The 52,363-nt window shown below is 42.2% G+C and overlaps 3 protein-coding genes and 1 non-coding gene across 4 annotated transcripts; 2 read left to right on the top strand and 2 right to left on the bottom strand.

The window, feature by feature from the left end:
* Window positions 1-1,615: 1,615 nt before the first annotated feature.
* Window positions 1,616-1,687, top strand: trnat-cgu. The gene has a single exon. It is a non-coding gene; the product is annotated as a tRNA-Thr (tRNA).
* Window positions 1,688-6,157: 4,470 nt separating this feature from the next.
* Window positions 6,158-18,733, bottom strand: si:dkeyp-120h9.1 (uncharacterized protein LOC566469 homolog). Its single transcript, XM_026348291.1, has 12 exons — window positions 18,603-18,733; window positions 16,449-16,814; window positions 15,727-15,902; window positions 15,440-15,582; window positions 13,763-13,888; window positions 13,504-13,648; window positions 13,250-13,373; window positions 10,870-10,973; window positions 10,643-10,739; window positions 10,381-10,530; window positions 9,215-9,398; window positions 6,158-8,559 (listed from the first exon to the last, which is right to left on the bottom strand). Exons 2-12 carry the CDS (start codon window positions 16,575-16,577, stop codon window positions 8,465-8,467), a joined length of 1,473 nt encoding a protein of 490 aa, XP_026204076.1. The 5' UTR covers window positions 16,578-16,814; window positions 18,603-18,733; the 3' UTR covers window positions 6,158-8,464.
* Window positions 18,734-21,023: 2,290 nt separating this feature from the next.
* stmn2b (stathmin 2b) lies at window positions 21,024-28,589 on the top strand. The gene is made up of 5 exons (XM_026346950.1): window positions 21,024-21,167; window positions 26,415-26,510; window positions 26,621-26,793; window positions 27,378-27,569; window positions 28,468-28,589. Exons 1-5 carry the CDS (start codon window positions 21,149-21,151, stop codon window positions 28,525-28,527), a joined length of 540 nt encoding a protein of 179 aa, XP_026202735.1. The 5' UTR covers window positions 21,024-21,148; the 3' UTR covers window positions 28,528-28,589.
* Window positions 28,590-31,473: 2,884 nt separating this feature from the next.
* Window positions 31,474-34,147, bottom strand: hey1 (hes-related family bHLH transcription factor with YRPW motif 1). Its single transcript, XM_026346719.1, has 5 exons — window positions 33,972-34,147; window positions 33,761-33,836; window positions 33,573-33,656; window positions 33,378-33,459; window positions 31,474-33,133 (listed from the first exon to the last, which is right to left on the bottom strand). Exons 1-5 carry the CDS (start codon window positions 34,055-34,057, stop codon window positions 32,472-32,474), a joined length of 990 nt encoding a protein of 329 aa, XP_026202504.1. The 5' UTR covers window positions 34,058-34,147; the 3' UTR covers window positions 31,474-32,471.
* Window positions 34,148-52,363: the final 18,216 nt, after the last annotated feature.

The raw sequence follows: 52,363 nt of genomic DNA, 5'->3' as shown, positions 1-52,363 counted from the left end.
TATACAGTACATGGAGGCTTCCAGCTCTGATGGTCAGAGGAGCAGGACAGTGAGAGTGGAGCTGGAGACTGTTCTGACAGGACATCATCGCACATGAGGGAATCTTATAAAACAGCTAAATAAAAAACTCCTTCCCTCTGTACATCTATACTGTATGTGTATATTTTCACTATGGCTTTGCATCAGATGGCTCCACGATGATGACATCTGCTCTGACTGTGTATAATGTACAGCTAATATATGACCCACATTCTGCAAATACGTTTTTGTCAAGTCAGTTTCTTCTTGATACTGGATTTCAGCCATTTCAAACAAACCTGAATAAAAGATGCGCCACTCTCTCTCTTCATATTATAGATTTTAACAGTCTGCTGATAATGATGTGATTGATCACTAAGGCTCCACAGCATTTACATTGTTAAACTGATTCTAAAACAAATCAGAGTTTCAATAGATTTATTACATACATTTATTAGCTTATCCCTGCCTGGTAAATTCCCACATGTTCTTCTTCAACTCCCTGCCCCCAGTTTGTTACACAAACACACACACAAAAGTAAAAATCTGATTTAAAAACCAAACGGGTTGAATGGTACAGTATCCCCAGTTAAAGGTATGTAGCTCATAGATGTTGGATCACGTCAGCAAATTTTTGGCACTTGAGGTCAAAAAGTGCTGAGATTTGATTTTGTTAAAACACGTGTATTCTAGCTGAGTGTGAGTGAGACAGAGATTCTCCCACAGTACTGGAGAGTCGAATCTTTCTTTCTGGTTCATCAGCATTTGAATGTTTCCTCTCATCGGTGAAGCCAGCGTGAGTTTCTCTAAAGCCAGCGTCTCTCTCTGTTGCACACAGGAACACACACACACACACACACACACACACACACACACAATTATCTTCGTCTGGCATCCTTCTGAGGGCAATGGACACTCTATAGAGCCACATCCTGGCCACCATGAAAACTCAGGAGATCTACTGAGCAGCACAAAGAAGAAACTAGCAGCCCGGTCCAAACCCAGTGACATGGGAACCATGAGCTCATGAGCGAGTGTTGCCATATACTCACAGCATGCCAAATCTTCCAGCCTTGGCCTTGAAATGCTGAAACTGGCGTAAAGTCTGACCAGTCAGCCTTATGTTCTTCAGAAGAAAAAAAAACAACAACTTTAATTTGTTTCCCAGTGAAGAGATAGAGCTTCGGTTGTTTGTGCTGTGTGTTTGTCTCTGATAGCTACATACAGTATGTAGAATATATGTAGATCCAGATTTTAACATGAATTATTCCAAACTGTGTCAGATCAGCTTTATAACATTAGCTAATGTCTTGCTGCATATTAAACTAAGTGGTTCATCTAAAAAGGAAAATAACAACCTCACCACTTAATTGTATTTTGTTAATGAAAGCTGGCAATGACTGTGTTTTTCAAAGTGTTTCATCCCTGTGGTACTTATCATCATCTGTCAGGGGACAAGGTCAACCTGAACTTTTTATTTCTCTGCCTATTAAAACAGTAACAACACATACGTTTAGAATATCAATTTTGAAGGAAATAATGTTGTTGTTTTTTTCTGTCTGGGCATTGTCCAACATTATGGGGAGGTGGTGTAACAGGCATGGTGGCCAAGTGGCAAGGCGTTGGTCTCGTAAACCAAAGATCATGGGTTCAATTCCCATCCATGCCTCTAATGACTTGCAGATTAATAGAGCCCAAAATCCTGGTGGTAATGCATCATGCACATAACAGTGTCTCTGAGTTGTGTGTTTCTCACACAAACAGGTAAAAAGTTGACTATGTGCTGAAGATGCTTCAATACTACTTACTTAACTAGCCTGCTAAGCTAAGTAATCTGCTATGACAACCAGCACGCTGCCTGCCCAACTTCTTAGTAGTCCACAGCACCAACAGTTACTGCTGGAAAATGACGTAAAATATAAGCAACGACTGGGAATACTGGCACATATAAAGCACTTGTTGTCAAACACAAACGCAAAGAAGAGCCACAGCGGTAATAAACTGCAAGGAGTGCACTTCTTTTATTTGTGCAGGCTGTGTTTCTCTCCTCCTTCTGTCTCTCACTCCCTGCTTGTCTTTCTCTCCTTCCATTAGTGGTTCTCTCTGTGTTCATAAGCAGCCCACGCAACAACCCGGCTTGTTGACTTTGTTGTGTAAAATTACAGAGAAAGGGCCAACATAATTCCACGGTCACATGTGCCCTGAAAGCTTGTGAATTGAATTCGTTTCATGGTGAAAAGGGACGAACAAACATGCAGAAAAGCAGGAGAGAAAGGAGAAAAGAGAGTGTGTCAGAAATCAAAGAGCGGAGAAGAAGGACAGCGAGAAAGCAGGAGTGAGCAGTGAGGGAGACGGAGAGAATCATTTCCAGCTACGGCTGACAACTGGAAAATGAGCCGAGGCAATATGTAATCTCCTCTGATGTAGTTTTACATCCCAGCACTGCCTCCTGCATCAGCGGCAGCAGAGGCTACAGTAGTGAGGAGGCGCGTTGCTATGGAGTGGGAAGATTTTCAGAGAGCGAGCACCATTACAAACGTGGTTAGAGAGAGATGAGGAGAAGAGGCAGGGAGGGGGATAATGAAGATCTGAAGCGAGGGAGGAGAGGAATAAGGGGAAAGGGGGGGAGGAGGAAGGTCGCATGGCACGAGGACGATAAATGAGAACAGAGCAGAGAGGTTGAAGGGGAGACGAGAAAGAAAGAAAGCAATAAAGCAAATGCAAGAAGGGTGGAGGTGAGGGACAGAGAGGTGCAGAAAAGAGGGGAGAGGGGGTGACAACAACAGATTGAAAGAGAAGAGAAATGTGTACGTGTCAGGCAGGTCACAGAGACAGAATAACACAATCTGCTAAAGTGTTTTATTTAAATCACTCTGTTGAAAGTGACGTGTGGCAGCTCATTCATAGAGAGCACATGTTTCCCTTTTTCTGACCTCTGTATTATTAATAACATCAGTAACTGGAAGAATAAATTGCAAAAGAGCAATTTTGATCACCTAAAACACAGTACGATGAGAAGAGGAGGACAACCAAGGTGCACAGGAACGCACAGGTAGTGTGTGGTGAGTAAGTCATTTTCAAACTGTGGAGGCCCTCTACTGGTTACTACTGGGAATTAGTTTAGCCACTGCTAAACTGCATAATAGTGTTTTTGAACGAACAGCCATCCATTGTCCTAACTACTTGTCCTGCTGAGGGTCGTGGGGATTTAAATATAGAAATTTTGTACTGAATTTTTATTATCATGAACTGATTTTATGGAGCAACAAAATGTGGTAAGATAATAAAGTAAACAGTCTTTTTTACATATTCCATCACAATGTTACAAACGCTGACAAAGATGAGAAAAGACACACGAGACGTACTGGGTGCTCTGATACATACAGTACAGCAAGTACTGAGTGACAGTACATTTCAGGGTCCAGTGGAAAACAACCAGCCTAGTAGATGTAGTCCTGCAGGCAAAGGGGGAGTGGGCTGTCAAAGTGAGTCATCCCTGAAAAATACTTGTAGATAAGAGTAACTTGCTAAACTTCAGTGTGTTGTTTCCAAGGCTACTGCGACGTACGTGTAGTGGGATGAAATATATTTAATACCTACACAAGCCTACAGAGCGATTTATGATGGAAACTTCAGCAACGTGTAATAAAACTGATACGTTTACAACAATGAGCAGATGATTCAACAGGAGGATTTCCTCACTCACTCAACGTTAAGAAACGCCTGCGTGGAAGCTAAAAACGTACTTACTCAGGTATAATCAAAAAGATAAGAAGCAATTCACTTCACCGGGACACAATAAAAAACTTGTGTGTCAACACAGGATGTACAGTATTTACTTAGTGGCTGCACAGATGACGAAAAAACATACATTTAAGACTAACAGGGTGAGCATTTTTATTTTGTCCTGAGCGCTTCAGCCTTTACAACCCAACACAAGTTGAACAAGAACATGGTTTTATCGAGCTATCACTCAGCTCATGGAACCACACTTCACTTCACTGTAAAGTGTGTGTGTGTCTATGGATAATTTAATGATGGCCATGATAAATTGTCTTTATAATTTAAGCTTAATTTGGTTTTTCTATTACCACTAATAAGAGTAGAAGAAATGGCCCGAGGGCCACAGAATACCATTTTAGGGTTTTATGACCAACTAGGAGAGACTGTCATTCAGAGAGAACATCTCAGCATCTCAAGTCAGCTTCACTTGATTTTTACATAATTTAAGCACAATTCCTGTCATTAATAAATGGCCGTGTTCTTCCTCCCTTCACTCAGTGTGGCGGCAGGCTGCTGGTAGTTATCAATAACGTCTATTAAACAACACTGATCAAATACCATCCAGATAAATTTAATTCTTCCACAGGACGCGCTCTCTTGAAAGCATCAGCCTTTCACGTCTTCCTTGTCAGAACCACTCAGTCGATCATCTGTCTGCAGGACAGGATTATATAAAATAGTGCTGCTCAATAAACATGACAAGACAAAACCACTTTGTCCTCAACCTTTTCATCTCAGCATCTTTCAGACACCATGAGCCAAAGTGCACTCAGGATCAGTCGATACTATACTCCTAATATAGTGTGGCAGTATGCACTTACGTGTTCTCACTGTGTGTATACAGTAGATTCTTTTTTATCCTCTCGGGACATTATGGTTTCTAATCAGCCCCAAAGAAAAACCCACTTGGTGCAGACATGTGAGTGTAATCCATTCTCTCTACAATCTGATCCTACACAGTCAACACAGATGCTGTTGCAATTAAACATTCACTGATCACGTCTGATCAAAGAAACTGCAACGTCAGCTGACTCAGTGTGTCAGAGCTGAACCTTTTTGCTATTAGGATTTTGTAACAAGATATTGCAGGTTAAGGTGTAAGAGTGAATCTGAAAAAGTGTATTATCTACAGTACAGCGTGGAGAAGATGAGGTACACGTTGTGTAAGAGTAAAACTAAGATAAGAGTGGTGACCTCATCTCACTGGGAGCTTCTCATGTTCTCAGCTGCATTTAGACAGTTAAGCACAAAGAAGACACAAAACAAGAGGACAGAGAAAGCAGATCATGACTAAAACTGCTGCTCATGTTAAATTAAATTAATGTAAATTAAATGTTTACTGATGTTCCCACTTAACCCAATCACTCGCTCCACTTACGGTTGAACTCTCTGCGGCAGGCATAAGGCCTCCAGGGCCTGTGTCGTATCCAGTTCAGCCGTCGACGCAGCTCCATGATGCCAAGCTGGTGCCAGTGTGTAATGGCCACTCACCCATCAACCAGCAGCATCCCAGCTCTTCAACCCATCCCCGGGGAAGATACTCCCTACAGAGCATCAGTGGTGAAACTGCATACCTAACTGGAGCTTTTAAAGCGTGGACTTCACTTTGTCCACGGCCTTTCCTCCACTCTGTAGCAGAGAGCAGTTACAGTAGCTGTTGTGGCGCTCGGCTACATTTCCCCCTCCAGAGCTTTATGTTTTATGCATGAATCAGTGGAACCCAACTCCTTCTGTCCTGGGGAGGAACAGAGTCGGGTCTCTCCCTGGGAAGGAGCACGTATCGACAGGCAGCATCTGAGAGTGCACACCCTGATGAAATGTGATTCTTTTGCACTGAGCCTCAGGGGAGGCAAGGTGGAGGGATGGTGAAGAGGAGGGGTTTGGCGAAGGGAGACAGCCAAGCAAAGACACCGTGGATACTGTGTATGTGTACAGTCAAAATTATCCAGTATGAAACGCACATTAAGGTTCAGCAAAGTAATGAAACATGACTGAAAACAAAACTTTAATAAAATCTGCAGCAATAGGTCTTAAGAATTTGATTAAATTGAAGTGAAAAAAGGTCATACATGAGATTTAATATTCATTTTATCATTTATGCCAAACTGCTTATTTTCAATAATAAAATCACACTTGTGATTTCTCTGGCGTAGTTATGTGCACTCTAAACTTTAAAGTTTGACTAAATTAATTCATTAAAAAAAAAAAAAAACTGTATCTGAAGCTAAATGAAGAGTAACAGATCATCAAGCTGAGTTATAATTAATTATAAAACATTGACCTCTAGGGTTCCAATCACTGCATCATGAGGCTCAAGACCTTTGTGTTTTCAGTTCAAGTAGAGGACTCTAATAGACAAGACCAGTGAAATGCACATTGTGTACTTGCCACCTTTATTCAAATAAGATTCAACACAGCTCTGACACAGTCAGGAGCGGACAAACAGAACTTACTGCACTCAAAAGCTCATCTCACCATTTGGTTTGTTCATGTCAAAAACATAATAAATAACCACAATGAACAAAGCAAGCACTTAACACACAATTTCACAAATGAACAAAACCCAACCCAAATTTGGTAACTAATGAAACGCAATATACTGCATTCAAGTATTGTGTTTTCTGAGTATATAACAAGTGCATAACATGACAATACATAGAAATAGATTAAAAATATCTTCTGTTTACTGCAGATACAATAGTTACCTATTATCAACATACATACACAGACAACTGACTAGTTTGGTTTCAATGATGACTTTGACTCCAGAGAAAGCAACATTAAACAAATAGCCATGTGCTTCTGTTGGCTGGTGTTGAGGAAATTCCTGCATGAAGACACTAAATATGGTTCAATATAAGGCCTGATCATTTCTAGCTAATAGGTAACTAAGCGCAACGTCAACGTCTGGCTGGTGAAACTACTTCAACTGGATTATTAAACAAAGGACGACCTGAAGAACTTTTGGCAAACCCTACAGTAATGTGTTAATGTGATTGTGCTCATACACTATACACAAAAACTGCGTTACAATATCAAAAATAGACTGAACCTTTGGCAGACCACAATGACGGAAGGCACATACAGCTCATAAGGACTACAGTACTAACATGAAACACCAAAGTCCGACGTGTGCGAGACACTTCGCTACAGGCTCAACACTATGAGCATAAAGATGGTCGAACTATCAGCCGGTTTAAGACATGTGGTTCTGCACTTCGAATCTAATGTTCAAGTTTGTATACACTCAACAGGCAACAGCACAGTAAAAATCATGGGTAAAAAAACCAAAATATCAGCAACATGTGCACAACAGCGTGGTAGATCCTGAGGTTTGAATCTACAGAGTCAATCAGATACTTTACTTAACTTGAAATACAATCACAACAGCACATGTAACTTTAAACTTTTAAAAACCTGTTCAAAAAACACTTGACGTTACAGTTTGTCTTCTGAGATCCAGACTTATTATCTGGCAGCAGCGCAGAGAAATTCACCACTGAAGATGTTTGACCGTGTCTCTACCCAATCAGAGAATTTTTTTTCTATTTAATCTACTGTAATTCAATAAGACTGAAACCTGAAAGGTTGGAGTGTAGCAGAGTGTAGTGTAGCAGGGAGAGAGAGAGCTAGACATAGCATGGTGAATAGATTTTTTAAAGTCTCATGCTACCACATGCGTGATTCCCAAAAGGTACATATTAAAGTTTGAAGTAACATTCCTCTCATGTGTGCCATGTGGCTGCAAGGTGAGAACAAGGTGACAAATGACAGTAACAGCATTTAAAAACAAAAACAAACCCAAACTGTAGTCAGAGTCTACAGCTTGTCCCTGGAAGTTAATATCAGCTACTACAAGGAGGCACCAAAAATCATATACTGTATAGCCCTGAAGATGTAATTAAAACATCTAGCTGAAAAAAGAAAACATTTCACATGCAAATGTCGGCTGGATGTGCTGTGATGGATACATGATAACGTAGAATTAAAACTCTTTAAATAAAACATTCAGTCAGCTGACGTGTCCTGGCCGCCCTCAATAACTTAAATAACTAACTCCTTAAGGGGTAGAGAATTATGTTTATTTTTCAATTTCCAATGTTTTTTTTGCTTATGAATTACTTGTACTTGTATTAAAGTCATTTCATTATGTTAAGGCCCAATAAATTGTTTGAAACTGAATCTAAAAAATTTTGAATTTGTCTTTTTCAACTTGCTTATCAACATGCTAAAATTGTCACAGGCAACTCCTTCTAGACTTGGTCGGTAATTTTTTATGTGGCAGTGTCACCGTCAAGCTTATGGTGAGCTTGTGTGTGTGCGTTTGTGTGGGTTTTACTTTATGTGGAAGGAATAACAAAATCAACATCTGAGTGCACCAGAGTTAAACTGCACAGTGCTGTTTGTTGGACAATTATCATGTATAAAACCTCGTATCAGCCTATGTAAAGTCCTACTCCCTTACTTATATGGCTGGTGTGAGAGAAGAGGAGGAGATGGAGATGTCCAGGACGTGTCCAGCTTCTCTGCTCCTCTTCCTCTAAATCGATCAAAGCTTACTTTCAAATCTGGATTGTCTGCAGCTCACAGCTTCCTTCCTTCATTCATTCACCCCCTTCACGTCTCTCTATACAGTACTTCACTACCGTCCTTTGTTGCTCCATCATTCGAGCTTTTCAGGCTCTATGTTGTCCAGATCAATATCAGGCGAGGCCACGCAACACATGCACAGTTTCTGGGTGTACAGAGAGATCTTATCTGCAGCAAGGGAAGATAGAAAAATCAAAAGTTGTACTCAAGATATCAATTTAGAAACAAGAGAAAACACATTCAGCAAATGCTTTTAACAGATACCAGTGTTTGTTTTAGAGCAATTACACAATACAGCAATGCTGATTTAAACATTTCAGTATGGTAATGAATAGAACTGGATGTTGGAGGCTTCAGACTTTTCTACATAAACTCTTACTGTGGGCTCTACAGTACATTTGAAACACTAATGTCAGTTCTTCTTTGGCTCTTAACAGTTAGACCAACAGGTTTTACATTTGTCTGTGGTAGCTGCTCCATATGCACGCTAAAACACATATGCTACTGTTATCCCTGACATCACACAACCACATGCATTCACAGGGGTAGCAGTAGAGGTATTCAGCTGAAAGCACAGGAGATCAGATCACTTTGACTCATCCACTTTGTTATAAAGTCCCAGATTTTAAAAAGCTGTTTGTGCATTAAGTGAATTATAAAGAACAGAAAATCAGACACTTTGGTACTTGCAAGTGTGGTGTAGTGTCTGGTATATATGGTTTAGGATTAAGCATTATCTAAGTTTAGAGTTCCTACAAAAACAAACAACCACTGTCCTGATAAAACCACTGCTATAACATGCAACGCATCTGAAGCATCTTACTGAGCATTTCGTCCAAGAAGGCTGGTCTGGAGCTACGCGGCAAGTAGATGCAAAGGAAGTAGACCGGGACACCAGACAGCGCCACGCCAATTCCCACCAGTGAGTTGATTGTGTCGCTGTAGAGGGGCACCACCACAAGAAATACACTGCACAGGCAGTAGACGATTGGAAAGAACAGAGACAGCTGCAGGAAGTCAAGAGAAGAAAGAAAGAGACCGATGACAAAGACAAAATAAAAAAAAAAGAGGTAGGAAAGAAGGAGAGAAGGAGGAGGGTTGGGGAGAAACAGATTACTTAAAACAATTACAGTAACATCAAAATATCAGTTTAAACAGTGCCTCCTTAATGACTTCATTTAAGCTCTAATGGTCCTTAAATAGCTCAAGCAGTGTGCAGTGTGTTGACTTTTATGGTTACACATAAACAGATAAGTTAAAATCTAATGGACTCTTAACATTGTCATAACAAGCAGTCTCACTGATGGTGCTCTATGATTGAGCTACTGCCGAAGGGTAAACACTTTGCTTAAAATACCACAGATTGTATCTTATTTGTCACCACAGAAGGGACAAATGAGGCTTGCAGGCAGTGGATGATATTAGGTGAAATTGCCTGGACATTTAATGTGGTATGACGAGAAGTCATAATTGGATACATGCTGCAGCTGCTGAACATATTTAATGTAAACACAACAGGTTAAAATGTAAGTGACCCAAGCAAAAGGGGTTGGCCTTAACTTAAAGCAACTCCAACAAGTGCATGTGCCATGTCAAAGTTTCTCACGGTGTAAGCATGACCTCTGTTGCAACGTTCTTGATTTGCACATGAAATGAATCCCACATAGCTAGAGCCACCTGAGTTAAGTTTGTCTGCTGTAACATCAGTTACGTGCAACGTTTTGTGTAGGTTTCATTTGAGTGTGGTTTGAATATGTTGAATAATTTCCCACAGGCACACATATGATGACACATAGTCAAAACAATTCTGCTCCCAGCCACATTACTGAAGAAGTGCGACTATGAAATGCTTAAAGCATGATAACGATTCAATGTAGTCATCTGAAGATGTTCATACCACGTTAATCTAAAGGCAAGTATCTTTCTTGAAAGCAGAGCCGCATTCGTTTCTGACGCATGTCAGTACTTATGCTGCATCAATGTCACTACCTTAACAGGCCGGTGCAGCTGTGGCGCTTTGAAGCGAAGGTAGATCTGGCTGGCGATTGACAGGCCAATAAACAACCAGTAGTTAAAACTGAAGTAGTTGATCAACTGGAAAACGTCAGGCACGGTCAGGTAGATCAGAGACATTGCACCCTGTGAAGAGACACAGACAAAAAAAAGTTTGCTTTTGATCACATACATTAATAATCACATTTTAGTTTTAAAACAGTCTGGTAAGATATCATATGAAAGATGTGACACTAACATTGAAAAGCAGAGCAGGAATAGGAGTGTATCGCTTAATGTGGATCATGCACAGGGTATTAGGTAGGTGTCCTTCTCTGGAACCAACGAAAAACAACCTGCAGAAGAAAAAAATAGGAAAAAACATTGGTGATTAGTAAAAAACAGCTAAACCAGCTTTTGGAGAACGACAAGTAAAATGAGGACGTGAAAAATATGAGCAGACTAGCTGCAGTTGTGTTGACTGACCTGGAGGCAGCAATGATGGACGAGTTGAGACCTCCATAGCAGGAAATGGCGACAGACAGAGGGATCAGCCAGCGAGCCCAGCCCAGCACCTCATCGGCAAATGTCTGAACAGATGTTGAATAACGTCTTTATCATCACAGTTTAAGATCAGTGTCTCTCAGTATTAAAACGTATGATGGGAGTGTTGGCATTAACCAGTAAAAAAAACTACTCATTAACATGTTGGTTTGTGTTTGTTGAGAATATATTATCACTGAATAAAAGATGTGTGTGTGTGCTGTGGAAGTCAAATGAACAGTAAATTAATTCTATAATTAATATCTGGCCAACACCAACATGAACACAAACATGAAACCGTGAGCAACTTAGTTGAACCATCAGGGCTGTTTAACTTTATGGGGTTTACTTTATGGCCCCTTTTACACCACTACCTTCATTTTAACATCAGTAGTTACTAGTTACTTTTTGCAAGATAAGATTTGTTTAAAAATTATTATATACACTAAGAAAGTGCTGATTTATCATTTATGGATTAAACTCCTGTCACTAAATAAAGCAGTTAAAATCAGCCCCACCATTACTGACTGCTGTTTTTGGTCCACAGTCTGCAGGTAACAACACATTTTAGTCCCAATTTTCACTACATTTATGCTATCAACACCTTCAAATTCTACATTGTGTAAAATACACAATGCTGATGTGTAAACACTGGAGTAGTAGTACTAGTACTACTAGTACTAGTACTACTACTACTACTACTATTCTTGTAGTGGAGTATTTTTCTGGGCAAGTACAAGCACTTTCAGGTCAGTACACACAATGTTATACTAAAGAAAACAACGGGACTGTGTGGACTGAAATTGATCAAGTTGCCGATAGTAAAACACCCCTTCAGAGTTCACTGCCTTTTGTCTTATGAGGTAAGACTTTAAAATGTAAAAGGTGTAGTTCCTAAAAACACTAGGACTCACTGTTTAAAAAAACAAAAACAAACACTAGTTCCTTATTAAAAACCAACGCTAACTTCTGCTTTTAGTCAGTTACAGTTATGAGTGAGGGTAAAAACTACAAAAAGGATAAATATTAGGCAACACAGACACAAAATACAACAGCTCAGCGTTAGTAGTGTGCATGGAACAATGAACACAAGCCAAAGGACTTGAGTCAGCAAATGAGCGTTACAGAACGGTGTGTCCTGATCAAATTCCACCTCAAGTCCAAATGGCTAAAAATAAACAATCAACACAAAAAGTGCCTTGTAGAAATCTAAGAAGTTGTTTTTCACTGTGGATTCCTTTTATTCAGGCAGCTCGCCCTGTTTATCACCTGTCTCTCTCTACTCTCTGCCCCTGTTACACAAACAGAAAAAAAAAAAAAAAAAAGTCAGAAGCAACATGCTTGTAAACTCTGTGTCCCGACCTCTTGACAAACCTGCTTTCTCTGAGTAACCTAGTTACTTAAAAGCATGCAAACACAGTCAAGGACAGCAGCTCACTGAAAAGAAGGATGATGGAAAATGCCCTTTATTTTCTTTGTACTAATAAACGCTACTATCTGTAAGCTGCACAGTTCACTTTGCCCACCTGTGTAACTTACAGAGTGATACTGTAAGTTACAGAAGCTGTGAAACAGATTGAAACGTCCTTGTTGAGATGGAAAAAGGAAGCACGTTATGTTCCTAAAAGTACACTTGGGAACTCAACGCTAGGCTGTCAAAATGATTCACAGTTTAATCTAGATTCACCAGATGGATGAACTAGACTGTGTTACAAAATTAGACTAATAGTATCTGAAAGACACTAAACACACTAAGAAGCTTTTCTGAGGTCTTTTAGTCGGAAATACAGGCAATTTCTGTGCCAAAAGGGTTTAACAGAGTCTGAAAAATTCAAGGGGGCACAGATCCAGTAGCTTTTTGACAGAGGGAACAAAAGTAAACCATTAGACCGAACACTAAATAATAAAAACAGATCTTTGACAACAAGCCTGAACGTAACTGTTCTGCCTCCAGTGCACTAATCACATCATGGACATCCCCATGTTCCTGTGTGGGGCGCTAATGTCTTTATGTATATGAGGTTCCGGTCATCATCTGGACTCCTACAGCCACAGATGACCAGAAGGGAGTACCAAACCAGACATTAGTGCCGGTGGCTGCCAGCCAGTCTGAAAGAGATGGCAGCAGACCACAGGAAGAAGAGAGCCAAACCTGCTGCCCCCTATGAGACTGAGCAGATGCAGTCAATTTGTAGAAGTTCTGTGATGAACTAATAGAGATATTAGTATGCAGACTTCAGACCTCTGGACGAGTCACTGCTTATACACAGCTTATTTACTGCACAGGGAGACTGCACTAAGTTAATGACCTCCATACACTCACCACAGCAACAGCTTCACTGCTGAGCACTTTGTCTACATCCATGACAGCGTAGTAGGCTACGTTGGTCAAGATGTAGATCACTGTGACAATGGGCATGGAAATAGCGATGGACAAGGGCAAATTCCTAAAAAAGGAAAATGAGAAAAGGTTTCTGCTATGTGACATAAGAAAATTAACAAGTAAGATTAAAATAGGTAAGGTTAAGCGATAAAAGAAATACAATCCTGCTTCTAAAATGTCACACCCCTCCTTACCTCTCTGGATTTTTGATCTCTTCAGTAATGAAGTTGAGTGTGTCCCAGCCAGAATAGGAGTAGAGGGCTGAATAAAGGGCCAACGCCATATCACCAGCATTTAACTTGGAGCCTTTAAATGAGTCCTCGAAGTTCTGGTCAAAACCTGCATCGATTTAATCCAGATGTTGCTAAATGTATTTTCATTTTATATTCAGTTGTAGATGATACCTAAATGAATTGTATTACAAATATAACAAATGTTTCTAGGACATCCTACCTTGTCCCAACTTCACCAGACCAGTAATGATGATGATGATGAGGGCTAATACTTTAGCTACAGTGGAGATAACCTGAAGAATAGCACCCCATTTCACTTTCATACAGTTTACAGCAGTCAACAGACCTGATGGAGAGGAAAAAAATTAAAACAAAAACAGTTGTTATATGATTAAAAGCTCTGAAGGAAATATTTCTTGATTTATTTAATTTCTGCTAAATGAATTCTACTTTACTTCTATGTATAATGACAGTGGAGAGCTCTGGAGATCTACTCCAACCTAGCCAAACTAGCCAGTGACAAAAATCCTTAACTCATTTTATTGTATCCATCTGTCTATCTTTCTATGGGACTTGAACATCAGTTACTAAGTAACCTGGTTACAGTCGGCTTTCTCAAGTACGTCGATTTCTTAACTGCCATTTAAATCAAAATCCTGGTTTACGCAGTACTTAATAGGAGAATTTGGGAAATCTGAATTGCCTTGTATACTTGCAATCATGCCTTAATTGGCTTTTTTACAAAATGCATGGATGGAAGAAGAGATGTCCAGTTAAAACTAAAATTAGCACAAAGTGCACTGTAAGTCTCAATATGTAGATGTTCACCACATATTGTTTTTATTCAAATGACTCCCACTGTGTAAAGGAGATTCATTGAGTCTGTCTGCCTTTCTTTTAGCCAATGTGCAGTCTGTTGTGACTCACAGAAAGCAGTATCTTTTGCCACTATACAGTTAAAATCTGAGAGTCAAGCTTTCAAAATAAGGATAAGTAGAGAAGAAGTCATGTTACTCAGCTGCCACATCTACATTTACATTAAACAGGTTACTCAAGCGTGTGTAAACTCCATCCCTGATTACCTGCATTACCTGATTTCTCTGTGTAACCTAGATAATTAAGTACATGCAAATGATATGGTATGTAATATAATACATTTTATTGAGTGACAGCATAAAATCTGCTGATCTAATGTATTTTAAGTATGCTTGAGGCTTTTCAACCTTCAAAAGGAGTAGTAGTTTTGTTCTGTTGATCTTGATCGAGTCACCTAATTCCTCTACAATAGCATTCCACTGTAGAAAGTTACAAAACTGCTCAAACAAACCCAACAGGTTTTCATTTGACCTGCATTTACATGGCTGTTCTTCCTCTTAAATGCCCTTAATAGTAAATAGTATCACAAAGCTCCAAGGTTGCCATTCACTAAGCACAGTAGACGTAAGGCAGAGTTAAGAGGAACTCAAAACGTATTAAGTGTAGTTACACATTTATCCTGTAAGTGTAATATAAACAAAATACATTCGGCTGAAGCATTTAGGAAACTCCCCACGGCTCAGCACATGAAAGCGTCTCATCTAATTTAAACACAGCCTGCGTGGTTTAACACGCATTGGTAGTGCTGCAAACAGTAACTATAGAGATTATGTTAACACAGTGTTTCCTTAAAACACTTGAAGCTTGTCTGCCACGTGTTTTAGAAACCGATGTATTACATTGAGTTGCTGCACTGAGCCTTTAAAAAGTGCGACTGTTGGTTAATGTTTTACTTGAAGATGCAGACAGGCTTCTAATTTTGGTCGAACCTTCCTGCTGCTACAGGTTCACAGTCACTATCACTTTAAAAACGCCAGACAAAATGAGCATATCAGCATGTTTAGTGCAGGTGAAACCTTACATATGATGGCTGCAGCAATGAGGCGGACTGCATAATAAGGGGCTAAACATGTAGGGTAGAAGGGCTGGACCAGGTAGTTGGAGAAGGTCAGGGCTATTACTGCCTGGCAGGCTGGCTCTACTATCAACAATGATGTCCACAATCTACGGAGAAAATAAAACACATTAATCATTTTAATGGACAAAAAGCTAGCAAAGTACCGAGTTTCTGTTCTGTGCTGTTTTTGGGATAATGTGTTAACTGTTTCCAGAAAACATGCACAGACAAAGACTAGAACAACTACATACCGAATAAAAGCCAAAAAGCCCCCAAAGGCCTCCAGGATATAGGCATAGGAGGCTCCAGATTTACGGATGGTGGTACCCAGCTCAGCATAGCACAACGCTCCAAACACAGAAAATATCCCTCCAATTGCCCAGACTACCAGGGACAGACCAAATGAACCTGTGTACATAAGAACTCCCTGCAAGGTAAGAATAGGGAAATAGTGTAGTGTAAATATAGTTGCACATACAGACTATTCAAATGCAAATTCCATGAATATAAAATTTACATAGCAAATGTAAATGGTCAATGTTCTCTACAGAGGGAAGCTGAAAACCTGTGATCATCACACTGGCCATCGCTGCACACAACAGAACGACTGTCATCCTACGCTGACATATAGTTGGAGATAAGAAGTGACAGTGAAGACCACCAGTATTAAGGAAACAGAGGAGGTTTCTACAAGCTCCCTAGAAAGAGGAGGCACTGCATCCTTTTATAGAGACTGGAGTAGCTCAGGGTCTAGGTAAGAACCTCTGAGATGTGAACACCAGTGCACTTCAAGTTGGTCACATGCACACATAAGTGCATGTGAAAAATGCTGTCAACTGACAACTGTAGATGATGAGTCAATCTTTGTGTCTGAATAATAGCAAACATTTTAATCACTTTTAACACAAGCAAAAGATCAAGGAATAATTCAGGGTAATCCATGAGGAGAGATAAATTCAGAACAGAGATTTACCTTAGGTGAGACAAAGATGCCAGAGCCAATCATATTTCCTACAATGAGACAGACGCCATGGAGAAGGGAAATCTCCTGCTTCAGCCGCACACCACTGCCCTGAGATGCCGAGTCTACCTCAGCAACCATTGTGACGGATTTACAGCCTTGAGCCTTAACTCAAGAGGTAACAGGGAAGTGATAGGGGAGTGATAAAGAGGACAGAATGATCTCTGGCAATGCCAGAAACAAAGAAAATACTGGACAAAATGAATAGCAGAGGTGTGAACTAAAGGAAAGAGAAAAGGATGTGGGAGTGTCTCTGCAACGCTGTCCGCCTCAAACAGTCATCGTTGTAATGGATAAGTGCTTCTCCACTGAAATAATCTGAAAGAAAAACAAGGACACGCTGTCAAAGACAAGCAGGTGTGCTTAACACAACTTAGTAGTTTGAGTATGAATGAGTGATCCTGGTTCAATGTGTCACTGGTATACAGCCCTATGTCAGCTGACAGGAAAACAAGATAACTGCAAATTAATGAAGCAGCAAGTAAGGAGACAATGTGAAAATGTACTACACTTTTTCGTCTAACGTAATCCCAACTTTGACTTCTAGGTAAAAAAACAAAAGCAAAGTGTGACCACAGTTTGTTTTCCAAAGTTGTGACTGCAGGCAACAACATGTTCCAATCACAGCCAAGCAATCAGCAGCAAAGTGGAATAACATCTTCTCAGTATTGACATTTTTCTGTGTTATCAATACACAGTGATGATATTCTATCATCAATCTAATCATCAGTTCAACCTGCATGATGAAACTGTCTGACACTGTTACACTAGGATTTCCCACAACACAAAAAACACACCTAATAACCACACCTCCTGACAAAGGAGGTGTGGTTATTAGGTGTGTGTTATTTAAACCAACTGACTAAATTAAACCCCATATGATTGAGGAAAACCAGCATTAAACGAGCCAGATAAAAGCTGCCACTGATCTCAACCATAATTAACTAAACCTTTCTTTCTTGCAAAACAGCGGCACAAATGAAGTTAAGCAACCAGAGGACTGTAAGACTTAAAAGCAATGCAAGCCTCTCAGTGAGGAGACCAACTCATGTAATAAACGCTGATGTTTCCCTGCTTGAGGGGTTGTGTCACTTCAACTTTAAAATACTCCAAAGTTGCTCTACTGGATTCAAGTCAGGCCACATACATCACTACGCTTGTGATCTTTGCAGTATGTTTGGGATCAATGCAATGTTGGAAATGCTTCTTCAGACTGGATCATTCATTCGTGCATCCACACTGGATCTACTGTGTACATGTCATCTCCTTCTCACCCTTTGCACTCCTGCAGCCACCATCACCACCACACTCATCTCCATGTTTCAGTCAGCAGCACGCAGTCACTGAGGGATGAGCCTCATGTGTCTCCTCACTAGACCTGAGAAATTAATCAATCCTCTGTTCTGCATGCTAAATCCAATACAGCTGCAGATATTTCCGTGTATATGGTGAAGAATGAGCCGGTTATTATTCACTTATTACCGCTTCAGCTCAGCACACATGTAGGAAACATGCCTCCCATGTGGCACCACTGTAAAGACGCAGCGCGCACAGGGTGGAGACATGAAACGCGGATAGTTTGAGGTCACGTTGTGTCCACACGTGTGTGACTGATTATTTTATAACTTAACACAAGTTAATTTCTCTTAATTTGACGATTCACAGGCGCCTCGACACCTGCTTCTGCTGTTCCGCAGCAAACACCGCTCGTCGTCCGTGTTTAGCGCGCGATAGCCGCGTTAGCACCGGCCCGATGTAGAGCCAAAGCTGGACACCGAAAGGTGGATTAAACCGCGTTTGGCCACGTTAACATAAAAACACCAACTAACTATAGCTTCCATGTGAAAAAGTGCCCGTGTTAAAGTCGCCGTGCGGCGTCTGTGCTGTCCCCTGTGGCGCTTTCAGAGCTAACTTAGCTCCCCCATCACCCATGCTACAACACGCAGGATGCTCAGATGCTAATGTTAGTCTGTGACTGAAGATGTAGCAACGCGGGTCACTTCAAGTGGAAACTATGTCTACGCGTCGTTAATAAATGTCAAGGCAAGACTGTAAAAGTGTAATGTAAAGCGAGTAAAGCCATAAAACACAAGAGAAACCCGTCACCTTTCTGTTGCGTCTCCTTTCTCCGAGCGGAGGAAGCAGCGACACATGCACCGAGGTTCACATGTGTGTGACCAACTTTAGCCGAGACCCAACATCTGCAGCTCCCGAGGCTCCTCCTCACACGACGTGAGGCTGCAGAGGCAAGAGAGAGGGCACTGCAAGCACAAGTAACCCACTGTAAAATGTAGTTTTAAAAGTACAAGAGCTACTTTCTAAAAGGTTTGTCTATTAAGAAAAACAACAAGTGCCTCACATATAAGATTTCTGCAGAAATCTAAATAGTTCAAATCTGGTTAGGGGTTCATTCATGGAGACAATAACTTCAGAAACCTTATTCCTGCATCTCTCATTAAAAAAGTTAAATATTAATTTACTTTAATCTATTCAGAAATTGAACCTCGAATCTTTAAAAAGGAGAAATATTTACAGTATTGAGACTAAATATTGTGACTTATAAAGTGAATATATATATTTTTACTAATAATCTGCATCTAAAAAGACCTCTGGCTGACCTTTTTGATCTTATTTGTGTGGTGTGTGTATCTACTTTTCTTCTCCTTATGTAATTTGTTGGACCTTATAAACCATTTTCCTGCCCTGTGAACTTGGATTATCCACTTAACTGATGTGATCACATCTGCAGCATCATCACAGCCCAAACCTGTCGTCTTTAAGGTTAATCGGTGACTTTTTTAAAGGGTCTCCAGTCTCATTCTTGACATTCTCGTTTGGCTTTAAACAAACAGAAGCAGCCTGACTGCTCCGTTATCTTTTCACACGCAGGCATTTTGATAAGAAAAAGTCGTTTGAGTTTGTTGTGGTTCGTAGATAACCTGTGTTGCCTTCGTGGTTCAACAGTTTACAGATTCAGTCGTTAAAGTTAAGCTAATTAAAAATAACAGCTGCAGCTAAAACTGCTCGATGCATGATCACAGGTGATGATAAACAACAAGTGCAATGAGAAATAAATCCTACATAACCTAACAAGATGGAATAAGATGGGGTTAAATGAACTTTTCTGTCCTTTGACTTTTCTGTGAGTGTGTGCTGGTAACACAAAAGATTCAAAAACACATACTGTCTGAATGGATTTTGCTCTGTGTGAATAATCAATAAATACTTTTCCTGTTTGTTCATTTCTCCTGACATCAAACAGCCTTGGATGTGCTGCCACCTGCTGGTTGTTGTCTCCACTCGTTTATTTTGGAGGTGGGCGCTGATGTGACCACCAGAATTTTCTGCAAATGCAAAGAGATGATTCCTTGTGTGAGTGTTTGGCTGTTTGGTTGTTTGTATCGATTATAAATTAAAGGCTACTACTTCATCACATATGGAGACTGTGCACCTGTTTGTAAATCTGCTTCAGTCTGACTCTTGTCAGTGGCATCATCCTCAGAGAGCTACCTCAAACCAAATCCTGTGAACACATAAAATGTGAAGTAGGCTATGAAAAATGTAAATGTCATCCTTTTGGGAATCACTCTTCCTCCTTCAGGACCATGGAGAGAGATTCGGTGCCTGCTCATTGTCAGAGAAACAAAGAGGGAAACACCCACAGGATCGGATGTCAAAGCTGGGCCTCAACTCACCGATGCAAGGGGACTAAAGAGGCGCGTCCAGGGAGTATGGTGGCCAGCACACAAACCCTCATCAGTCTACTGAGTCTAGTCAATCCCATTATATGTCCAGGCTTCCTGTCGTTCATTTCAAAATAAAGTAATTTAGCAAGTGGTGCATCTTTTTAATGCAATGCTTGGGTGTGTGTAGCACTGAATGGGAAAAGATGGATGACTTTGTGGTGCAGGATCACAAATAAAACTGGTCGAGGTGCAAACGCAGTTACAATCTGCTGATAATTCTCTCTCTTGACACCTTAAAGAAAGCACAACTGCAACTACATAGAAACAACGCAACCTCACTAAAAATGTTCTGACCCACCATCAACCCAAAGTCCTTTATTTTACTGTTTCCTTCTTTGCATACTCTTGTGCATCATTATCTGCCTGATGGTTTTCATTATTTTAATCAATTTGGTTAATACCAATTTAAAAATATGTGAAAATAGTTTCTATATTTTCCTGTAGCTTATGGTAATTTATAAATGTTGCATTTTTTATTGGGCCAAACATCCAAACCCCAAGTATAATCAGTTCAAAAGGAGTTTGCTGTCGCATGTAACATAGATAATATGAACTCCAACATTTCGGAATCAGAGGGTTGGTTGGTAAAAAATAATAATAATCCAAAATGATGCAAACAGTTGGTTTCAGAATAGCAGCTGTGCGTAACACATTAGAATAGACGCGTTGTATAGCTACTGCATCTTTATGCTTTTATTCTGATACCTAGGATCGCACATTTCCGGTCTTGCTCTAGTTATCTCCCGCTGACTTGACCCAGCTCTTAACAGACCACCAGGCGCACCAGCAGCCTCCGTCTCTGCTGACTCAGTGCCTTACCAGCAGTCCCTTCACCCCGAGAAGACTCTCATCCAGCCACCGGCGCACACTCCTCCGGCCAAGTCGCTCAGATCCAGCACTACAGAAATGGCTAAGATCGCAACTGGTGAGTTTTATACTCTATTCATCTTTCTTTTTTTTTTTCTTTTTTTTGAATAACTGCAGCTTCACAGGTTTTGGGGGATGCTGATGGGGCTGTGGCGACACCCATGACACAAAAGGATGCTGAGGGATGATGAGAGGGAGCGGCCAAACTCCTTCACAAGTCACTTCTGAGAAATGAAGTGACATAGCGAGTAACGCGCAAACATTGCTTGTGGTTATTAAAAATGGTTTTGTGGCTTTTGTCTGATTGCAAATCCAAAATGGTGCTGATAAACATGAGCCGGCTGAGGATTCAATTTGCCACAGCAGTGACGCATTTTCTTTTAAATTCTGCCAGCAAACGACATTAATGAGACTGAATCCATAGCATTCATTACAGGAAAGTCGATTTTTGCAGCAGGATTTAGTCGATGCCTTCCTGCCGCACCTGCCTCTTGTTGCCTGACTCAGAGCCGTGCAGCATAATGCAGCGCCAGCGACCCCACCCAACATCTCCGGCCCCTGTGAGGCAAACCAGCCGCTCTCCAGGGTGTGAGATATTTCACCGTGACAAATCTCCTCATCAAAACTAGGCCATCCTATGTAACTGTGGTGTAAAGCCCGCTGCAGCAATTTGGAGGATGACCGCTGAAGGCGTGAATGAGACACGGAGCATCCTTCCCCCAGAATTGCTTTGCAGTCGAGGGGAAGAATTTACGACTGGCGAAGAAAATGAATGTCGTCAGACTCCGATCCTGTTAGAAAGGGTACTGACTGTGAATGTTGGTTATTATGTTCGATAAGCGCATTATCATCAGACCACACTTGAGGCTTTTGCACGACGTGCCAGTATTTTGTAGGAATATGAAAAAGGACAACGACATTCTGCAGGTCGGAGGCCTCGTATGCGCATCATTAAGGCGTGATTGGTTTGAATCTGTCGCGGATTTGATGTTTTAGCACGACTGCAGACGTGCACTGCAGGTTTTATGAAATAAAAAACGGTGTAACGATGTCTCATGTTAAGGAAAGTGTGTTGGTTTTTAAAGGAGGGTGTAGCCGTGAAGTGCAATGCGTGAGTGAGGGAATAGTCTTTGACTGGACACTTGATGGAGGAAGCTGCAAGTAGACAGAGCTGCAAGGGTCCCGCAAGGTGTCTGCATTGAGGGACACTTTCTACTAATCCCTGTCTGTTGTATTTATTCCTCTCTCCTCCTCCTCCTCCTCCTCCTCCTCCTCCCCCCTCTCTCCTCCATCGTTTGAGCCGTGGGATGGGCAGGGAAGCAGACACTCTGGGAGGAAAGCAGTCATCATGCCAGTCAGCACTCGGCAGGTCGCTGAGTTCATCTCGACTCTGCTTTATTTAGGGAAACCAAAGAGCGCTGTTAATATTTCAGAATCACCTGTGGAAGTAAATGTAGCTTTTTATTTTCAATCTTATGAAAGAGAGAGAGAGAGAGGAGCACACATGGTTGAGGCTTCATGGGTAAATGAATGAACCTCAACTGTATTTAAGCACTGTAAGGCAAATGAAAAACACCTTTATGTATGTATATTTGTGTTTTTCATCCAAAAGTAGGATGTAGAGACACACCCTAAAGGCCCACACTGCAAGAAGGAGCTATACCACAAATGCTCACAACCACTCCCATGTGCATCAAGCTCTCTTCTTGATCCCTATCACACCGTCTTGTCATATCCACCTAGGTGTGGTCACTCTATTGACGTCCTAAAATCAGTTCCTTTGCGCACAGAAACAGAAGCTTCTCAGACCACAATAGCATCAAATCCAGATATGTTCCTCATCTCATCATCTCCATCTCTATTGTCATCGTAGGCGACGTGCATGAAACTCGTGGACTCATAAATCATCCTGATTTATCACTGAGTCCCATCAGTCAGTTCAGATGACTGCTGCTCTTTAACAGACCAAGGCGTGACTCCACTGTGGTGGAGATGGTTTGTCACATGCTCATGATCTGCAACCTGGTTCAGTGAGCTGATTAACGGATTTGTCAATCGACAGATATTTAACAGACAACTATTTTTATAATTGGTCTAAAGGATTTCAATTCATTTCTAATCTAATCAAAGAAAAAACATTTCAAATGTGACATCTCAAGCACTGAGAAACCATGATAGGCACAGTTTTTACATTTTAAAAAGCTAAAGCATTTAACGATTAACTGAAAATGATCTTTAGTCCTTGAACAAAGGGTGTGGTTTAGTAAAAGCTGGTCACCCGCCCTTGACTGTCTGCGTGCCATAACATCCCCTTAAATAGCCAATTTCAGCAAATACAATAATAATTTCCCAGTAACAGCATACTAACTAATTTAGGTAGTGTATTGTTACCAGGTGGCCTGTTTGTAAAGCCCCTCCAGGCAAAATACAGAAGTCAGGTCAATCTGCTATGAGGTTATAGCACCCAGGGGTGCAGTGAACGCTGTGATGAACACGGCCACAGCTTTTCACTTTGTGTATTTGGATTTGCTGACAAAAGTGACTCTGCTGCAGATTCTTCATGCACCATTCTCCGTTTAAATTGTGGGGGTTGAGTTTTTTCAGACTAGATGAAGAGAGGGAGGAAGAGTGAGACTGAGTCTCAGTGGGAGAATAAAAGTAGCAAACATAGGTGTGGTGGTTTGTCTAATGCAGAGCTGAAGCTCCCATGAGGTGCAGGGAGATTGGGAGATAAACAGAAAGAGTGAGAAAGGATGGGGCTGTTGGCTCATCAGCAGCTGATGAAATGGTGGGCTCGGGGATGCAGAAGGTTCTAGGGAAGAGGGATGCTTGCGGGGGAGGAGGAACCGTAGATACTGATGATCTGTGCTCTTTAGCTGATGGATTGAAAGAGGAAGTGCGGCTCGCTGGCTGTGTGTCTGTGGTCGGGACAGGAGGAGCTGCTGCTCTCTGAGAGTGAGGATGCAGAGCTGACTGGTTGAAACCAGCCTGCTGGAGAGAACTGAAGACATTAAAGTGGTGTCATCCCTGCCTGACATTATTTTTGTCTAATTCTAATATTAAAAACAAGCATCGGATGCAGTGTCTCGTAAACTCAGCCAATAGATGCTGGGACACGTAATGCTGAGGAATGTCATTGTGGCTCATTTATCATTTTATGTGTCTGATCCACAGGGAATGAGTTTATTACTACAATATTTTCTCTCCCGAGAAATTCAGTTACAATTTCATATTTTAGCACAGCAGAGAATCTCATATTTTTTTTATTAGGGATGTAAAAGCAATATTTCCGGGGATCTAAGTTAGAGAGGTGCAGCTCAGTTTCAATTCACAGTGAGCGTTTATCTTCCAGATAACTAAATAAACAGGAGAAATAACATTTACCCTGGTACAGTCATAGTAAAATCCAAGCTTACTCACCTTGAATCTGACTAAACAAACATGTACAAACAAGTACATATAATGAGTTTATTGATTAATCAGACAACATAAAATTAATTTGTGGTGAGGTAACTGTTACCTCATTGAGTCCTCAGCTGTCAAGTGGGGTTGCGTGTGGGAGAAAATGGCTGCCGGGATCTTGACATATAAACAGCACCTGATTAGCCTGTTACAACCCTCCAAAAGCTCTGTTCTCCCCTTCCTGTCAGGAGAAATGGCACGGTCCGCTAATTGCAAATTGAAGTGCTATCCACTTGGTGGCTGCTTCCATTAGGCTATCCTGGGGGCAGTGGATGGTGGTTTCATGTCCCACTGGGAGCTGCCCCCTTTTCTGGTTTTTAATCCTTCTGTCTGGGATTTTTCTTTATACGAAAGGAACGTATTAATTGACCATGGTTGTAAAACCCCACCCAAACAGCCAAATATTTTCTCCATCATTCTCCATCCTCCTTTAATCTGATAGAAATCTCTATTTTCCTGTTTCTGCCAAATTTCACCTATATCTCCATTCCTACTCAACCTCGTTCTCCCTGTTCACCCTCCACCATGCTCTTACCCTCTTCCACTTCCTCCTCAGGGAAGAGGTTAACAAGGCCATCAGAGAATAGTGAGAGCTACATCTGAGAGTTGATCACATTACTGTGGCGTCTGCCAGTCTGCAGGGCAGAAAGCAAGACACTGAGAGTGGGAAGAAGAAGCGAGAGTGAGAAGGGAAGAGGATTTGGATTAATCAAACTATGCACTGTGCTCCTCCATGAAGAAGCTCTTTCACAGTAAATCTCATTTCTGGCTTTGCTACTGTAGCCTGCTGCAAATCATGAATCAATGTGGCACACTTCATCCCTGCAGGCCTTGAGCTGTGGGTGATGGATTGTTCCGTACTATGACAGCTGGCATGCAAATGTGCACCATGAGGCGGTGTACCTTGACAGAACACAGCAGCCATGTGCAGAAGCAGGATATTTCACAACCTGCAGTGTGTTGCAGATATTTTCGTTGCTCTCCCTGCAGGGACTGCTGCTGCTGAACTTGAAGCTCACATTACTAAGTAGTAGGTGCCAAAAACAAAGGAATAAAAAAAAAAAACAAGGTTAGACAAGGTTGGATGTTCTTTTTTTTTCTGTCTGCTTTTTGGAGCACTTTGTCTCACCATATTACGCAGGGTGCAGGTTGCCAAATCCATCCCATATGGTTTGATGCCAGCTTTGCTCCAGTGTTATTAACTTTTTGGACCATAAATAGACCATGGTGGACAGTCATACTGCTGTGCTACGCTGATAAGCTAAACCCTCAGCTATTAGCTTTTATCCATAAACCACAGACAAAGAAGATAAGAAAGAGCCTGAAGATCATCCTTCCATCTTTTGTAAATCTCGCTTTAAATTACCTGAAACCCATGAACTAATCTGTGATGTTTTTGGTGTTAGACACAGACGAACTGAGAGGCAATAGGGGCGTTGGTCTCTCTGCATTAATAAATAATGGACCGAAATGAAATGCATGGCTAATGTGTGTAAAATCCTGTGGGGACTGCAGCAGCTTGGCTGTTGGGGAAATGAGGCCAAACAAGGACACATGCATCCTGCTCCCTTCATGGTGTGGGGAAAACAAAGACTGCAAAATCTCCACAAAACCCAGGGCACTACTGCTCCACCGACATCCTTTGATGAACTTTTCCTTTTGGGGCCATAATTATTCCTAAAAAAAAAGTTCATATTTACATCAAGGACCTCCTGTGGAGGTAGAAGTGGGCTAATGAGGTTTTTGTATGTTAGTGGGTTAATGACATTTCATGTGATGGCGGTGTACATGCACATGAAGTGTGCAACAAGCAAACATGTCATGTTTCTATTTCTCTCCACAGCTTACAAAGAGAAGATGAAGGAGATTTCAGTTCTCTCACTCATCTGCTCTTGTCTCTACCCCGAGAGCCGCAAAAACATCATGGGTGACTTTGAAGGTACGTGTTAATGAAAATAAAGAACAATTATTATCTTAATGAAAAATCATAAAGGCCCAGCTGAGGTTTTTCTTTCTGTCTTTCTTTTACATTAATTTCTACACATGCAGATATGGACATCAAACCCATTAACAAGCGAGCCTCAGGCCAGGCCTTTGAGGTCATCCTGAAGCCGCCCTCCCCGGTGTCTGATGTTGCCCACTGCGTTACTAGCCCCCCAAAGAGGGACATTTCCCTGGAGGACATCCAGAAGAAACTGGAGGCAGCTGAGGACCGGAGGAGAGTAAGGATGTTCCCAATCAATTTCATTGCTCCCAGCTGCCAAATGTAATTTCAATAAGTTCCAAGAGCTACCAAAAGCTGTAGGAAAGCTGTGCATGACAGCAAAATGAAACAATTCCTGACCTAAAATAAATTAGAATTTTTTTTATGCTGTGATTACAGCAAAACTTTCCTTGTCATATAATTGGTAAATTGTGCATTATATGGATTACTGCAGCTGAAAATCTGCCATGAAATATCTAGTCTGACACAGGCTAATTCCTGCATCTCATTGATTTGAATGTCAATACAGGGAAGCAGCTGACAAAGCCAGTAACCAACCAACAAATCAATCAACCAATCAATAGCATAGTTTAACAGATTTGTTTAGTACCAGATGCCCACTGCTGTAGGATGAACGAGGCAAGGAGAGAAATATACATAGATCCATACACGGTCATGCTTAATGGTAATGTGTGTACAGCTCTGACTCATACTTAAATTTGAAGAAAATCAATAAGTGGTTTTCACTAAATCATTGCCTTGTACCCTGACATATTCTCCCGTGCCGCTCTTTGTCTCCTCCTCCCATTCTTTCTCCTCTAGTCCCAGGAGGCACAGGTTCTCCGGGCCCTGGCTGAGAAGCGGGAGCATGAGAGGGATGTGCTGCTGAAGGCCATGGAGGAGAACAGCACTTTCAGCCGCATGGCCGAGGAGAAGCTCCAGGTCAAGATGGAGCAGAGTGAGGAGAACCGGCAGGCCTATCTGACCGCCATGGTATACCGCCTGCAGGAGAGGGTGAGGATAAAGTCAGCTAATTTGAAACTGATTTACCAAATTGAACCATTAAACATTAAGGAAGGCAGTAAAGACTTAAGGTTCAGTGAGGTACAGGAAAACAAATGTTGCAACATTGCTGTAATCTAAATCTATAGCATCCTTCCAAAACCAACTGTTTACAAGGTACTAGTTTACTAGTAAACTAACAGAAAGCCTTTGTAAGTGACTTATTATGTTTAACTCAATATGAAAAAAAAAAGTGTATGATGCAAAGTTAAGTTAAGTGGGAATTGGTCAGTTATTTGGTCGCTGAGATTTTTCTGTCACAGTTAAAACTGTCAGTCAGATATATTTCATTACCCCTGCAGTTTTTCCTATGAATGGACCATGTATTAACAAGCTTAAACAATCGCTTTGTCACTTCCACTTCCTTCCAATTAGTGGATGTAAATATCCATTATTAATAATATTCAAAATGTCTAGGATTACTTTATGCATCAAATCCCCATTTAAGTATTGCTAGCAAGCTTGCAAGTAAGTTCTATCGGCTATGTTAGCACTTAGGGGTTGATAGGAAGGTGAAATTGTTGCCTGGTGATGATGGGAGACAGGTGAGATTAAATACTAAAGGAAGTTACTGATGGATACCGTATATAGATTGAGGTTAAGGACGGCCTCAGTGGATGGAGCATTTTTAAAAGAAGATAGGAAGGGTTTGTTAAAGACAAAGATGCAGTCGTGCCTGGAGGATGGGAGATAAAGATTTATTCAAGTAGGTGAGGAGAGGAGGGCAGAAGGCCGAAAACGTAAATGATTGAAGTCGTCACAGTAAAGGTCAAAGAAGAGAAACTGTGCAAAACAAACGTGATGTGCCGGCAGCAGAGAAAGCCGTGACATGCTCACTCTGTTTTTCTAGGAGAGGCACGCTCAGGAGGTGCGCAAGAACAAGGAGTTGAGAGAAGAACTGACAGCATGAGAAGCCCCAACAAGATCTACGTCCCACCTCCAAACCCTTCCCCACCCCACCCCCACCCCCACCCCCACACGCCCCCCCATCCTGAAGAACACCTCCATACCCCGACCTCACCTTATCCTCACATGCCCTCCCCTCTCCACCACCCACCAGACTCCCCCATGCTATCATGAAGCTACCACAGCCTGAGACACCACCCCAAGACAGTGGCAGGTTCAAATGGGGTGGGGGGTGGAAAAACATCACAAAAATAACAAAAGAAGAAAAAAAAGAAAAATTCTCCCACCCACTCTTCCCAAAAAGAATGTTTTTGCTCCGTTTCAAATAAGACGAAAAAAATAATTCAATTGACAAGTGACAGTGGGTATTGGTATTTGTAAATACTTCTTTTTTTGTTATATACAGTACGATAACAAGCAGCAAAAGTATTGATTGCAGTGTGCCATTTTTTTTGGTATATGTTTCCTCTTCCTGCATACATATGGATGTAATCATTTGTTCATTTTCATGTTTTATTGATTTCTTCATTTCAGCCTGAGAATCTTTTTTTTTTATTTAGGTTTCTCTTGTGTGGTAACAGGCTTAGATGTTTGTTGTGAGTTTGCCAGCTAGCTGATGTTTGCTGTGACCGGTTGAGTCCTCACAAAGTCCGCATGCTGGCTCTGTTCCCTCCGTCCATTCAAGTGGGCTCTTACTCATTTGACCCCTCAGATCTGGATGCAGATCTGTGTTTGGTCAGAGTGATTTTCCATCCAGCTTTTGGCCATATGTTCCCGTTACTAAGGGACATGTGCAGGAAAGGAAAACTGGCAGAGGGAAAGGGGACAGTCTGCTTTTCTGTGGGGACTGCAAGCCATCGCTGCTCATCCACTCCTGTGAGGTAGATGGTGACTGTACCGCAGGAGAACACTATAGCATTTAATGAGCCCATCTTCATCTCCCTTCCCTCCGTCTGCAACCTCTTCATCTCTTCACATACATACTGTAGAAGAACTCACTTACACGCTCTCCGCATGGGCTGATTAGCTGATTATAGCACAGAGCTCAGGAGGAGCTCGCTAAACAATAGCAGGCCCTCTTATATTACTCGAAAAACAAGCTTCCGGTCACATTTCAATCACGTGTTACTGTAATATACAACACAACTGAGGCTAAAGAGCATCCTGAGGATCCTGGATTGCGAAAATCTTCACCAGAGATCAGACTTGTTACTGTGAATCTTACATTGGAGAAAATACAATATGATGTAATTTAACGTCTCACCTCTCTCCATCTCATAGAGGCTAGAATAGTGCTCAACATCACCAGTGCTCACTGGAATCACTGCATCTCATTCCAAGACACTGCAAGGTCGGCACAAGAAAGATATTTAAGCCATAACAGGTATCACTGCAACAATGATTCATGAACACAGTATTTCCATCTGTAAAGGTGTATAAGAGTGTATCAGAATAGTTCGTAAGCAGGGGTGTTGAAGGCTGAGGTTGAATCCTGTTGGTCTCACACACACAGTAGGCCCATAGATGTGTGTGAGTGTGTGTGTGTATTCCCGAAAAGGCAGGTAGATAACTAAATGTTTGTGCAACGTGATATTGAGCCGGCGAAGTGAAAAAAAAAGTACACCACAATGTAAGACAACTGTTGGAAGTTCACCACAGACAGTGACTATCCTACCTGCCTCTCTCTCTCTCTCTTTCTCTCCTCTGTCCATTTGTGTGTTTCCCCCTCTCCACATCTATCTTCGTGAGCAAGCAGTGGTTAATAAAGATTTGGGGTTCAGTGAATGAAACCGGCTCAGAGAGTGATTTATTTCACAGACTCCGACTACAATCTTACTGATCTTCTTTTTGGTAATCTAATCTAGTTACTTATTTATTTACAGATTCAGATTGTCTGTACAGTGTAACGTACAGTACTGACTGATATAAAATAACAACAGTAATAATAATAACAATAATGAGCAGTCATCCTGCATTAGTTTCACATTTAGTTGAGCACAATTTAAAAAAATATTGAATACACGACCTTTACTTGTAACAGAGTATTGTTACAGAGTATTATTACTACTTGTACTTAAATAATCTCAGTACTTCTTCCACCTCTGTCCTTGGCCCCTCACAAACCTTTTGTCCAGGATCTACGTTGATGAATTACCACTTGCAACCTGCTGAGGGAGACAAAAGACAAGTTTTCTGCACTCAAAGGCTCATTGACCTTGTGGTTTCAGCTGCAGTGAGGCTTACATCACCACCTGGCCGTGCATCATCCTGAGTGATAAAGGGAAAAGGTTAAAGAGAACGCTGAGTGAGCTCAGAGGGGAAGGAGAGAGCTTGGGATTTTTAGAGAAACGTGTCAAAAAGCCAGGGAACGTTTTGGCGAGCGAGTAAACTTTTGGTCCAGCAGGAGAGGGGACGGCGTGTAGGAACTGAGAACAGAAGGTGCAGCTGGTGCAAGCTGAAACGATGGCAAAGGGACAAAACTGTTCTCTGCACACTTCCTTTCTCACAGTTTTTCACTCCCTCTCTTCTGCTCTCGCCTTTGATCCCCTGTTCCTTTTCTTTCTTCCCCCCTGCGCCTCCATCCCCTATCGTATGCTCCATCCCTCCTTCCTTTCCTACTTCATCCTCTTCCAACCTTCCCTCCCTCCTTCTTTCCTCCTCCTCTAGTTCCCACGGAGCACATGGGGCCAGCCGGGCTGCTATTGTCCAGGATATCCCCTCCTTGTTAATGGTTTCCTGTGCACAAACAGAGGGCTGCTGGGAGAAACAAGCAGCCTCATCTGATACGAGGCGTAGCCACGTACTGCGAGTACACACGCATTCAAACAAAAACAACTGCAGGCACATATGGTTCATGCACACAGAAATGCATTCACGGCATACACACTTGACAAACAGGCATGCAAATGCACATTCACTCACATAAAACACACACTGATAAAGCCACAGGTGATTTATCAGAACTGTTTTATTACAGGGAAGTTGTCATCACCACTAGCAACAACTCTGAAAAGCTGAAAATCTGATTTGTGAGTGCTCGCTTGTGCATTTAGAAACATAAAATATACAAAATCGCGGTGAGGTTTACCAGAAGACACCAAAATATCAGGTGGGAATCAGGAAAAGGAATTTTTAAATGTGTCTAAAGACAATTATAACACAAACTAAAATGTCTGGCTTTACTTTGCTGTGACTGACTGATACTGAAAATGTACAAATTAGATAAAGGGGATAAAAGAAAATCACCTTAACATCATTTACATGAGAGAAAAGCTGGTAAAAGTTGAGCTTTGATTTACTGAAGAGAGGAAGCGAGTTTAAACAATGGTGCACCAAATGAACATCAGAGGTAAATCATAGTTAAGTTTATTTCAACCAAGCTAGTAGCTAACTTCTGTTCCCGGTATTTAGTCAAACAAACACCTGGCTTCGGTTATTCCACCCCATAAAATGCTGTAAATAGGGGGGTGACTCTCAACCACCTCCAGCCCCCCTTTCACACTCTCTGTAGCCGCGACATCAACACTGGCTGTTTCAGCTCAGGGTGGGGGGGTGGGTGGGGGGACAAAGAGGGGCAGTTTCGCCCAGGAACTTGACAGGCAGCGACTGCTTGACCATCTGGGAAAGCCATTCCCCGATAGGCTGACACACAGCGAGTGAAACTTCTAAAGGAGTGGGCAGGAACGGAGATCAATCAACAGAATAAATCATTCCTGTTGCTTTTTAGTTGTGGTCTCCCTCCTCGCGGTTTTTTCTTTTATACAAACTACAATACATTAGCAAAGAAATAAACATCCTATAGCTAGGTATATTCTCTGTGGGACGTCAACACCATAGAAAAAATAGGAATTTCTTAGCAGTGAAAATATAAATCTTGTCCTTGAAAAGTCCAGCTCGGCTGGGTTGGGAGGTGAGTCTATGTAGATTGTGCTGAGGTTCTCACTTCAGTCAGAAAGCTCCTATCTCCATACCCCAGGGTCTGTAGGGTTTGCCCACACTGGATGCTGGAGCTGGGGGGCTGATGGTGGTGGTGGGGGAGATGATGGGGAAGGCGCTGAAGGGGAAAGGGAACGCCGAGAGGGATGAGAGGAGAGGAGGGGAGAGCTTGGACGCTGATGTCGGGACCAAGGCGGGGTGGAGGACGGTGGTGGGAGCGGCAGTGGTGGAGGGGACCAGGATGGGGCCTTGATCTGAGTGTGGGGTGGCGCTGCCATTACGCCTGCCTGGGATGTGAGTCTCTGCAACTGACGTGGATGACGGCGATGAAGAGGAGGGAGAGGCGGATGAGTTGGACGTAGATGACACAGGAGTTTGTGGGCTGCTGGTGGCGCTGCGGGGTAAAGGTGCAGCCTGCTGGTGCTGGAGGAGGAGTGGGTGGGTCAGGTGAGCAGCAGGGGATCCAAACGCAGAGCCCCAGGCCAGGTGGCTGAGGCCAGAATGAGCCTCTCTCTGACTGGCGTAGTTGTTAAGGTGAGAAACCAGGCGAACCCGCAGAGGGTCTGTGCTGTCCAAGCCTTCGATTATGCTCAGATAGCGGGCCGTCTCAGCCAGGCACTCCCTGAAACCCAAACCACGGTAGTCCATCGCAAGAGCATGGGCATCAAAGTAACCTGAGGGTAAAACAAGAAGACGGTGGATTAATTTTAAAAATCACATGAACCCATCACTACAAAACAAGAGTGAATGAGCCTCAGGCAAAAATAACCAGAGGGTCAGATGTCAGTGCTGAAGTGACAGAGCTGCTGGTCAGTTTCTGTTATTCATCCATGTTGATTTATTGTTTTTTTAAGAAAATGAGAACCAAATAGGCACAATACAATGCAAGTAAAACGGGTGACAGATTATAAAAAATACCTTTGCCTCCTGATGCATGAAGCATCTTCAGGTGGTCGACGGTCATCTGCAAAATCTCTGCTTTCTCCAGTTTGGCTGAGCCCTTCAGTGTAGACGAGACCAAAAGCAGCCAGTGAGACATTAACCATGAACAGCATGGTTTCATTCTTTCCACTTAAAGTCAGGTGGTTGTCGTAGTCACTACTTGTTGCTCACCTGTTTCTCATAGGCGCTGGGAACCAGCCTGCGGAGCTCGCTCAGGCTGTTGTTGATCCTGTCGCGGCGCCGTTTCTCAATTATCTGAGGAAAGACGGGATTAATATAATAAGCTTATTTCCAAAACGCGCACATATCCCATCATGTCGACACATAAACAGTCTCCAGCTGTAAGTGAATTCACTTACTCCTCGGCGCCGTTTCCTCGCCTGCACCTGAGTGGATGTTGCTGGAGACGCGGAGCCGAGAGGAGAGCTCATATTCCTACAAGGAGGATGCAACAGAAAAGCTCAGTCTGTATTTTCTAGATCTTGTAATTGTTTAAAATATTTAAATAGTGGAAATAGTGCTGTCTGACTTCTCCATCCACTCATCTAAATAACAGAAAATGCAACTTACCCATTTTCATCCGCGCTCTCCTTCTCCACCTCGATGTTTTCATCCAGCTCACTGTCCGAGGAGCTAAAATCGTGATTCCTTTTCATTTTTATTCGTCCAAGATAGTCCTTCGGTGTGTTTGTCGTGTCTACCAGACGCTCGTCTGCCCAGGTTTGCCCGGAGCGCCTCCGTTTGAAGCGCACAGCTTTCCCACGGTGTCATTTCAACGCTGCTGCCGGCCAAGAGGGGCGGCGGCCCGGGCCAAGGCAGCCAATCACAGCGCGGCGGAGCGTTTGAGTGGCAGCGTGGTTGCTCCAAGCACATCCCGGTGCGCTTTGACAAGTCAGAGAGGAGGAAAAAGAAATAACATCTCACTCCGTGGGTTTTTCTGCAAACATCCGTGAAATGTGCCTTCAGAACTACAACTGGGACTCATCAAAGTGAACTTGAGATAATTAAGCACCACAAAGAGACATGAGCTGTGATATCACTAAGTATTTTGGTCCATTTCTCTCAGATATTTAATCAATGTGGAGTATCACCTCTTTCAATAGTGATTATGTCACATGAGCTTCCTCAGCAGTTAGATTTCCATTTATCCCTGAACTTTCTAAGGACTTCTTTTCCACGTTGACACAAAAGCTGAAACTGAACCCATTTGACCCTTAGAAGCTGCAGTTGCACAACTCCATCCGCTGAAGAAGAGCGTGCGCTCTGATCAAAAGCACAAGAACAGCTACCGGGTGTGATATTGATCTTGAAAAGGTCTTGACTTGAGTTGGAAGCCTCTCGAAAGCTGTTTTTGAACGAGTGAACGTGAGCGAGTATCGCTGTAGGAGCTGCTTTTGTTGCTTGCACACAGTTTATTTGCAAGTCCATCCTTTAATGCCACTCAGACGGCCTGAAGAGTGGACCCGACGATAGACATCAGAGTGATCGCTCTTTTTACACATAGAGGATCTTTGGGGAAACTTTGACAGTGGTCCAATGGACTTTCGGTCCGTGACTGCCCCCCCCCCCCCCACCCCACCTCCCTCCACCCCCGTGTGTGTCCCGGTGGTGATGAGGAGTGGCTGGCCGGCTGTCAGCACGCGCTGGCCGTGGGAAAGTTCCCCAGCCGGCGCTGATAACCAATCAGAGGCCGGCGGCCGTCTCCGGCGCTGGAATGAATGGAGCAATTGGTCGGGGCGACGGGCGGTCTGCGAGCGAGCGTGTGAACCTGTAATCCAATACTAACTCAGCCCGGGAGGAGAGACAGGGAGCACAGCCGCAACCAGAGGAAGCCACCAAGTCTAATCTTACCCCACAGAGAGACCTCATGCAAGACGCTGTGGGGACTTCAAGGACTCGATACTCAACAAAAGACCATAATGCAATCAAAGCCGTCCACGTCCCTTTTCTTTTTTTCCCCCTGGAGTTTCCACATCATCACCACCACAAGTCTGATGGCTCCTATAATGGCCACACTCCCAAATAATGTGACAGCACTGCTGTGTGTGTTTGTATACATGGAGGGCTCATGTTACTGCACAGAGCTCTTTAAGTGGAGGGTCTCCCAGAGACATGTGGCATATTTAAATAACACACAGGCGTTTAACTGGGCAGAACACACTTGCACAACTACCATATTTGTTTTACAGCTGCGTGGAGGCAGAATGTGCAGTCGCAGCAGTTACGGATGTGAAACTGCAGTGGTGCAAAGTAAAAACGAATTAAACCTTTTAAGAAACGTGTTACGCTGCAGAAGCTCAGGTTGACTCAGTACAACATGAATGAACTGCTAATGTGTGTGATCCAATAATATAATGGGGGGTGTTTCTGCATCACGAGGACTTTACTTAGTGTTACACATTTAGATATAATGGGATGCCTCTGTACCTTTACTTAAGTAACATTTACACATTTTAACATTACTTTTAATAGTGTAGTTTGCTTATTGTAGTCACAACACATTCCTAATCATGGCTTTTGTGTTATTTTTCTTTTAGATGGAGCATTTTATTGACTTCCCATGCAAGTTTCACATGCACATTTTACAAAGGTCTACAGTGTATATTCGATTTTTATGTTCCACATACTGGAATATTGCTTGACAATGATGATACGATGTTCTGCCAGCACCCTGACATTTTGTCCTGCTTCAGAAAAAGTGTTTCAAAATGTCACTGAAGGTCACTTTCTTCTAATAAATAATTGCTCCTGTGATACATCCCCTTCAGGCAACTAAAGGGAAACGCATTGTGCGCAGGGTACACATGTAATAATGAAAAATAAAACCACGGTTCATCATCCGATGTGAAAACAATATGGCAAAATGATTAATATAAACTGCCATTCATTTTCTGAGGCTATGCTGTGCTGGCAGAGTTTAAAAAGATCAACAAGAAACACACTAAACTGAGGCTCAGTCAGCACAAATCTCCTCACACACACACACACACACACACACACACACACACACACACACACACACATACACAAAGAGATACAGTGATCCTTATCAGTCAGAGCCGAAGGCAACCAAAGGCATAATAGTCATCACAGAGAGAGGAGGCTGCCTTGTTTAGTTTATATGAATGAGAGGAAGCACTTAAGGCTGTTTTCATCTTATTGTTGTTGTGCAGGGCTCGGCTTATAGCAGGACAACGCACAGCACGGACGCACCCCCACGTTCATCGAACTGATCACTGGTGAGCTCTGTGTGCGTGCTGGGGAGCGGGAGCGTAGGAGTTCACACACGTCCGAGTTCATGCAACCTGAAGCCTTTGTCACACTAAACACAGGTGTGAATAAACATTAGTTTCTGACTCTGTGTGTGTGTGTGTGTGTAACTAGGGGGAGAGGGAGGGAGGAAGAGGAGGGGGAAGAGGTGGCGGAGGGGGGAAACCCTCTTGTTGTATTTCAAGTTCACCCAGAGTTCCCACGCTGTTATTTTCTGCTCGGCTGTCTTTGTTCTACCGGTCTCATCACATGTTGTGATTAGCTGGACTTTTCAGGGGCCGCCCTTTGAAGGTGAGGGGCCGCAATACAACATCATCAGATCTTCACCCTCCTCCGGCTCCTCTCCTCTTACTTTAAAATTAGACTACCAAACCGAATCACACGCTGGGCCAAAACACTCAGGGATGGTTCACCTCCACTGCCCTTTCAGTCTCGTATTCGTTCCTTTCATGTCTAATATTTTCCTCTATCTCGTTTCCTTGAATTTAATCTTTCTGCCTTCACGTCCTCAGTAACAGTGCTTTGCTGTGGGACTCAACTCAGAGGTAAACGTGTCCTCCAAAGTCTCCCTCAAGCTGCCAAATCATCTCACACGCCGAATGTCAATACATATAGTTTGACGTCAGTTGAAAAAGGAGACATCGAGGCATTTATTTAGAAATTAAATGCTGGATTGTCGTGAGGTTTTGGCCAGAAAATGATACGTTTCCACGTCGTCTGCCCGCTTACTGTACAATCAAAAAATGTTTTGAATTTCAGTTTATTAGTAAACCACAGCTGCATTTTTTGCAGCAATAACATGTCATCAGTGTGGACATAAATCCAGTCTAGACTGTCTTACCAGAAGGTAATGGTTGGAGTTAGGACTTTCAAGTTTTTTTTAAGGGGGAATTTCACCAATAAATTCACATCGGTGCTGTACAAATTTTTTGCATCAAGTATAATTACTTCTGCTGTACATATTTACACAATGGCCCACATGTCATCAGGTGTTTAGCTGTGTCGGTTTGTTTGTATTTGAGTTCCTGCAGAGAGATTATGTGGATCTACACGACTTGAGTGAGTGTATATTAAACTAGGCTGCGGTGTTGACAGAGTGACGTTGATGAATGATGTTGATATCATGATCAGGAACTCTCAGTGACTCCTTGACCAAACAGTCACGCTAAACTGTGAACTGCTTAAATGCTAAAACGTCCCCCGATGGTGTCGACTGAGGGCAAAAAGGTCATATTATTAATGTCGTCTGTGGTGATTTCTTTCTAGACGCAAAACACTCATTAACAAGGCTGATTATTGTTCAGCAATAGAGAAGTCAACATTTCCAATGCTAGCACTTATTCCTTTGTACAAAACTCACACACATTATACTGTATGATGCAATAAATCACCCAAATCCATCATTTAAAAGTATGTTGTAATTATACTTATGAGTACTTCATTATAAAATTTAGTTTGAATTTGGGGAAAAGTGACAAAACACAACCTATGAAAGTGTTGGATAATTATACACTAGAATAAACTACATTCCCTTAAAAAGTTAAATGACAAGATGTCTCCTACGTTATCAAGACTATTATTAGTGTATGGTCACAGAGTTTCCTCATTCAAGCTGCATTTGGGTTGAACGTGATGCTTCCGGACACATCCTTAAACTTGGACTGAGAAGAGAGAGTTTAAATGAAAGTGAAAACATCTTTCCCTTGTCGCCCAAATCATTCTGCTCATACACAAAATAAAAAAATCCCAAAGTGAAAGAGGATTTCAATGTTCCAGTGCTAGAATATGGTGCAGTTTAAAAAGGTGTGGCGAGACACTGAGAGCTGCGGCGTCTGCAGGTTAGCCACAGACAGATGTTCGTCCGCTTGAAACAATACGTTGAGCCGCTTTCTGGTGAAACCCCGTGGAGGGCGAGACTTGTTATTGTTTATAAATAGAGCTGTGCGGAGCACTGAGGAAGACTAACTTTGTTTCCCCTGACAGGGAGAGGAAGTGATGGCTAATTCTGCTCTAGACGTGTGACACCCGACCATTGTGCCTTGGAGAGAGAGAGAGAGATTGTTCATGCATGTGTGTATCTTCAGGAGGGGGGGGGGCGGTGTTTGTGAGTCAGGGGTTAGAGTTCTGTGTGTGAGTGAGACACCCGAGTATTGTGCTTTAGGAGGGTGGGGGGTTGAACGTGGTTTCATTGTCTGCCCTTGTCTATCACTGTCATTTCTCCTGTCAGTTTAGTAAACAGGGCCCTCTCCTTCACCCCTCTTCACGTTTCTTATACACAGAGCACGTCTCTCAGTGCGTATGAATACTGAGGAAGTGAAGGATGTGTCAAATGTTGACCCACTGACACTCATCTCTGTCTTGTCTTCCCATGGGAAGTGTTCAAGGGCCGCCCTCATGTGTCTCAGTCACACACAGCAACAAAGATTTTTGCTTTTTTTTTTCAATGCTCAGTGATGAAATCCTATTACTTCTTTCCCCTCCTCTTGTGTCCTGAATGACGACTTTATTACTGTCCAAACAACTTGTTATAGTCCACATGAATTCTCAAAATCCCCTCACAAAAGTACAAACAAAACAGTTTCAGCGTTTTCACTGGCCAATGTAATTGTATTATGTGAATATAAATTTCAGTATAAATTTATAGTTTCCGTGCAACACACCCAAAAAAAAAAAGCTGGGACAGATGCAAACTGAGATTGCAAAGGTAATAAATATTCAAGAATTACAAATTCTTCATCACCAAAAAAATCTAAAAGTTCAGAAGAATATTTCTCAACAGACAGAAGAAACAGTCTGCATGAGAAACCATCGTTACGACAAATACAGCCTAAAAGACTTGGGAGTACTTAGGAAAACTGTTACTTCACAGTCTGTTGCTGCACCTAAAAATGCAACCTGAAACCTGAAACAAGGAGGAAGTGACACATTAACAGACTGTTCAACAGCTGAAGTCTGATAACCAGCAGCAGTCGGCAAATATTTTACTTGAAAACCTGCAACACTCAGTATCTTCAGATTTAAAATGATAAAAAGGTTCAATTGAAAATAAATTAACTATTAGTTTGTTTGGGATGATTTTTAGATGATTAATACACGTTTGATGTTCTAGTGAATATTCTCACGAGCAGCCCAGTATACATGGGGATGATTTAATACACGTACAGTGCTCAGTGTCATTTTTCTGTAGCTACAGGAAACTCAGAGATCTCAACTTCATCTGCACCTCTGTGATCTTCTGAATGGTCCTGATACGCAGTTATTTGATACCTAAATTCAACAGGTGGATTGTAGGCACAACTTTGCATCTGACTCCCATTTGTCACATCCAGTCAGGTTAAATGAAAAAAGTCTGAAGTATCTGTTGGTGAATTCTCACAGGTCACAGGCAACGCTGGCTGCCTTTAATCTGAAGGTAAAGTGTGAAGCCGAGTGGCTGGTTTTGGGGGAGATTTGGGTGTGACTCATGTCTGGAGTCGGTGAAACTCCTTGTGGGTGGTCACTGCGAGGAAAGAGTGTGAGAGAAAGTCACAGAGAACAAAGGCAGTTATTTAACTTTCATCTCAGCTTGAGGTAATTATTCGTTTTAAGTCTGACCCAGTCAAACTTTCACTGTGGCCTTGTGGCCTTGTTTTGACATTTCATTTAATGGAGAGCACACAGGCCTGGAGTGGCAGCTAAGATTAGAGAAAAGGAAAACCTGCTGGCATATGACACTAGTCACGAGTAGCGTAAGAAGTTCATGGTTTGCTCCTGAAGATTGACTCAGACTGAATCAGCTGCAGTGTGATCACTGAGCCTGAGATGATGTGAGGCTGTGTTGACATGCGAGGAGAAAAACAACACTGGTTCTAATAATTTCAATAATAACGTGCTCGCACACATACGCTCGATAATGAGACTGAACATTTGAAACATCTTTTAATGTTTGGCCAACATTTGGCCTCAAGAAAAAAAATCACAGAGGGAACAAAACAAGCCTCCCGTCAGTGTCTTTGCAGTCTTGGGAGAGAGCTGCCCCCTCCCTCCTGCTGCAGCGAGGGGTTGCTGGTCCTCTGACCCCGGTAATGATGGAGGGTCAGGAGTCAGGTTGTGTGAAGGAACCATCTACGTCTGCAGAACGCGTGAGGAGCGCCTGGGAACCAGAGCTCGCCGTGTGATCCCGTGAAATTGATCTCTCCAGAGGGGACCAGTGGTGTGTATTTATATTTATGCGTGGTGGTTATGTGTGTGTGTGTGTGTGTGTAGGAGGGGATCGACCGCGGCAGGAGACACACCAGCGGAAATGGTAGATCCCTGTGGTTGGCCGGTTGCGTCGTGACCAGGTTGCCCTGTCTGCCTGCCAGTCTACAGCAGGAATGACAGGAGGGAAAAGGGTTCAACTGAGACAACTTAACGCTTCACTGAGCTGCAGAGACGCACATAAGAGAAGCATAATAAAAACCCAAATACAAAAATGATGTTAGATTGATAAATTTCTCACTTCTAAATGTAATAAATATAAGGTCTGACTTAAGAGAGTGTCCTCTTTTACCTGACCAGAGCCCAGAGGCCTGTCCTGCCTTTAGGTCGGAAACTTTTTCCTTCTGTGCCAGAGCAGGATAGAAATGTTGGATTTGGGTCGATGTTGAAAATATAATTCCTTTTGTGTTTTACTGTTCTTCTTACTGACATTGTTTTCCTCAAGCTCTAGCATCGTCTAATCACAAAATACCTTTCGCATACATTAAAATGGGGGAAGAGTGCATGTGAAAGAGTGCGAGAGACACACGAGAAGAGGTTGTTTTTTGCATGCTTATGTGTTTGTGTCAGTATCTGTGAGACAGACCCCTCCAGTAAAGGCCTGGCTGCTCTTTCATCTTCAGCATCTGCTATTCTTCTTAGAGCTCTCTCATGGGCCAAACCTCTTCTGTCTGTCTGCTCTGCCTATTTAGAAGCAACCACTTCAGTCATATCTGCAGGCTCGTTATGGCAGCTACAAAACCAATCCCTCCTTGTGCTTATTCAATCACAGAAGGATCTTGGGAGCTTTTTTTTGTCTGTCTGCTCCCTCACAAAGGCTTTGTTCAGACATTTTGAAACAATCAGATCTATTAGTTTGGACTTGTGATGTCTGATCCCTCCACTGTGCATGGGGCCTGCATGGAAATGCGGCACACCCTGTTCAGAAATTTCTTGAGGTCCGTGTTAAAGAAAGGAAAAGAATTCGCCAAGAACCTAGTCAGAACTCAGCGTACCTTTTGAAGTAACGCCATGACTCTAAGAACTGATGTAAAGGGTGGTGATGGTAATGAAAGGTGTCACATCAAACAGACCAACTGGGAGCGGTCTGCACACTGCCCTTAGAAAGAAATGGTGGATCAGAAATGTTTTAGCTTATGCACAATATGATACAACATATACTGTAGTACATTGCACCATGTCATATTGTGCAGCATGGTACCAAGCCAAAGGCCTCATACTGCATGCAGTGAACCACTGCCTGGTCTTATGTTACGCTGTTAAACCAAGTGATACATTTCCCTTTTTAAGTTCTTTACTTTATAATTTATTTATTAGTCATTGTTGGCTAATCAAGACTGGAGTGCTTTAACTTTCATTGTTTCATAAATGAATAATTACCAGTAACAACACTCCTGTCGTATCCTGTACATCACATGATATTAAGATGCATGTTTAAATGGAACAATATGAATGAAAGGAAACTGCTCACTGTATTATAAAGTGCCAACTTTGCAGGTGAGACGCTCGTCCTCAAAAAGTCACATCCAGGTTTGTGAGAAGTCTCACACACACACCAGGCTAAGAGTGTATGACTTACGTGTTGTCATTACATCACTCAGAGGCCAGATTCAAAACATTAATTAGACAGACTTCCCCAGCTTGTTTGCTTTTGGACTTGTGAGTGACGTGTGTATGCATTTGTGAGCATGCATGTGTGAGTGTGTGTGTGCGCACACAAACATAATCTCCTGTGCACTGTGTGTGGCTGCTATGATTTGAGTTTGGGTTCACTCACTAAGCTTTGGGCTTTGCTGTGTGTGCCTGTGTGTGTTTTGTCACACAGTTGTTAGAACAGCACTGATTGCTGTTTATTTGGTCTGTGGGTTGACACAGAGCCTAGCAGTCAGGAGCGCTACTGACAGCTCTGTTTTTACTGGGTCCCTGTGGCTGCACCAACACTAACACTGGGGTCACGCTCCTCCCTCTGTTGCCCGGACCCCGAGACTCCCACACCAAGCTTCCTGTCTGTGCTTCAAAATAACATACAGTAAATCATTAAGATTGCAAATTGTAAAAGGAAAATGTTTTAAAATCACATCACAGTGAGATGTTAATGTGTGGCTGAACATTTATAAAATCACAAGCGCAACAAAAACCAGAAGCCAATTAGCTTAGAAATTGGAAACAGCTCTGCATGAAGATAAAATCATTAGCCTGCAGTGATTGACTTTATTTATAGAGGTGAAGCTCACTGTGACTACACTTTTGCAAGAGTGTACAGCTTACAAGTATAACAAGAAACAGTCACACGACACAACGCGGTTTTGCAGGTAAACATTGCATTTCAAAGGTTAGTGCAACACGGCAAACTACAAGACAACCAAGAAATAAATAACATGGACAAAGACATTCAGTAAAACAATCACACTGAAAAAAGTGTTCATCAAATGCTAATTAATTATGAAATAAATTAGCATTTTTTTTCCCAACTGGTGCAACTGTTGCTGCCCTACTGCCTTGATGGAAACAAGGCCTGATTGTAAAAAACTGATTGACATAATGCATTCCCTAGCCCCTCACCCTGACCTTCACTGGCACAACTAAATGCTAACACCTCATCCTAATTTAAATCTTAACCTGCAAACAGCCGTTTGAAGGCCAACATCTACATCTATATAATGTGTCCACAGAACCATCGAAAGACACATGTAGACACACACGCTGACATGCTCAAGATGTTCTACGGTACATGAACACTTAGTCAACCATGTAATGTGACCCTGTGTCAGCCAACACACACACACACACACACACAGTGCTGAAGATGTCCCTGGTTAGCCGTCTGGTGGGCAGACCCCCACCCCACACACACTATCAACATAATCCCCTTCCTGCATGAACCTAATTTTACCCAAACCTTAAACAAACACTTTACTTTACTAACCCCAATATTTAATGATTTACTTTATGAGGACAAGCTAACTACTACGTATGCACACAGCCACACACACTTAGATCCTTCTGTCCTGCTGACAACTCCCTTTACTGAGAAGCAGCAGTGATGAGAGTATTAGAGAGGGAGGGGTGGGATGCTGAAATGGGGCGGCTGTGGGCGTGTGTGTGTCCCTGCTGTAACGGCTGCTCCCGGCCGTCCACACAGCTGTCTGCTAGACACACTCACACACACAAACACACACAAACACTGAGTGGCTGTGAGACATCCCCCCCATGACTGCTTCCCAAGGCCTTTTACTGAGAAGAAGGAAAGGATGAGAAACAAGCTGAAAAGCAGCACACACACACACACACACACACACACACACACACACACACACACACAAATGCACACTCGACAACGACACATGAAACATTGTATGAACAAGCACATTGTCTTAAAAATGTTGTGGTGCTTGGTAACAATAGATAAGATTTACATTGTTCACCAATTGCTCCAACATGAATTTACAGTAGGAAGTGACGTCAAATTAAAGACTTTATTACTTCCTATGGGGAAGATATGGGGAAGGTGGTCTTCTGCAATAACCCAAGAACACAGCTCCTCACTTCTAACATCAAGTATCTTTCTGTGTTTGCAGCAGTGGACATGTATTCAAATTGTTTATAACATTTGTGAACATGCTTTTATTGTACTCAAAAAAGGTAATGGCTGAGATCTGGGAGCATAGTTACATTACTATGAAGTCAGAAACGGCCTGATGATCAAACACTTTATAAAAAGCCAAAGGTGAATTTAAACCTTAAAGCAAGGGCATGTTAAACAGGTGTCACCACGCAGGAACGCTGTCAAACTTGAACCTAGAAATCAATGTTTATATTGGATAATCTATTTACCTTTGTTTACTTTTCCAAACATATGTGGTTAACTTTTACCCAAGGTGGTGGGCTTTGTATCACCACCTGGCTGCTCTCTTTTTATATATGTCTATTCACAAATTCACTTGAGTTCATCGTTTCTGACTCAACTACTTAAAGCAAACAACCCAGGAATAACTTTCCCATTAAAGAAACATCATGCTCCGTTAAAGAATAATAACTAATGTCAGCACACGTCTTCAGGTTCTTTCACCAGGAAATAGTTCATAGTTAACAGGAAGCAATGGGCAGCCACTAAGATAAACTTAGTTAAACTTTTAAGATGAATGTTTCTATTGAAAAATCACAGTGTGTTAAAATGTCCGTTCCTCCAGTGAACACAAACTGATTTCCTATGTAAATGGTCACATCCTTTCTAAGAGTGCAGGTTTTGCTTCTGGAATTGTTTTGATTAAAGCTATTTTAGTTATTTGTTGAGGGCCTCATGGTATTTCAGACGTGTCATGTGAAAACATGCAGCGGACTCAGGAATATTCCCTGTGTTTGTATTTGCATCGGGTGCTTTACACTGTGTTTGTTATCCCTGCAGATGGAAATAGACAGAAATGGGAGTTTCACAGGCACAGGAAAGGCTTTGTTGGCAATCAGAGCACTCTGCTGTCACTGCAGGCGTTAGTATCTGGAGCACTGCACTGATATGTTGACCCTGATGGCGATCAGCTTCAGCCAAGGGGTAGTACGGTATGTATTCAGTGGGATTTAATGAGAGACTACTGTTTGAAACAAAGAATAAAAGAACGACACAGAGAAATAATCAAAGTCACTTGACAGGATGAGGCTGCATGAAAATCAAAGTTGTGACATCCCTGCAGTGACTCCAGACCCCACATTTAATGTCTGGTGTTCACCACACATACTTGCTTTGTAGCCTTTTAGCGATTCTCATGAATATTTGGACGCATGTTGTTTAGGCGACAGTGGGTTGCTCTCTGTGTATGTTTGCATGTGTGTGGTGTGTGTGTGAGAGTACTGTTGTGGTTATTGGTGCATACTTCGTACGAGGCACGGCATTATGAGCTGGGCAGGAGTTAAGAGGGTGGTGGTGTGTTTGTTGTGTGTGCGAGAGTGTGGGAGCGAGACAGAGAGGACAGACACCGAGGTCGGAGCAAAATAAGGAAGCGAGTAATGCTTAGAGAAAATTAAAAGGGACCGGAGAAAGACAAAAAGAGAGAGACTCATTTTAAACCTGTGATTGTGACTGTGAGTGTGTGTCTTTGTGTATGTGTGTGTGTGTGTGTGATTGATTGGTGGCAAACTTATTTAGTGGGAACATAAGCCACATAGATACATAAGCATGTCATCAGTAAACTGTCTAACCCAAACTGCTCCAACCAGTGATGCACATTCACTCCTCACTTTCTTCATAACTACATCTGGAAGCAATGTTTCGGTGCAGACTGAATATATTGTTTGATATTGACATATAGATGACATGATATTAATTCATCAGTGTCTCAGTGTAAAATGCTGAGACTGCAGATAAAGTCTGCAGTGACTGGAAACACCTATAAATATGGGAGCAGCCACATAACAGCTCATGATGGTGCAGCTCCACCACTGAGAGCTGTTAGGTGGTTGTGTGCATACCTTGGTCAACAGCAGTGGTCAACATAAATTCATGAAACTGTCATTCAGTTAACTATTGTCAAGAAAAATAGAAATCCAGCACCGGGGTAAATGGTAATGATATATTTACAGTGGAAAAACATTAAATCCTCATATGTGTGGATACAACTGACGCCACTCAAGTTCATTGTAGTCAAAACAGTGATAAAATACAGCTACAAAAGATCAGAGAAAAAAGTATAAAACCTTTAAATAATATATCAAATCCTGATCTAATCAATATTAACTTAACATGTAGCATGTAATTTGTGTTTGGAGGGAATTAGAACATCTGGAGGACATCAACATTAGCGTGAGAAGAACATGCACATCGCACAAGGGAAAGATCCAGTCAGTACTTGTGAGATTTGAACCCATGCAGTAATTTATTTTTGACAACGTTTTATTTGACATTTTAAAGACTGATTAAGACTAAGTGGAAAAGCAAGTCTGATGCACGTGGCTCCGCTCACATGATGATGCAGAAGGCACACACTTAACAGAACTTGTGTTTGATTTATATTAAAAAAAAAAAGGTAATTAAGTTAATTTAGTTGGACTGTGATGAAGCTCAACTTCTCACACTGACTTTAAAGTAATTACACAATCTGTGTGTGCGCATGGGTGTGTGTGTGCAAGGGTGCGGGATCTACACCAGCTGCTGGATTGTACAGAGCCAGTGTTTCCCTCACGTCCTTTAGAAACTTTCGTCATTCTTCCCGTATTTCGGCCAGTAGTGCATGATGTCACTTCCTGTGCATGGACAGCATGTGCGTGTGTGTGAAGGGTGTGGATCATGCTGGGACCCAGCTGCAATGGGCTTTCAAATGTTTGTCCCTAATTCACACAGAACAAAGGGCAGACATCATTACAGGAATCTGAGTGTATCTTAAAAGCAGGTAAATGATTTATTGACTTACTGAGTCACAGTGTCTCCAGCCTGGGAGATAACAGTAATCACTCACTCACAGTATTGTCTGAAACAACTTCCTGTCTGAAATATATTTAGCTAATGACATCAGACATTGGATGATGGATGCTGATTAAAAATATAATTAATCTAGTTGGACACTAGTTATTTCACCTTCCATATTATTTTTTATTTAATTAAGTTAATATATATATATATATATATATATATATATATATATATATATATATATATATATATATATATATATATATATATATATATAATATATTTTCATTCACACCCACACTTACAGATGCTCACACCTGACACATTCCCCACATGCACACAGTAACAAATTGTTGAAATCAACAAAATATACCCCAGGTAGGAAACAACCAGCTTGTTTACTTCACTGCAGACAGTCTGTGCAGGGACCAAGGTTTGGGCTGCATGGGTACATTTATGGAGAATCCATCCAGGCGTCATGGACTTGGGAGATGATGAATTTCCCGTATAGGCAATTTAGTAGATAAAGTAAATAAGGAAAAAGCTGAAGAAATCACATAAGGAGGATGGCTGGAAACTGAGACTGAAGAATGGAGAGATGAAGCTGAGTCATGCATACAGTGGTGACAAGGAGCTGGGGTAGAGTGGGAAATTGTGTTGACTCATCAGTGCAACAGAAAAGTAGCTTTACAGTATGAGGCTATTATTAGGCAGGTGTTTCATTCAAGTCAGCTGACGGATGAAGTACAAAAAGGCTCCTTGACTGAATGTGAAGTAATTTTTTACACGCACAAAAAGAGGAATATTCTTAACAAGAACAATAAATGCTTAAGTTTAGCAACCCAAAAACCACTTCCACATGCTCTGCAGCTTGAATCCCTCAAAGTCTTTGTTGTTGTAGTCATTGACAGTTTGATCTCCCAGAATAACACGAACAATTAAAATCTTTCAGCAGTCAAAGGAGGATTTAAACATATTTTATTATGCTAACTTTGGCTCATGATTTATGAGGCAGAAACAGCACTTTGGATTGGTTTCCATCTAAAGGTAAACAGTGAATATCCACAGGTAAGTGTCTGGAAGTGAAGAACCCACTCGATTAGATTGGTTAATAAATTTAGCTGTCACAATCCATATCTTTAGGTTGCATGGTTGATTGGAGTCTAATCATGAGAAACTCAAGCCGAGGGATGACTGAACATGTCTGAATCTTTGAGAACTTCCAAATTCACAGTTATGTTGTTAAAGATAAAGACCTGAACGTAATGAAAGTGTTGCACGTGTTCCCATGTTATACTTCTTTTGCTCAGTATGAGCCTACACATATTTTCTGTGCAGACAAGTCAAGGTGTTTCCAAACAGAATATCATTATTTCTGCATCCTATTCAGCTAGCCATCTATCCCATCTTCCATCCATCTCTCCATCTTCACTCCATATCTTCTCTTTTCTCGTGTCCCCTTATCTATTCGTTCTTGTTAGTGTGACCCCATTTCAGACTCTATGGTTGGCAGCCAGGCTGTTTGGGACATGTGGTTCATTGACTGGGAAGGTCTGGCAACACACTCTGTCCGTTGTCTGTCTGTTCCTCTCACTCCATTTATTATATGAACTGGGATACTCAGGACCCAGGAGCTTGTGCTTGCATGAACACTGACACACACACACACACACACACACACACACACACATGCAGAGTCTCACACAATCACAGAAATATAAGCAACACTCTTCCTCTTAGTGTGAGAACTTCAGCAAAGTCTCTTCACCCGAATCACACAGATGTTCCACTTGGCACCTCAGCAGGTTGCGGTGGGGCGGCTCAGGGGGCCTTTCTGGGGTCTTGGGGGGCTGCCGAGGGCCAAACAGAGCCCCAGAGCCTGGATGAGAGCTTCCTTTGTGGGATACAAAGCATTGTCTGTGCTGGGAAAGGCCATGGGGATGGGAGCACCGCCCAGAGCTGGACACTGAGCAGCGATTCTGGCTCTGTGAGTGTGTGTGTGAGTGTGTGTTTATGTCAAACTGCGAGACAAGAAGAGTGGGCCTGAGTGTGGGAGAGAGAAGGAGAAGTGTGTCCTCACATACGAGAGACGGATGCTGTGTGTGGGAGTGTGTGTGTGAGACTCCAGACTGCTCCGTGTGTGATTAAGAGATGTCCCACAGTGAAGTTGTGTGGAAATCTGTCTGAAAGTGTGAGAGAGCAGCTGCACAGCCTTCTATCACGCTCTTCAGTATCTCTGAGTTTGAGGCCGGGTCACAGCAGAAAGTAGCACAGCAAAATATGGCTTGTAAAACATGTGGTTCGAGGGGCGAGAGCCAGTCGCTGAGGTGCTACACTGCTGAATATACTAGCGCTCGGTCACACATTTCTCCAAGCTTCTTTGTATTTTCTCCGGCATGTTGTTCTCAAGACTGTAAATCATTTCACTGAATGAAGACGCTGTCAAAGTGGAATAAAAACCTCCCTCAGACAGCAAACTGTGCTAAATGTGAGTTAGCCATGAGTTACAAGAATGTTTGTTTCTTTGGCTTTACACATGCTCAAATATTAATAACAATAACATAACACAGGGGCACGGCAAAACATGGAAAATAAAATGTAGGGAAAAGTACAGCGGCAGGTCAGACAAGGTTTCAAAATGAAGTTAATGCTCCTGCACTCTGTAATTACTACTTTTACCCAGAACGGTAAAAGGAAGATAAAATAAAAAAATAATTCTTCACTGATTATTTTCTCTGCTATATGAGCTTTAACGCTAGCACAAGAGGCTACATTATCAAACAAAATAAACATCAACGTCAACATAACCCTGGGCTGTAGCAGTTACTGTGGCAACAGACAGTTTAACAAGCATCTCCACCCAGCGTTTCTTTCAAATATGATAAGATATGGTGCTGATGAAGGACCAGGAAGCATGACGGCTATTTTGAGACTTTGGGAACTGTCGTTTGCGAAGTAAGAAAAAGTTGGCATGAGCCTAAAGAGTGAGCTTGCATGTGTGCATGAGCGTGAGTAACGGGGCGGAGTAGGGGTTTCGGGGACGGTGGGAATGAACGAGGAATGTCAGAAAGCCAAAGAAGGGGAAAGAATGAAAACAAAAAAGCAAAGAAGTGGTTTATGCCCACAGAACAAAGATGGAGAGAGGGGTTTTTTATAATTGGCCTTTTCCTTTGGGTCCCAGACTCACTGGCTGAGAGGAGGAGACAGGGGGACAGAGGAGTGCATGTAGTCTCTCTCCAACACACACACACACACACTCACACACACACACACACACACAGGCCACAAAGACGGCGCAAACTGCACAGGACTCCAGGACGACATGAGCAGAGCTTGGTACTGAGGTGATGTGGGAACATCAATAAACCATCACCGTCAAATTGCTGTCGCCACAGCTCCTTTGCTGGCCAAGCACGTTACACCAAAACAAAACACGCTCACACAAAATCGCTCCCAGCGTGCCACACACTCCCTAGCTGTTAGAGAAACCTCGGAAAACACACACACAACACACACACACACACACACACACACACACACACACACACACACACAACACTCTGCTTTGGCACATGCGAACATCAGAGCAGGTTGGCCCCAGGCCCCTAAAGCTCTCTGTGGGTAGCCGTGTTTTACATAAGACAAGCGTGACCCTAATACACCATAGAGAATGTGTATGCGTGTGTGCATGTGTGCATGTGTGTCCACTTTGCAAACCACCCTGGAAAGCCCCGCTCTTTAAAAGCCATATGGGTCTGCAAAACCCCGCAGAGCTGCTGTCTCATAGTTTATTCAGCTATTTCTTGGAGCCTAGGTTATTTCGGTGTTTAAGACAGCTCAGAACCTGAGAGAGTTGTTGACAAAGGTTTATTGTCTCAGAGGTTCGTGAAAATTGGATGTTGGTGCTTTTGGTATTGTTTTTTTGCTACGTTGGAGACACGGATCGTGCACCCTAGAGAAAGGGCACCAATTATCTCTGTTACTCCCACAAAGCATTCACAGACATCTCTGAGCTTTCATCCACTCTGGTTGACCATGAAACATATGTTTATATTACAAAATTATGAAAACGTTTAGAGAAGACTTTTTCTTTGAGGTGTCTTTTTTGCCCCCCAAAGCTCAAATTTTCCATGGCCATTAAAGCTTTTCTTTAACTAGTCCTAGAAATGTACACATTTGCTACTAGATAATCTGGTCCGTAAAATTTTTATTATTATAAAAAACATGGAAATTACTTTAAGCAATTCTCATACAGCTAATATTCTGTAACATTCAAGACCAAAGCACCAGTCTCAATACCTTTTGACTCTGTTACACTGACAACATGTGTAATATACATTCACTGTAATTTTTACCAGAAATTACAGGAGGATTTATTGGAGACTGCAGTTCTTATTTTCATTGTAACGAAGAATCTCGTTTTCCAGGCTTCGTGGCACAGATGAATAAGCTATATCAGGCTTTGGTTCCACAGATAATACCTGTTAGTAGTTCAGTTGTAGGATATAATAACAGCAAGACTGTTGAACTACTGAAAACTGCCAGACTTATAATTCAAATGGAAGAAAAGAAGCACAATTGTGTGTTTGTATTAATAGTACTAATGCTGTACAGCTACAGTCTTAGTTCCCCAGAGCACATAAACACAGACAAAATACACAAACCACTGGTAGTTATATTATCAGTTACACACACACACACGCACACACACACACCTTGTCATACAGTAGTACAGTGCATGTTGTCAGCGAGCAGACTGCAGTAGCTCTGGTTTCAGTGTCTAGTTTCCACTAGATGAGAGTGTAATCCTTGCAGGTTCCTGCCTGCTGCTTTGTTTTCCTCGCTGTCTGACTCATCCCTCCAACCTGTGGGAAGGAGGGAGAGGTGGACTATGTCACTGTCATAACATGGGATTACTGTCTACAATACACTTTCTCAAAGGGAAGGGAAAGATGCCCTGGAGTTTCTGTCCTCTCCTCAGTCTTTGTCCTTTCACTTTTCTCAGATTGCACTTTTTCTTTATTGGCCATTCTCGCCTTTCCTTCCCCCTTTC

This window comes from Anabas testudineus, chromosome 11 (genome assembly GCF_900324465.2).
Source record: "Anabas testudineus chromosome 11, fAnaTes1.2, whole genome shotgun sequence".
In the NCBI taxonomy this organism is placed as follows: Eukaryota; Metazoa; Chordata; class Actinopteri; order Anabantiformes; family Anabantidae; genus Anabas; species Anabas testudineus.
The sequence above is the reverse complement of the archived record's forward strand: the minus strand, read 5'-3'. Positions and strand labels throughout refer to the sequence as shown.

Excerpts from the sequence above, each read along its gene's own strand:
- hey1 (XM_026346719.1), bottom strand. The coding sequence starts at position 34,057 with ATGAAAAGGAATCACGATTTTAGCTCCTCGGACAGTGAGCTGGATGAA. Across the intron at positions 33,837-33,971 it reads GAGAGCGCGGATGAAAATGG|GAATATGAGCTCTCCTCTCG; the intron begins GTAAGTTGCATT and ends TCCTCCTTGTAG. Across the intron at positions 33,460-33,572 it reads CCAGCGCCTATGAGAAACAG|GGCTCAGCCAAACTGGAGAA; the intron begins GTGAGCAACAAG and ends TCTACACTGAAG.
- stmn2b (XM_026346950.1), top strand. Across the intron at positions 26,511-26,620 it reads CATCATGGGTGACTTTGAAG|ATATGGACATCAAACCCATT; the intron begins GTACGTGTTAAT and ends CTACACATGCAG. Across the intron at positions 27,570-28,467 it reads TATACCGCCTGCAGGAGAGG|GAGAGGCACGCTCAGGAGGT; the intron begins GTGAGGATAAAG and ends CTGTTTTTCTAG.
- si:dkeyp-120h9.1 (XM_026348291.1), bottom strand. The coding sequence starts at position 16,577 with ATGGTTGCTGAGGTAGACTCGGCATCTCAGGGCAGTGGTGTGCGGCTG. Across the intron at positions 13,649-13,762 it reads TCTGGTGAAGTTGGGACAAG|GTTTTGACCAGAACTTCGAG; the intron begins GTAGGATGTCCT and ends AAATCGATGCAG. Across the intron at positions 9,399-10,380 it reads AGCTGCACCGGCCTGTTAAG|CTGTCTCTGTTCTTTCCAAT; the intron begins GTAGTGACATTG and ends GACTTCCTGCAG.